This window comes from Rhineura floridana, chromosome 1 (assembly GCF_030035675.1).
Source record: "Rhineura floridana isolate rRhiFlo1 chromosome 1, rRhiFlo1.hap2, whole genome shotgun sequence".
In the NCBI taxonomy this organism is placed as follows: domain Eukaryota; kingdom Metazoa; phylum Chordata; class Lepidosauria; order Squamata; family Rhineuridae; genus Rhineura; species Rhineura floridana.
Window position 1 is genome coordinate 313,051,108 of NC_084480.1, and position 71,537 is coordinate 313,122,644.

Genomic DNA, 71,537 nt, shown 5'->3' on the forward strand with positions numbered 1-71,537 from the left:
GGTGAGCGCCTTCCCTGCTCAGATGGTGGATGTTCACCCTGTTCTGGATGGGGTTACATTCCCCCCGAAAGAACAGGTACGTAGTTTGGGGGTTCTTTTCGACTCTTCCTTGTCTCCCGAGGCCCAAGTGGCCTCGGTGGCACGGAATGCATTTTACCATCTTCGTCTGGTAGCGCAACTACGCCCCTATCTGGACAGGGATGACCTCGCCTCCGTTGTTCATGCTCTGGTAACTTCAAGATTAGATTACTGTAATGTGCTCTACGTAGGGCTGCCCTTGAAGACAGTTCGGAGGCTTCAGCTGGTGCAGAACGCAGCTGCCAGACTATTGACGATCTTCGCATATAACACCTATTCTGGCGCGTCTGCACTGGCTTCCTATTTGCTTCCGGGTGAGATTCAAGGTGCTGGTTTTGACCTATAAAGCCTTACACGGTGTGGGACCTCAATACCTTGTGGAACGCCTCTCTCGCTACGAACCTACCCGTTCACTTCGTTCAGAATCTAAGGCCCTCCTCCAGGTACCAACCCATCGGGAAGCCCGGAGGGTGGTCACCAGATCTAGGGGCTTTTCTGTGGTGGCCCCTGAGTTGTGGAACAGCCTCCCCGCAGAGGTACGCCTGGCGCCTACACTTTTATCTTTTCGGCGCCAGGTAAAGACCTTTTTATGCTCCCAGGCATTTTAATCTTTTAATCTTCTTAACCTTTCTAATCTTTTAATCTGTATTTTATTTAATTTGTGCTGTATTTCATTTTTGTCGTTTTTGTTGTTGTTTGTTTGTATATGTTTTTGTGGTCTTTTATTATGATATATTGTATTTTACCTTGTTTGTTCACCGCCCTGAGAGCTATTTTTGCTAAGGGCGGTATATAAATCAAAATAATAAATAATAAATAAATAAATTAGGAAAGGTATTGAAAATAAAACAGCCGATATCATAATGCCGTTGTATAAATCTATGGTGTGGCCGCATTTGGAATACTGTGTACAGTTCTGGTCACCTCATCTCAAAAAGAATATTATAGAGTTGGAAAAGGTTCAGAAGAGGGCAACCAGAATGATCAAGGGGATGGAGCGACTCCCTCATGAGGAAAGGTTGCAGCATTTGGGGCTTTTTAGTTTAGAGAAAAGGCAGGTCAGAGGAGACATGATAGAAGTGTATAAAATTATGCATGGCATTGAGAAAGTGGATAGAGAAAAGTTTTTCTCCCTCTCATAATACTAGAACTCGTGGACATTCAAAGAAGCTGAATGTTGGAAGATTCAGGACAGACAAAAGGAAGTACTTCTTTCCTCAGCACATAGTTAAACTATGGAATTTGCTCCCACAAGATGCAGTAATGGCCACCAGCTTGGATGGCTTTAAAAGAAGATTAGACAAATTCATGGAAGACAGAGCTATCAATGGCTACTAGCCATGATGGCTGTGCTGCCACCCAAGTCAGAGGCAGCATGCTTCTGAAAACCAGTTGCCGGAAGCCTCAGGAGGGGAGAGTGTTCTTGCACTCAGGTCCTGCTTGCGGGCTTCCCCCAGGCACCTGGTTGGCCACTGTGAGAACAAGATGCTGGACTAGATGGGTCACTGGCCTGATCCAACAGGCTCTTCTTATGTTCTTATGAGCTCTCACATGTTTGTGAGCCCTGATCCTGACATGCAGTATTGATAGGGTTGCCATATTGCCCGGTTAGCCGGGTTTTACCTGGATTCTTTCTGTGCCACCCAGCGCCCGGTTAGCCCCTTAGGTGGCCTGGATTCTCAGCTTTAATTTTAAAAACAATTAAGTTTCTAGGTGGTCCGGTTCTCGAGATATACATAAAAAAAGTCAGCCACCCCCGACTGTTAAATCTTTTTTAAAAAACAAATCTAGCACTTCGTAGCTTTAATCTCGCCCATTCAGGATTGCAACCAATCAGTGTGAAGCCAGTTTGGTTGACCTGAGGCAGTGTCATTGCAATGCCAGAAAATGGTGGTCCCCCCCCCTTTATTTGAAAATCTCATAAACTGAGATTTCCCAATACTTGCTTTTGTGGGGGTAAAAGCATACTAATCCCATATGCCCAGAGTAAATCCCACTGAATTCAATACGACTTACTTTTGAGTAGACATGGTTATGAATGTGCTGTAAATTAATGGGAGATTTGAGTGAATGTAAAAAAGAATTGTGTTTGTGTTCTAACCTTTTCTGGCCCTATCCAGTCCTATTTTCAAGCAAGTAGGCAGGTATTACAGTTTTTATTCTGTAGGAAACTAATACTGATCTTTTTAAAACTAATACTGATTTTTCTGCAATGACCAACTGATTTAACAGTTGTATTTATACATCTGCAGTGTGTGTGTGTGTGTGTGTGTGTGTGTGTGTGTGTGTGTGTGTGTGTGTGTGTGTGTGTGTGTGTGTGTGTGTGTGTGTGTGTGTGTGTGTGGAGTCTTTCCAACAACCCTGTGAGGTAGGGTTGGGAAACCAAGGCAACTCACAATAAGAAATAAATCCCTTTAAAATCCAATAACCACAAAGCAAGAATAAACAGTTGGAAAACAGCCTAAAGAGGCATGATTCTGAATTTTGGGTTGGGTGAATGAAGTTTATTTATTTATTATTTGATTTATATCCCGCCCTTCCTCCGCCCAGGGCGGCAAACAAAAGCACTAAAAGCACTTTAAAACATCATAAGGACAGACTTTAAAATATATTAAAACATCTTTGACAATATTTTTAAAAAGCTTTAAAAAAACATCTTTTTTTAAAAAAAGAAAAGGCTTAAAAACATATTAAAAAGCAATTCCAACACAGACTCAGACTAGGATAAGGTCTCAGCTTAAAAGGACAAGTTGAAAGAACAAGTTTCTTATCACTTGAGGCTCTAGTTCTCTGCACACTTCCCAGTTTGAGTAAGCCCCATTGAATACATTGGGACTTGCTTCTGAGTAAACAAACATTGGATTGCACTATAAATATATTTACAGATTCTGTAATTCATAAACATATTTGATAGTCATGTTTATGTAAATATTTCTTCATACTGTGTCCCAATAAGTATTTGATTTCACACTATGGTTGTAGATGATTTTTTCCTCTACATTTTAAGTGTGCCCTTCTTCCTGGGGGTGGTCATGGTTCTCCATTGTTTTCATCCTGAGGGGAGGATAGGCTGAGAGATGGTGAGTAGCACATTTAAGATCTCTTCACCCCCCCTTTTTATTTGTATTTATTTTATATTTCTCCAATATCTTCCCTGGCTGTTTTTATGTATTTTAAATATTTTTAGATTAAATAAATAGGAAATCATAATTGTGAACCTCCCTAAAAGCAATTTACCTATCCTTATGTTTTGGCAAAGTGATGGTGTGAGGGCATGCTGGTAGAACAAGAGACCATGTTTGAAGCATGTTATAAGGTGTTTGACTACTTTGTCACACAATACTTTTTGAGACCTGTAGATTCATGTTGGAAAGAACATGTGCACGTATTGAACAGTGGCTTGGGTGCTGTTTTTTCAGTCTACGCTGCATGCGTAGGGAAGGTGATATATCATCTGGCAGCTAGCTTCATAACATGAGAATGAAAAACATTTGGATCACCATTCACTTGTTTACTTTTCTCACTATTGACACCACTTCATATATTACTTTTTCATACACAGAAATTTAATCTTTGTATAGGAAAAAGTATTTTCTATATAGGAAAAAGTATTTTGTAAAATATGAAGGACAGTGGCTGCCCAGTCAGTATAACCACTGTACAAGATCTACTCAGCCACTGTAATTACATTTTTGTTTTGAGTGCCCTGTTGTCTGGGTCTTGGTTCAGGTGTGTATCCAACTTTGATGTGCTTATGGAAGGGGTGTGCAAGTAGTGCCCCCCCAAGTGTGGAGGCTTGGACAAACATTGTGTTATGGAAAACCAAAGTCTGTGTGAAAGTACATATTTGGGAATGCTGTCAGTGTGATCCTAAGCACAATTAATAAATAATTTCATGTCGAACTTGCACGTCACAAAATATTTTACTGCCATGTCCATAAGCACCAGGAGTGTAGTCGCCCAGGGGTCTTAGTCCCTCTGCTTTTTTGGGAGCAGGGTCCCTATGTCTCCAAGCATCCTACAATCAGCATGAAAAGGGAGTGTGTTGGTCACTGAGAAGAGTCTTCTAATATGCTTCCTTGCCTTTCCTGCTGATTGGAGCCAATCAGAGTGAAAGTTGGTGAGTCAGCCACTGAGAAGACTCTTCTCAGTTGCTAACGCTCTCCACTTACATGCTGATTGGCTCCTACAGATGTTCGTTGTTGTGAGAGAATGCATTAACAAAGATCTCATTCTTAATCCAGGAGCCAAAAATGGTGTATGTGGCGGCAACTATCATGAAGGGACTCTGCACTTCTGAATTTTCTGCTAAACAACTGATAAATACCTATGTAATTTTGTGTCTGGAGGCTTATTATTAAGAATCACTTTCCATAATTGTAAGGAGGTATGTCCACACACATGCATCCCAGGCACCTAAATGAGGGGTGAGAGCAGCATAGGGACATAAGCTGATGTCTTATACCAGGGGTTCCCAAACTTTTCTTCAACATAGACCACTTGAAAATTGCTGAGGGTCTGAAAGTATCTGAAAATTTACTATGGGGATATGCAAGATAATTAACTCCCATTAGTGATAAGAGCAAGAATTTATAATTATTATTTTAATTAAAACAAGAGGCTTATCAGTACTTTGAAGAGATTGTTGTTGTTATGTGCCTCAAGTCGACTATGACTTATGGCGACCCTATGAATCAACGACCTCCAAGAGCATCTGTCATGTACCACCCTGTTCAGTTCTTGTAAGTTCAGGTCTGTGGCTTCCTTTATGGAATAAATCAATCTCTTCTTTGGTCTTCCTCTTTTTCTACTCTCTTCTGTTTTTCCCAGCATTATTGTCTTTTCTAGTGAATCCTGTCTTCTCATGATGTGTCCAAAGTATGATAACCTCAGTTTCATCATTTTAGCTTCTAGTGATAGTTCTGGTTTAATTTGTTCTAACACCCAATTATTTGTCTTTTTTGCAGTCCATGGTATGCGCAAAGCTCTCCTCCAGCACCACATTTCAAATGAGTTGATTTTTCTCTTATTCACCTTTTTCACTGTCCGACTTTCATATCCAGGACTGGGTCTTTCATGATGGCTGGTGGGGGGGGGAGCAGGAGAGTAGTCAATAAGATAGATATGCTGGCATTGGTAATCTAATTAGCAAGATATGTGTGGGGTTGTTGCACACTTTCAGGCCCAGTTTTATTTTGAGTAGGGAGATGGAACCTGTGTAGATGTGGTTGAGAAATTTTAAGTTAAGCAAAGCTCTGCTTTTATAAAACCTCAGAAACATACAGATACTTTGAATGTCTGAGTGCCTGCACCAGTGGAATACTGGAGGAAGTTGTAAAACTTGCTGCTACAGTATTTAGAACTGAGCATGTGGTGTGAAAGACTCCTTTTTCTAACATTTTGGCTTCTTGTTTTTCTCCACCCACCACATCTCTGAAATATATCGTATATGTAATGGTTAACCGTACTGCTGCCCTGACTTACTTTATGTTTGTTGCTATTTTGTTTTTATCGTGTTTTTATATTGATTGTGTATTTGTATTGTTTTTATTATATTTGTAAGCTGTGCTGAGCTCTGCTTTCAACAACAGAAGGGCAGGATATAAATCCTCTTAATCAATCAATAAATATTCCATAGTGTTGGAAACTAGAGTCTAGGCATTTAGGGCTGAAAATGTAATTTAAAAAAAAAAGATTTCTCACATCTTTCCCCAGTTTTTGGTGGTAATTTCTAGGCACAAAAACAAAACAACTGGACAATCCAAATATTAATATGCAAATATTTGCATAATATGTAAATAATATGCAAATATTTACATAATATGTAAATATTTGCATAATATGTAAATAATATGCAAATATTTGCATAATATGTAAATAATATGTAAATATTTGCATAATATGTAAATAATATGCAAATATTTGCATAATATGCAAATTAGCCTGCCCGGATTTGTGGAAATGGAATATGGCAACCCTAAGTATTTAGCCCTTCCGTACTAGGCCCCACAAAAGGCCAAGCACAGTAGCAACTTAGGCCTTCCTTCAGAACTCCCCAATGAGAAGCACATGCTTGGGCCCACACACAGCCTGAACTCAGGCCGCCCTTTCCCTAAAGCACCCCACAGATGAAAAACTATGTGATGGGGCCCGCTTACAGGCCTGACTGAGGCTGCTGTGGCCTCCTCACAAACACATGCATGTGGGGGGCATAAGTGACCAGGATCTGCTTACAGGCCCAGGACCCCAAAGCCCCACTGCTGTCTGCACACACCCCGCCACTGGCCCCCACAATCCTCCTGCCCCAATATCCTCCCAGACTTACTGAAATGTGGGAGTGCAAGGGGGTGCTTTTTAGCCTTGGACGGGGGAGCGGTGTTCTGCTGAATGCCTTCTTCACCATCTCCTATGTGTTTCATTCAGAACCCCACTATCACCTACACAATGGTTATTTAGGTACCTGTCTGAACAGCAGTGCTAATCCTTTGGTCTACTTCCTGCCTGGGAGACCAAAGAGAGGCAGACCCACAAAGAACACCATTTGGGTTGGTCTTTCACAGTCCAATCCACTTCCTGTGTAGCTTGGAAGAATTTGGTAACGTGCCTCTGAGCATATGGTGAGTGGTGGCAGCACCTGCAATCAGCCCAAGTAATAGAAAGAAGACATGTGCTGTGCTGATCTTGTTTTAGCAGGGAGGAAGCAACATTAAGACAGTTGATATAGTTCAGATGGTCACTTTGAATATGTCTAATTTACTTTGCAATTTTAGTGAAGTTTCCTATAGGAAACCATTTCCTTTTGTTTCTATTTCTGTGAATATGTGAAGTATAGCAACACTTTGCAAAATTTACACTAAAAAAACTCCAAATATAATTGTGGAATAATGGCACTGACTTCTGCAGAATTATACAGCCACAAGAGTGGCTGTACATTATAGTCAGCGTGGATTTTTCACATTCCGCAATGTTAAATTGAAAATACCCCCATGCCATTCTGATGCTTCCCATAAGCTCATTTCAAAATAAAACCTTACCAAACTTACAGTCCTGAACTCAGAAAAGCTTGCTTAACAACCCTGTCAATTTTCATGGCAATACACAAAAACAGTCAGAGAGAATAGAGTTCAAAGTCTAAAAAGAGAGAGAGAGAAACTAAGCTGTTTTGGACTTTTTTCTCTGAGAGTTCTCATAATCTGTTGAAATTCATTAAAAATCAGCCATGTTCACAGAGTACCTGTAATCCTAATACTGACCTTGCCCCATACTCTGAACTTCATCTTCTGTACTTTAAAAGTTAAAAAAAAAAATGCCTGACTGATTTTTAATTTAAGATATTTTGGCTTGAAGCCAATGATAACGCAGAGCATGCTCAGTAAGAACCAACTGTCAGTGTTGTAAAGGCCTCACAGCTGCTGGGCTTGGCTAATCAGTGGGCTTGATTTCGTGTGAGACAGTCATGGCTTCCCTCCAAGAATCCTGAGAAGTGTAGTTTGTGAAGGGTGCTGAGAGGAGACTGCTATTCCGCTGACAGAGTGGTTTAACAGTCAGCCACTCTGATTGAAGGTCTGTGAGAGGAACAAGGCATCTCCTAGCAACTCTCAGGACCCTTCACTAACTACACTTCCCAAGATTCTTTGAGAGAAGCCATGATTGGCTTTGAGCTATGGCTTTGAGAGAACCTATGATAAATTGTTTTAAATTGTGTTGTAAATTGTTTTTAAAAGATGTCTTTTTAAATTTGTATATTTGTTTTTAATGTTTTTAGTTATTGTAAACAGCCCAGAGAGCTTTGGCTATGGGGCGGTATATAAATACAATAAATAATCATTGTCCAAAGTGTAATAGAGGCCTGGTGTAGATGTGGCCAGGGACAGCTTTGTTTTAAATTTGGGTGGAAGGTAGGGTTGCCAGGTTCAGTGCCTGAGACTGATCCTGTATCTTTATGAGAAGAGAAAGTCAGCCAAGTGCAGGTGTTCTTGCAACATTGTAATGGGAAAAACCACAAGGTGGAATTCTCTCTTCCCCCTGCAGAAAAGATACAGAAGACCTCTTGGTTGCCAAGCCCAGTCTCATAGATTAGTAGAGTTGGAAGGGGCCTATAAGGTCATGAAGTCCAACCCCCTGGTCAAGAGGTATTCTGTATCTTTAAAAGTTGTGCAGGGGGAAGGGAGAATTCCACCTTGTGGTTTTTCCCATTACGGTGGCAACCCTAGTGGGAGGCTATATGTGCCTTCTGTAGAATAAAAAGGTGGGGGAAATGCTGAAAAGCAATGATACTGTTCACAATGTTTTCCTTTTGGAAAGGAAAGGGGCTTCCCTTCTGCCCAGTGCCCACCCACCCAATCTCCTTCTCTCCCTCCTCCCTCCTCCCTCCCTGCCCCTCCCCCAAGTCAGTGTTGGACTACGACTTGGAAGACCAGGGTTCAAATCTCCACACAGCCATGAAGCTCACTGGGTGACCTTGGGCCAGTCACTGCCTCTCAGTTTCAGAGGAAGGTAATGGCAAAACCACATCTGAATACCATTTACCATGAAAACTATATTCAAAGACTCGTCATAAGTCCGGTCGACTTGAAGGCAGTCCATTTCCATTTTCAAACATGATTGCACAGAAATAAATCCCACTGAACTCAAAAAGTATTCAAATGACCAAACCCACCCTCCCTTCTCTTCCCTCCTATCCCCTCCCCCTTGCCCCTTCCCTCCCCCCTTGCCCCTTCCCTCCCCCTTCCTTTGCCCCTACCTCCCTTCCCCTCCAGTCCCTTTCCCATCCCCTTCTTCCCCTTCCCCTTGTCCCCCTCCCCTTCCTCCTCCCCATGGTCAGTTTTACCTATCTTAAGCATGATTACACAGAGGTTTATGCCATTGAACTCTATAAGCATGCAAATGATCAAACCTGCTCTCGCCTCCCCCTTCCTTTGCCCCCCTCCAATATGATCCTTCCCCTACCCCTACCCCTACCCCATGGTCAGTTTTACCTATCCTAATCATGATTGCATAGGAGTATATCTGATTGAACTAAAAAATCATGCAAATGATCAAACTTGCCTCTCCCCTCCTTTCCCTTTCCTCTCCCTTCCTCCCCCCTCCCCTCTTCCCTCTTCCTTCTTCCTCCTCCCCTGCCCACTTCAGCCTTTCCCCCCAGTCAGTTTTACCTATCCTAAGCATGATTGCATGAGAGTATATCTCACTGAACTCAATAAACATGCAAATGATCACATCTGTCCTTCTCCCCTCTCCCTCCTCCCTGCTCCCATCCCAGTCCTCCCCTCTGCCTTTCCAACCCCCTCCTCCTCCCTTCCCCATCCCCTGTGGTCAGTTTCACCTATCCTAAGCATGATTGCCGTGTGTGTGTGTGTGTGTGTGTGTGTGTGTGTGTGTGTGAATCCCACTGAACTCAATAAGCATGCAAATGATCAATCCATTCTCAGCAAACTTGCACAGGATCCCATTTCTTACCTCCCGGATTAAAAAGCAGGGAAATTCACTAATAGGCAAAAAACCTTGTGGTATAAGAATGTACCTATAGCCAACATATATTTCTATCAAACTGTAAAAAGCAGGGAAATTGGGCAGCTATAGTGAATGCACCAGGGGAGCAGGAGACCTGAACTTCTCTCTGAGATATTGGACTGCCCTACAAAGTTGTCAAAATGCAAACCCACAAAAGGCAGACCCACAAAGAACACCATTTGGGTTGGTCTTTCACAGTCCAATCCACTTGCTGTGTAGCTTGGAAGAATTTGGTAACATGTGCCTCTGAGCATATGGTGAGTGGTGGCAACACCTGCAATCAGCCCAAATAATAGAAAGAAGACATGTGCTGATCTTGTTTTAGCAGGGAGGAAGCAACATTAAGACAGTTGATATTGTTCAGATGGTTACTTTAAATATGTCTGATTTACTTTGCAATTTTAGTGAAGTTTCCTATAGGAAATCATTTTCTTTTGCTTTTATTTCTGTGAATATGTGAAGTACAGCAACACTTTGCAAAATTTACACTAAAAAAACTCCAAACATAATTGTGGGATAATGGCACTGACTTCTGCAGAATAGTCTCCAGTGGACCTCAGAAGTGTCTCAATTTGCACAAGATAAAACAGTGGGAGGTGAAATATATTCTAGCAAAATTCTAGGTGTGTTCTATGTTTTTAATTGACTGTGCCCACCTTGCCTTAAATCAAGTGGTTTAAACATAGCAGGCTGAAAACATGCATCCTCTTTTTTCCAACAGCTAGAGTCATTGCTGAAGTAGCAACATATTGTAATCAGTCTGATTTTACATCAAACTGCAGTTTCAGATTCAACTGTTAATGCACCAAAAATAGAAATAGAACATAACCTCCAATTTGAAACACAAAAGGCTGTCTTCACCATCATATGACATTGACCAATAAAAAATACTTTGAAATTAATAAAAATAAATTTGACACAGATTTCTAGGATGAATAATGAGGGAAATAAAATTTTCTAATTTAGATTCTCTGTAGAAACATGAGTAACAAAGGAAAGAAGCAAAGTAAGAAGAACAGCAAGAAACATACAAAAGTATAATTCTCCATCTTTGGAGATGGCAGGTATTGCCACCACTCACAATATGCTCAGAGGCACATGTTACCAAATTCTTCCACCGCAAGGTTTTTTGCCTATTAGTAAAGCAACCATAAGGTAGGTTGTAAGCGGCAATGAGGGAATTAGAATAAAGTGGGAGAGGAGAGGGAAATGACGCTGCCTAAGTAACTGAAGATTAATGCTATAAGTAACTAAGACACAGACAAGAGACAATAATGTTCCCGCTTTAAAGTGGGGACAGCTTTTCCCTCATCTTTTCCTTTGGCTCAGGAGTCACACCTAGTAGCAGCGTACATGCCTAGGAGGCTGGAGGGAGGTTTCCCAACCAGAATTAGTTGATTTCCTCCCCTGCCCATATTTTATAATTTGGTTAATTGGACATGATGTCTTTCAGATTTGGAATGTATTATATTTGAATAAATATAGCATCCAGACCAGCTGTTATGTCTCCTGGGTCTTCTTTGCATGTGTGGGGGCAAATACACACACACACACACACAGGAAGGGATTGGGACTGATATATAATGAAGAAGGGTTTGGCATCCCACTTCCCCTCAGTATTCGGATGAAGTGGTTGCACAGCCCTACTATGTATGATTACACAAATCCTTCTCTGATATTGATTTTATTATCAAGGTATCATATTATCTCTTTGTGTGTGTGTGTATGGGTGTGTGTTTGTGAAAATCCTTTCCTTCTTTCTAAGATTGGGTAGCCAAAATTATTACTATTATTATTTATTGCATTTGTATACCACCCCCCGAAGCTCTCTGAGTGGTTTACAACAATAAGAAACATTAAAAACAGATATACAAATTTTAAAAACACATTTTAAAAAGCAATTTAAAAACACATGCTAAAATGCCTGGGAGAAGAGGAAAGTCTTGACCTGGCGCCAAAAAGATAACAATGTTGGCGCCAGGCACACTTCTTCAGGGAGATCATTCCATAACTTGGGGGCCACCACTGAGAAGGTCCTTCTTGCCATCCTACGAGCTTCCCTAGGAGTAGGCACCCTTTGATGTTGAGCGTAGCGTACAGGTGGGTTCGTGTCGGGAGAGGCGTTCCAGCAGGTATTGTGGTCCCAAGTGGTGTAAGGCTTAATAGGTTAAAACCAGCACCTTGAATTGAGCTCGGAAACATACAGGCAGCCAATTTAAGCAGGCCAGAATCGGTTTTAGTTCTGCAAAAAATCTAATTTTTTTACATAGTTTACATAGTTTAATCATTTGTTACAAAGTCTAATAATTTTCCCCACCCACTTCACAGCCTGTTAAAGTAGCATTATGTTTTATATCAGTTTTTAAAACATTTATTTATTTATTTCATTTGTATACTGAGCCATAGCCGAAGCTCTCTGATTTACAACAATTAAATATACAAATTAAATATACAAATTAAAAAACACATTTTTAAAAAAAAGGAATTTAAAAACATTGTTTATTCTTTCAACCAAGGTGGCCTATCATGATACCACTGAAATAACCAAAACCAAAAATAACCATAGTAAAAGCATTTGAAATGACCACATAGGAAGAATATATTGGATCAATCACCAAGAACTAAAAGCAGCTCTCAAAGGCAGTTAAAAAAAGAAAGTGAGGTTCCATCTCTGTACCTCCCTAAGCTTATAGAATCTATAGTACGCCTCTTCTTAGCATAAAGAGCCAAAAGGAAAATAAGGTTTCTGAGTTTTTGTTTTTTTGAAGGCATCATATCTGGGTTCCAGCCTGGAGTTCCAGCTCCTCTCAGCAATCTTTCTCCTCCTTGAAAAGTCTCTGCAGGATGACCTTCATGCTCTCCCTAGATCGAGTATTCTTCTTTCTCCCAACCAGGAAATTAATTAGCTGGTTGACACTGCTGTTTAAACAGCTGCATACGAAACCAACATTAAGAAAAAATGAATCTCTGCCGAATAAATACATGAAATTGAATGGGAGAGCGAAGAAGAGGAGTGCAAGCAGAATGGCTCTTAAAACCTTTCCCTGCCTTCTCTGTTGTGATCTAAAGCAAACTTTGATGAACAGGACTAGAGTGGAGATAGTCATGAGGGGGAAGCAAACCCCGCCAGTAATCAGAAACTGAAACACTACAATATCTGCAATGCGCATAATTTCAAGAGTGAAATAAATTAGACAGAGCAGGAAACAAAAGATCCATATTATGGCACACACAACGGTGGACAAACCTGATGGGCGGTGGCATTGATGCCAAATTGGGAAGAGGACAGAAACACACCTGTCAATGCTGATGGCTGTCAACAGATATTGACCAGTGAAGTACATGAAGAAAAAAACATGGAGACAGAACAGCCCTAACCAATAAACAGAATGAGAAAAATGCACAGATTCACATATTATTATTCTCAAAAGAATTGTAAATATGAGGACCCCAAGGTCAGAGACAGCCAAATTCAGGATGAAGGTGAAAGGATTCCTTTTCATGCGAAATCCAAGAAACCAGATGACAGTTCCATTCCCCATAAGTCCAAAAAGGCTAATAACTGAAATAAAGGCAGTGAAAATAACTCCTATATCATTTAAATAAAAACAAAAATAGATTGTATTTGGGAAGCCAGTTTCATTGTGTGTTTCATAGTCTTCCCCTGCAGCATCCAAAGAAAACAGCAATTCCAGGGTAGAATTGCTCATCACGGTCCGTCTCTGCATTTCAGCTACTTCTGATTGGATCCTCCTCCTAAGAGATATGAGGGAAAGGTAGAGTCACTTCCCGCTGTAAAGCTCAACTGTATTACAATGATGCTAAAGGAAATTCTAAACGCACAATTACAAACGATTCCAAGAAGGAGAAAAGGGGGGAAACAGCAGAAGAAGCCAATGTGGCTGCACAAAAAGCTTAGAGATGACCTGAAAACAAAAATGACACATACAGGAAGTGGAAGGAAGGCCAGGCCACAAAGGAAGAGTACAGACAGGTAGCATGGAATTGCAGGGATGGCGTCAGGAAGGATAAAGCTGAGAATGAGCAGACGTTACCAAGGGATGCTAAAAAAAAAAAAAAACTATCTTTCTTCAGGTACATCCATAGTAAAAGGCAGAGAAAAGATAAGGTGGTACAGCTACTCAATGGGGATGCAAAATGCTAACAGATGTCAAAGAAAAGGCAGAAGTGCTCAATTCCTTCCTTGGCTTTGTTTTTCCCAAAATAGTGCCTATGATCCTTCTGGCAAATGTGAAGTTGAGGGGGCAGGACTGCTGCTGAAGGTTGATAGACAAATAGTCAAGGAATATCTAATTACTTTGAATGAGTTCAAATCTCCAGGATCCAATGAACTGCATCCTAGAAGGAACTGGCTGAAGAACTCTTGGCACCACTGTCTATTATATTTGTGAAATCATGGAGGATGGCTGACGTGCCGGATGAGTGGAGGAGGGCTAATGTTCTTATCTTCAAAAAGGGGGGAAATGAGGAACCTGGGACCTACTGACCAGTGAGCCTGACATTAATCCTTGGGAAAATTCTGGAGCAGATTATAAAGGGGTCAATTTGTAAACACCTTGAAAACAATGCAGTGATTACTAGGAGCCAACATGGATATATCAAGAACAAATCCTGCCAGTTGAATCTGATCTCATTTTTGGATTGGGTCACCTCCCTGGTAGACTGTGGGAATCCTGTGGACATCATATATTTTGACATCAGCAAAGCTTTTGACAAAGCGCCCCATGATATTCTGATTAGCAAGCTAGCTAACTGTGGGCTGGATGGAACAACTATCTGGCGGATCCACCGTTGACTACAGAATCGTACTCAAAGACTGCTTATCAATGATTCCTTCTCAGACTGGAGAGATGTAACAAGTAGGGTACCATAGGGGTCGGTCCTGGGCCCAATGCTCTTCAACATTTCTATTAATAACTTGGATGAGGAGGTGCAGGGAATGCTTATCAAATTTGCAGATGATACAAAATTGGGAAGGATAGCTAATACCATGGAGGACAGAAACAAAATTCAAATGATCTTGATAGGCTGGGCTGAAAACAACATGATCAATTTTAACATGGATAACTGCAAAGTGCTACACCTAGGAAAAAGAATCCAAATGCACACATGAGGGATACATTGCTCAGCAATACTGCATGCGAGAAGGATCTTGGAATTTTTGTTGATCACAAGCTGAATACAAGCTATGTGTACTGCAATACAATGTGGCTGCAGAAAAGGCAATCACTATTTTAGGCAGCATTAACAGAAGTATAGTTTCCAAATTGGGTGAACTATTGATTTCCCTCTATTTGGCACTGGTCAGGCCTCATCTTGAGTACTGTGTCCAGTTCTGTTCCCCACACTTTAAGAAGGATGCAGACAAATTGGAATGGGTTCAGAGGAGGGCAAAGAGGATGATCAGGGGACTGGAAACAAAGTCCTATGAGGAGAGACGAAAAGGACTGGGCATATTTAGCACTGAGAAGAGAAAACTAAGGGGAGATATGATAGCACTCTTCAAGTACTTGAAAGGCTGCCAGACAGAGGAGGACTGGGATCTCTCTTAAATCATCCCAGGTGCAGGATATGAAATAATGGGCTCAAGTTACAGGAAGCCAGAGTTTAACTGGAACCAATTACCTCGGCAGGTGGTGGGCTCTCCAACATGAAGATAAGAGGCCGATGGATAACCACCTGTTGAGTTTGCTTTATGTTGGATTCCTGCATTGAGCATGGGGTTCAGCTTGATGGCCTTTGAGGTCTTACAGTTGCCCAAAAGTACTAGCAAATGTGTTGTCAAAGCCTTGGGAAATCCAGAAGAGTTGTTAAGTACATTTTCTAGTGCTGAGAAGGTTGATCTACCAAGCCCTATAGAAATCTCTTCCTTCTCAGATGAAGCTCATCAACCGGCTAAAAGGGGGGAATTAACACAAGTTATACACCACTTGATTGTAAAAAAACTCCAAGCGGCTTACAAAAGACATTAAAATTAATGATAAAACAGTGAAAACAGTTTTTAAAAGTAATTAAAATGTTTTAAAAACAATTACATGGGTAACAGACTAAAAGATTAAAACATTTTAGAGTGCTTATTATTACGCTGGTGTTTCCTGGAAAGACAAAAGAACAGTGAAGTCATTCATCAGGTTTTCTAGTACTTGGACAAGAAGTAGCTCTCAACATTTGCCGGAAGGTTTCATGTTACAATCTCTGGATCCATATTGATAGGATCGCTGTATGGTCACGTGTGGATATAATGAGGTTTGAACTGGCAGTGGCTGGCTAGGAACAAGACCTTGGAGATACAGTGGATAGCTTGATGAAGAGGTCAACTTACCATGCAAAAGGAGAATCCTATCTTAGGGATCATTGGGAAAGAGACTGCAAACTAAAATGTCCATATCATGCCGTTAGCAAATCTATGTGTATCTAAGGTGAGACCACCATATGCAATACTGTATGTAATTCTAAAAAAGGACACTATAGAGAGTTATGGGGTTCAGAAAAGGCCAACTAACCTGGTTGATGGGTTGGAGAAAATCCCTTATGAGGAAAGGTTACAACATTCGGGGGTTTTTGTGTTCCAGTAGTGAGTTCTGGCAACTTAAGGTGACTTTATGTATATCAGTGAAATAGCTGCACACACTCCTGCCACAATCCAAACTATTTCTGAAACTTAGTGTACTTTCAAAGCACCTTGTGTTGCATCATTCTGGTTAGGGCTGCATAACTCCACCAGCAGCAGCAGCACTTTCACCTGACCTTTGAAGAGAAACCAAGGCTGCAATCCTATAAAACCTACTTGAGGGTAAGTCCCATTGAACTCTGCAGGGCTGTATAGGATTGCACTGCAAGCTGGAAGAAAATATGCAAGGACATTCAGCAGAAGAGGCAGAAGTTCTCTGAGAGCTGGGTGTTGTTATTGCATTATTTAGTATCGCTTTTATGAAGTGGCCTGATGGCAGACAATCTTTTCTTTTTTAAAAAAATGAACCCTCGGAACAGCTAAAGGTTTGGGAACATAGCTGTGTGATGACTTAGCCTTTTTACCAGCTTAGCATGACAGAAAGATGGTTTCCACGTGGGAAGTAATTCAATAACCAATTTGCAATCATGTATGGATATATTCACTAATAGGCAAAAAACCTTGCAGTTTAAGAGCATACCTATAGCCAACAGATATTTCTATCAAACTTTAAAAAGCAGGAAAATTGGGCAGCTATAGTGAATGCACCAGGGGAGCAGGAGACCTGAACTCCTCTGAGATATTGTACAAATTTGTCAAAATGAAAACACAATTTGGGTTGTTCTTTCACAGTCCAATCCACTTCATGTGTAGCTTGCAAGAAATTGGGAACACGTGCTTCTGAGCATTTGGTGAGTGCTGGCAACACCTGCCATCTCCAACGATGGAGAATTACATTTTTGTATGTTTGTTAGTGTTCTTCTTACTTTGCTTCTTTCCTGTGTTAGGACTGTTTCCACAGAGAATCAAACCTAGAAAATTTCTCATTATTCATTCTAGAAAATTTATCATTATTCATCCTAGAAATCTGTGTCAAATTTATTTTTTGTAATTTCAAAGCCTTTTTATTAGTCAGTGTCATATGTTATAGCCTTTTGTGTTTCAAATTGGAGGTTATGTTCTATTTCTATTTTGGGTGGATTAATAGTTGAATCTGAAACTGCGGTTTGATGTAAAATCAGAGTGATTATAATATGCTGCTACTTAGCCAATGACTTGCTGTTGGAAAAAACAAACTTGGCCTGCCTAAGATGCATGTGAGGAGATTCAGTGGGTGGGCACTGGGCAGAAGGGAAGCCCCTTTTATTTTCAAAATGAAAGTATTGTGAATATCATTGTTTTTCAGTGTTTCCCCCAGCTTTTTATTCTACAGCAGTCACATATAGTCTCCCACCCAAATTTAAACCAAAGCTGTCCCTGGCCACATCCACACCAGACCTTTATTTCATTTTAGACAGTCATGGCTTCCCCAAAGTATCCTGGGAAGTATAGTTAGTGAAGGGTGCTACAAGTTGCTAGGATATGCCCTGTTCCTCTCACAGAGCTTCAGTCAGAGTGCTTGACTGTTAAACCATCCTGTCCACTGGAGCTTTGTCAGGGGAATAGGAGTCTCCTAACTACTCTCAATACTCTTCACAAACTACACTTCCCAGTATTCTTTGGGGAAAGCCATGACTGTCTCAAATGGAATAAAGGTCTGGTGTGGTCGTGGCCCCCTGATTAGGCAAGCCAAGCAGCTGTGCATCTGGCTTTTAGAACACTGAGAGTTGGTTCTTACTGAGCATGCCTGGTCTTATCATTGAGTTCAATGCTAAATTTCTTAAATTAATTAAAAATCAGCCAGGCATTTTTTAAACCTTTTACACTGCAGAAGACAAAGTATTGGAGAGCATACATTATTCCAGGAGTACAATATTCAAGGAGAGATGCTGCAGTAATGGGGGTGAATTGCAATAAGGGACTCCTATCTGAAGGTGGCAGCAAAGAGGCTGAAGCAACAACTGGGGTGCCTTGCAATAAGGATCTCCAACAAGCAGAGGGCAGCAGAAACGCTCCTGTGGCTCTGCAGCTCCAAACCAATAGGAACGGCTAAGCTAGGTCTGAGGTACTAGGGTAACTCTAAGTTTTCCCCCTCAGATGTGATTTCAGGCAGTCGTGATTCAGCATACAACATGTATAGGAAAATCTAGCTATTCCGTATCTCAAGCATTCTGCAGGGAAATAATTCAGCTCTGCGATCTTCATTTCCCCTCACAAAGGGAAAAGTAGGTCCCTCCCTCTTCCTGACCAGATCTGTCACTTGTGAGAGATTATGTTTTGCTCAGGGGTCAGAACACACCTCTCTGGTTAATCAGTTTGCCAACATCATGTGGCAGGAAGGGGATGTTTTCCATTGGTTATCAAGATAGCCCATGACAAATGAAGGAGGAGATTGTTGCCTTCTAAGCCTTGATGTCCTAGAAAGATATTCTTGATAAAAGTAAGTTTGCAAACATTACGGAAGGAGGAACCAGGCCAAATGCTCTGTGCTGCCTGGACTCAGTGGACTATATGAGGGCCAATAAACTGAATATGAATCCTAGCAAGATGGAGATGCTATGGGTTGGTGGTTCCTGAGTTCAGATAATTGATCAGTTGCCTGTTTCAGATGGGGCCGTACTCCCTCTGAAAAGCAGGTCTGTAGTCTAGGGGTGCTCCTGGATTCATCTTTGTTGCTAGAGGCCCAGGTGACCTCAGTGGCTATGAGTGCCTTGTACCAGCTTCACCTGATAAAACAGCTGCAGCTATTTCTGGACTGGGATAACCTGACCACTGTTGTCCATGCACTGGTAACCTCCAGGCTGGATTACTGTAATGAGCCCTATGTGGGGCTGCCCTTGAGGTTGGTCTGGAGCAGAGCTTGGAAAAGTTACTTTTTTGAACTACAACTCCCATCAGCCCAATCCAGTGGCCATGCTGGCTGGGGCTGATGGGAGTTGTAGTTCAAAAAAGTAACTTTTCTAAGCTCTGGGGAGGCTGCAGCTGGCACAAAATGAGGTGGCAAGACTGCTCATAGGGGCAGGATATTGTCAGCATGTCACCCAGCTGCTGAAATAACTGCACTTGCTATCTATTAGCTACCGGGGTAATATAAAGATTCTGGTTTTGGAGTACAAAGCCCTTTACAGCTTGGGACCAGGATAGCTAAAAAAAAGTCTTACCAACTTTTAAAGATACAGAAGACCTCTTGGTTGCCAACCCCAGCCTTCCGGAGGTCTTCTGTATCTTTAAAAGTTGAGAGGGGGAAGGGAGAATTCTACCTTGTGGTTATTCCCACTACAGAGTTGCAAGAACACCTGCACTTGGCTGACTTTCTCTTCTCCTGAAGATACAGGATCAGTCTCAGGCCCTGAGCCTGGCAACCCTAGTTCTCTAGCTGCTTGCAAACTGACACCCACAAAGTGTGTTTGCTTGATGTTGGGAGAAAACAAGATTTTATTTAAAGAGGGGAAAATCAGGAGCACAATCCAGCCCTCAAACTACGCACCTTCAAAGCTGCAGTCCCTCACACATTTGTCTGGGAATAAGCCACTTTGAGCACAGAGGGATTTTTCTTGGAGTAAACATGCTGTATTGTTACAGCTGCAATCCTAAGTGCATTTACAACAGAGTAAGGTTCATTACATTCAGACTTACTTCTGAGTAAACACATGCAGGCATGCTTATGCTGCAGATAGTGCAACCCTTTACACACCTACTCAGAAGCAAGGAAGGCCCATTGACTTGCATGGGGCATACTCCCAGATTAAGTGTGCCTCTATAGGATTACAGCAGACCCTGGACTGTCTTACCTGACCTAAGTATGTGGGAGGCAATGGTGTGATGGGGAGGAGTGTGTGTGTGAAGAAATCCCAGGCACAGATGGAGACCCAGGACTCAACGGGGGGAGGACTGAGAAGAAACCCTCTCAGCCCTGGACTGTCCTCTCCCTTAGCGCAAGGCAGACAACTCACACATACAGAGACAATCTGCCATTTCTCCTCCTGTTTCTCTCTCCCATTCACAAAAAGAAATGCACATAAAATAAAATAAAATATCTTTGTTAAAGAAAGACTCAGCCGGATAGATGGAGGCAATAGACTTACTTGTTGGAATTGCTTTTTAATATGTTCTTAAACCTTCTTTTAAAAAAAAAAGTTTTTAATCTTAGATGATATTTTGAAAGCTTTCTTAAGAAACGTTTTCAAAGTTGTTTTGTTTTAATGTGTTTTAAAGTTTGTTTTTCTGTTGGTTTAAAGTTATTGATGCTTTTGTTTACCACCCTGGGCTCCTGCCGGGAGGAAGGGCAGGATATAAAGCAAATAATAAATAAATAAAATAAAATAAAATTACCTGCTGCATTTACGTTTGAATACAAAAACAAACAGACCAACTTCCTTGAAAAAATGTTAACAATAATGTTATTTTTCAGGGGAGGGGCGAAATCCAAACTGTAAAAACAGAAGATAACAGATTATGAATGTACACAAACTGTCACCATTTGTCACTTTGAAATGAGATCTGAACCAGCACCAACAACTGAATCCCATCTCTGATTCCAGGTCACACGAACGTTGATGTATGTCAGATCATCTGCTGAGTTCAGCACCCATTCTGTTGTGGTTGTTCATTGGCAGAGCAATCCTATATTGAGGAAGGCAGCAGAACTAAAGCTGGCATGAATTAAACTGGTTTAAAGTATCGCACATCCTAACTCCATTCAGGAACACTTGGGAGAGGAGAACACTGGCTGAGCCCCCAGAGCTTAACTTACACCTGGACTAGAGGTGACATGACTGAGCTGAATGAATGTAGGAGACAACATAAGTCCCCCTCCCCTCGGTCACTCCCCTGCCACACTCTTTTGGGAATATAATGCCATCTTAATTTACGCCAGTTTTGGCTGAGCCAGGCTGAGCTGTGTGAGATTGGGTTGAGCCAGCTGTACTGCAGCTGAGCTGGGATGAAGTATTTACACCAGCATTGCCCAGCTGAGCCAGGACCAAGCTGGCTCAGCTAGAGATCTGCCATATCCTAACTCTCCTCAGCCCATGCTATAGGATTGTGCCCTTTGTTTCTTTTTTTTATTTTAAAAAAACCCTTGGGCATATGCCGCATAACAACAGCAGCAGCAGCGACAAATCATAGAATCATAATCATATATCGTATACAAACAAAATGACTGGTTGCAGGCATGTTGCCAGTATACATTTCCATGGGACAATTCATGGGAGTATATTTTTTATGGGAACATCAAACTTTGGTCCTCTCCCACCGTCTGCAAAACACTTCCCCTCCTGCATTTGCAACAGAACAACATCAGCTTGAAACATTCACATACCTGTGAGAAACTATGGATCAGCAGTCTTTAGATACAGTAAGAGCTAGGCAGCAAGAAGTCCTTGAATATGCGCAAATCCCCCTCGGCTGTATTTCATCAGTTTTTTAACATCATGTGGCAAGAAGAAAGTTTTTCATTGGTTATCAAGATAGCCAGTAACAAAGTTAGGAAGAGATTCTTGTCTTCTAAGGCTCAAGAAAGGCTTTGCAAATGGCAGGGAAGGAGGAGGTTACTCTGTGACTATATCAGGAGAAATATTTTTATTGATTAGAATCATTCCTTGCCTTTATCTTTTCATGCTTAAGCTGTCTATCAGAGTCCTGAATGCACAAGAAACCCACAGATATACACACAAGACTGTAGAATTGAAAGAAGAATAATAAGAAAAATGATTCTTTAAGGCTTCTAGATGGCTGGATAGAGGTCCTTCCCTCTACTGTTGGTGATATCCTGGAGAAGCATCATAAGTGGGAACTAGAGGAAAGGGTGGGCATTATCTTTATTTGCTCCCGATATTTAGCCAGTCATTTTGCTTTTCCATGCACAGTAAGGGAAAAATTGTTCCATTCCTCTTGACCTTCTCAGGTACAACTCAGTTCATGTTTCTCTCTGGTTTTATGCTACACGATCTAGCTTGACCTTCCCCTCTAAACTGGTGCTCTAAACTGTCACAAAGTCTGCTGCCAGCACCATTCACTTCTCCCATTCCTCACACATTTGGATGCCCCTCCCCAATTGTATTCACTGGATTGCTATGGACATAGGAAAAGAAATATGTATCTGGGATAGGGATGGGTGAGAAATTTGATTCAATTTGTATTTGAAGCTGAATCTATCAAATATGCACTTTTCAAAACAATATGGGTACCAAAATACAGCCATACTTCAAAATTCACACTTATTCAAATTTTTGTGATGCAGTTCAACAACCAAACAATATGTACAGAAATTCATATATTATGGGAAAGTATTCATAAAAATGAATACGAGTGAAAATAACATGCAAAAAGGCATTATATTATGAACTGGCTTGCAAAAATGTGTACATTAGTCAAAACTGCCTACAAAGATTTTAGGATAAATTCACATTGAAGCGAGGAATTTTTTTTTACGTAATAGGAAATTGTTGCAGAAATGAAGAGAACCTTAGTTAAGACTGGAAAATGAGAAACTGAGAGAAGCAAAACAGACAGATCTTTTCACCTCTAATCTAATGTGTCCTATGCCCACTCCCTCCCCCCCCTCAAAATGAGAGAAAAGTCAAAAATGGGGAAAAAATTCCAACTAGCCAAATGGGTACTGATTTTGTTCAATAGTATGCTTTTTGAGGGGGGAGGGGCAGAGAAAAACCAGGAGAATCGTGGGCTTTAATTGCCCGGCCCCACTTGTGATACTTGTCTGGTGCCACTGGGCGAGACTTTCATTTATGCCCTTTCTGTGTGCACAAGGGAGTGAATGGAAGAGTGTTTGAGCTGCTCTGCCTTTAACATAAGGAGAGTCCTGCTGGATCAGACCGAAGGTTCATCGAGTTCAGAATTCTGTTCTCACAGTGGCCAAGCAGAGACCCCTATGGGAAACCTGCAAACAGGACCTGAACTCAGCAGCCCTCTCCCCTCCTGCAATTTCCAACAGCTGGTACTCTAAGGCATACTGCCACCATCAGTGGAGGTAGAACATAGCCATCTTCACTTTTCGCCGTTGATCGCCTTGTCCTCCATGAATGTGACTAATCCTCATTTAAGCCATCTAAGTTAGGAGTCCTCACTCCCTCATTTGGGAGCAAATTCCATAGTTAACTATACTCTGTGGGAAGTACTTTCTTGCTTCCAATTAGTCATGTTTCCACGTATTGTGCCTAATGAAAAGGAAGGTGTTTATCCATCACCTTTTCTGAGCACTGGACATTGACGCTTGAGTAAATATTGCATCCTTGGAACTCAGAGGGCAGAAAATATTCTAAAAGGATCAGCGTGGGTGGAACTCTAAACAGAAGCAAGCCACATTGCTTCAGGGCCCAGTTTGTGTCTATGTATTGGTACGTATTTCAGAGTGCAGATATCTCTGGTTGTGTCTTCTCTGCTTTAACACGGGCATCCTTTCTACTGGACTAACCCAGTAGATTTTTCTAATCAAGTTTTCCAAAGATCTCCATCATTCTCATTTTGATCCAATGATTCAGTTATCACATCAGGTGATTGACAAGTTGTCCCATGGAGGATTGGGGGAGGATAAGGATCTGACCTGCCAGCTGGATCTAGTACCTCACCCCTGTCCTAGATCCTTACCCAGGAAGGCCAAAAGCAAGCTCATTGCTAAGACATTAAATACTCTTTCCATTAATGGGCCAGGTGACATACTATGGACTTTGTTTTGCTCAATAATTGCACACTATCTAGAATCATACAGTGATAAGGAATGTGAAAGTCATCTAGTCCAACTCCATGCTCAAGGATGAAATTCTATGCCCACCCTGAAATAAACAATCCACACTGAACACAGGTCAACAAGGCTACATGCAGTGCAAGTCAAAGTTACATGTTTCCTAAGTAGGAACTAGCATATCTTATCAGAAATAGAATGATGAAGCTAGATGTTATCATTTTTGGAACCATCACCACAGAGTTTCAACAGAGGCCTCTGTTTATTTTTAAAAATGGATAGTGGTGGTGAAGAATGGAGTGGAGGGGGAAAGGATCTGGAGGTCAAGAACATGGGTAAAGGAGAAGGAGGCAGCAGCAGAATGGAGATAAAGAACTGTGGAGGTGAAAGATGACAACGTGTGTGTGTGTGTGTGTGTGTGTGAGAGAGAGAGAGAGAGAGAGAGAGAGAGAGAGAGAGAGAGAGAATACTGTGTTTGCACTTGGCACACAAAGTGACCTCCACCACCCTTTCTGGCTACTGTGCTGCATTTGCAGTATTTTAACTCTTTTGCATCTCAGGGGGAAATGGTTGCTTGAGTGAGTGCCCCTTAGTTGGTGGCAGGGCAGAGTCTGGGAGGTGGTTAAGTGAGAGAGATTGTGCTTGCTGGCTGAGGGGGGGGGGTTGCACTTGGTTTGACATGCAAACATCTGAGTAGTGGCCTCAGCCTCCCTCCCCACCACCCTTACCAGCGGAGAGACCACCATTGCTATCTTATGGATAAAAAGAATGATTCTACTACCTCTGTATGTGTGTGTTTATTTTTAATGTTGTTTTAGCCTACTTAGATGTGCAGCAGCCAAGGCCAGCACCTTGTAGGCGTTTTTTTAAGTAACTGGAATGTAATTGTAGTGATTACTTTGGAGGAAAAGTAAAGTAATCAGTTACTTTCAGAGCAAGTGTAATTGTAACGGTAATTACTACTTTTTTGGGCCATGTAACTGTAACTGTAATTTATTACTTTTTAAAAGTAATCTTCCCCATCTGAGCAGGACATCACCAACACGTTACCCCACTGCTGGAAGAATTGCACTGGCTGTACATTAGCTATTGGGCTAAGTTCAAGGTGCTGGTTTTGGTGTATAAAGCCGTATACAGGATACAGGATACATGAATCTTACCCCTTATATACCCATCTCATCAGGAGATCCATTCCACACAACACAGGAAGTGGACCTTTTGTGTTGTGGCACCTGCATTTCCCTTGAATTCACTCCTACTTAAAAGTCTGGTTGAAAGAGGAAGGTCTTCAGTAGGTGTCAAAACTCCACAGAGACGGGCCTTTTACGTAGAGATCTTATCCCAGTCTGCGTCTGTGTTGGAACTGTTTTTAAGATTATTTTAAAGATCTTTTTAAGATGTTTTAAAAATGTGTTATCACTTCCTTGCCATTTTGGGCTCCTTCTGGGAAGAAAGGTGGGATATACATTTAACAAATAAATAAATAATGAAAACAATTCAGAAGTATGTGGTTGATGTATGTATTTTTTTAAAAAAGATTAAACCATAATTTGTTCAAGATAATTTGTTCAAGAGACCCAGTGCCTGCAGGAGAAAGGGGACCACCACTGTCCAGGGAGGGAGAGCCGTTGCTGCCTGCCTGTCTGCCTGCTTGCTTCCTGCTGCTGCTGCTGCTCGGCTACCACTACTACCACCCTCTCCCTGTTGGACTCCTGTGCTGCAGGTTGCCACGCCTTGCAGGACCAGGCCCCAGGTACTCAGCCATCTGCGGCTGATTCCTTCCACCTGTCCCTTCTTTGGAGGGGATACATAAGCCGGCTCCTGCTTTGTCTGCCTTTTTCTGGGTCTTCAGTTTTGTGTCTGGGAGAGAGGACTCGGAGCCAAGTGGGGAGATTTGAGGGGGGCCCAATTAGCATAGTGATGGGTAGAGGGAGATATGGCTTTGTGAGGAGGACTTGCCAGGTAAAGGAAACGCAGCCCAGGCAGTTAATGACTGTGCCTTGTTCCAGTCCTCCCCACACCCACAGGTTTGTTGGTTGCCCTATCAGCCAGCTCTCAGGCCTCCGGATGCTGCTCCTAAACGCCAGATCGGTGCATAATTAGATCTCCCTCATTCACGATTTAATTGTGGATGAGGCAGCCGATCTGGTATGTATAACCGAGACCGAGACACACAGCTGTTAGCCAATGATGTATACAAGAGCCAGCAGAAAAATTGATCATAAAAAGATTTGCAATAAATAAATATATAAAATCTGCAAAATAGAAATGTCTGCAATGACCACTTGAAAGCAAAAAAGTTCCTGCCAAAAGAAAACAAGTCTGTCAGGGAAAAGGGATTCTTGGTGTTGCTTTTCCCTTATGGGGTTGACCTCTATCTGCAAGGAGTTTTTTTTATTATTTTAGAATGAAAAATAAATGATACGAGCATGGTGCCATCAGTGTCAAGGGCTACAGAGATTGGATCAGACTTGGTCCTTAACTTAGCAAGGATCTAGCAAGAGGAGAGAAACCCACAGACTTATAGTGCAATGAATTATGTCCTCAGGAACATCCCTTTATTTTTCACTGTATCTAGGAATGGCTGCCATCCATTCCTATGTGAAAAAGTACGTAAACTGCTGCACTGGGTTTAACTCGAGAGAGAATAAATAGCAAGTGGGAACTGATGTGGGGAAGAACAACAAAGAGAACCAGGGTAATATTTTCAGGAAGTAGGGCTAGGGGTAGTGAAAAAAGGAGTTGGATGCAGGTATGGAGAGGATGGTAGTAGTGTAGTGGCAAATTCAAAAGTGCCTGGTCTCTTCATGATAGTCATAGCCACACCCTTCCCTCCTTCTTTTGCTGCTGGGTTGAGAATGAGATCCTCTCCCCCAATAACATACATCCCTAGGAGGCAATCAGCATGAAAGGGGAGTGTGTTAGCTACTGAGAAGAATCTTCTCAGTAGCTGACTCACCCCCTTTCGGCTGGTTGGCTGCAATCAGCAGGAAAGGAGAAGGAAGCAAGTGAGAAGACTCTTCTCAGTGGCTAGCACACTCCCCTTTCATGCTGATTGGCTGATAGGATGCTGGAGAGATAGGGACCCTGCTACCAAAAGGCTCATGTTCTCTGTTAGAAGTGAATGTAATGCAATACATGTAGGTAAGCAATATGCAACTTATATCATTGTTGTCATCCAGAGATATACAGTTTAAATACACCTCTTCAAGATTCTCTGAAATCTTCCAGGTTAAGTAAACCCACAAGGTGGTTGTGGTGAAAAACTTGCTAACTCCATACCCCCACAAGTTGGAGGGCAAAGGCCTGAAGTGGGAAGCCTCCTCCACTCGTGGCAAAAATGGATGTGCTACAAGTACATAAGAGTGTCAATATGTGAAATGTCAAAGGCTATCAAGGGGAGGGTGATTTAGTGACACGGTTATAAATCAGTCTCTGCTCTCTTTCATAGTTTCATGATGCTTCACAAATAGAATGCAAATACAAATATGCAATCTCATCGGTGGTGGAACCAGGCTGGGATGGAGATGCGCCATGTAATACAGGAGATTGTGCCACAGGAGTAGAAGGCTCAGCAGCAGAGCAAGCCTCACTCTGGGTGCAAGAGGCTTCATACGCCGGTGTGATAACTTTACACTTTCACCCCTTGGATGTGCAAAGTTTCCAAAGTGATGGAATTACCAAGCATTTTGTTCATTTGTTTGCTGAAACAGGATCTGGAAAAAAGTCTACTTTGAAGAAGAGATATTATTATTATTGTTGTTGTTGTTGGTGTTATTACTATTGCTATTATTACTACTGCTGCTGCTGCTGTTGCTGCTGCTGCTGCTACAAAATGGGTACACTGCTTATTGCCCAAATAGGCTTCTATGCAGCTTAGAAGTCTAAAAACTCATGACACAAATATTAACTTCATAATTAAAATACAAAAAATCCCAATTCCATTAAAACATTAAAATATAAAAAAACTTAATTAAAATATGCAATAAAATATGTAGAAAATCTGTGGCAGTTTTTCCAGAGGAGAACATTCTTGCTCACCTCTACTTCCATCGGCACAGCTCAGCTTTGAAGGAGAAATTTAAGTAGTCATCATCATTGCATTTGTAATGGCCAAGGGCTCCATTCTTCTCTGAAATCAACTTAGTCACTAAAACTCTTCCAAGCACCACCTTCAAGGATCCCTGGATTGGCGCTTCTCTTTCCTTCCAGTTAAGTAAATCAGTAGATTAACACTGCTGCTGCACACAGTATACCAACTATTCTCATGTCAATGAGATGCTCAGGAATAAAATAAGAATATTCAAGGGTTAACATGACACTTAATGGAATATTGAAAACAAAGAAGAAAAGGAGTGCAGGCAAATGGGCTGTGTAGAATTCTCCTTGTCAGCACCAATGTACACTAGAGCAGACCTTCGTGAAAAGAACCACAGGGCAGATGAGTACAACAAATGGACTGCCTTCAAGTCGATTCCAATTTATGGTGACCCTATAAATAGGGTTTTTGTCATAAGCAGTATTCAGAGGGGGTTTACCATTACCTTCCTCTGAGGCTGAGAGGCAGTGATTGGCCCAAGGTCACCCAGTGAACATCATGGCTGTGTGGGGATTTGAACCATGGTCTCCCAGGTCATAGTCCAACACCTTAACCACTATACAGAGTTGATCATGCTAATGCGGTGAAAAATAACGTAAGATTCTGTCGGAAGGCAGAGCTGGGGTCCCAATCCCGGGGAGCTGGATCCCAGAGAGTTGGGAGAAGAGTATTCAGATGGATGGCAGAGGGAAGGGGGAGGAACTTCCCCCCTTTGAAGCGAAGACGAAACAGAGGAACTGCCAGTGATAAGGTCGCTTAGCAACGGGGAGCCTGAGCCCTCCCTGGACATTCTCACGCCTCCCCCTCTTTCAGGCTCAGAGCAAGAGGGGGAAGAGGGAGGGCTGCTCACAGCCGAAAAGCGGGGAGGCAGTTTACCATCAGCCCCTCCCCTATCCCCCATCCTGGAATCGGAAACTTCAGAAGAGGAGGGGGTGATGCTTCCCCCATCACCGCTCACACGCAGACAGCTGAAAAGACAGGAGAGAAGGGGGGGAAGGCGGGCAGTACCTGAGGGGCAGTTAAGGAGGAGCAAAAGATTGCGCGCCCGTTTGGCCCCTTCTTAAAGAACAGGCGGGAAGAAGTCCCTTGCTCTGTCAACTTTCTCCCAGTGCCGCAGGACCTGTATCCCTGTATTGATTCATGAGAAAACGCAGTCTTTGTTTGGACATTACCCTAATAAAACACGAATTAACTACAATCGTTGGTCTGGTTCCTGAGTCACATCCTGGGCCTGACAGCTTGACAGAGCCACCTAAATCACCCTCAACGCTCTCTTCACTTGACTGGGACAAGATGTCAAAGGGAGCAGCGGGGGGGACAAACCCCACTTCTGAGACGGAAGAAGTGGAACTCCTGAGGACTAAGGTAGCTGATTTGCAGACGGATGTTCAAGCCCTGCTAGCAGCAGTCAAGGCGCTGAAGACGGATAATCAAACCTTGAAGGCCACGATAGACCAGATGCGAACAGCCCCTCCAGCTGCCGTAGTAAAGGTTCCCATTGGATTGCCCCCAAAATACGCGGGACAAAGTGATCAGTTGGCAACCTTCGTGGCTCAATGTGAGTTATATCTGGATGTCAGGCACACGGAATTTCCAGATGATGGGGCTAAAGTAGCTTTCGTGATTAGCCTCCTGGAGGGAGAAGCTGCAAAATGGGTGACTCCGTATCTCGTGAGAAAGGATACTGTCTTAGGAAGGTACAGAGGATTTATACAGGAGATGACCGAGATGTTTCAAGACCCGCAAAGGGCTGAAACAGTAGCGCGGCAACTAGGCGCTCTGAAGCAAGCTAAAGGGACTGTTTCCGAGTACACTAACGCTTTTAAAATTCTGTCCCAGGAAACTGGTTACAATGACGCCGCCCTGATGTTTATGTACCGGAGTGGGTTAAATGCTGAAATCCTGGATGAGTTGGCCAGGACCTCCCCCCCCGCTGACCTACCAGGGCTCATCCGGCTATGCCTACAGATAGATCACCGGATGGAAGGAAGGCATCTGGAAAGGAAGCAGGAGGTACCGAGATACTCAGCCTCGGCATCCCACAACAAGACCCTTCCCACTACAGGGATGGCAGGTAATGCAACTGAGGGACAGGGAGGGGCTAGGCCAAGACTGTCGGAAGAAGAAAAGGAAAGACGACGCCGGGAACGTTTATGCTTTTATTGTTCAAAGCCGGGCCATGTGGCCAGAGACTGTGGACTGAAAGGGGGGAAAGCCAAGCCGTCGGGAAACTAGAACACCCAGTCCACGTGCAGGCCGGTGGACTGGGGGCAGCGTTGTATAAAGGCCCCCCAACGATCCAACCTCCCTCAAAGGGGGTGTTGGTCTTGCCTATTCGGATTACAACTTCCAGAGGAGTGGTGTTTAATTCCACTGCCTTAATTGACAGTGGAGCCTCCACAAATTTTATTGATGCAAAGTTAGTCAAGCGTCATGGAATTTCCCAGTGGAAACTGGACGCTCCCCTAGCTGTGGAGACTATCGATGGGAGACCCCTGAAATCAGGAGGGGTGACACAAGCCACGGAGGAAGTGAAACTTCAAATCCCTGGGCACGAAGAGTTCATTTCGCTATACGTGTCAGATCTCTCGAACTTTGAGGTGATTCTGGGAATGCCCTGGCTAGCAAAGCATGAACCCAAAATAAGTTGGAAGGAGGCGGTGGTGTGGTTCACCTCACAGTATTGCCAGGAGAACTGTCAACCTGAAGGAATCAAGAACACCTTAGCGGGGGCAGTGCAAGAGATCAAGCAAGTGACCCTGCCGCCAAAGTATGAAGAATTCAAAGATGTGTTTGATGAAAAAGAGGCAGAGACTTTACCCCCCCACCGCCCTTACGACTGTGCGATTGACCTAGTGCCAGGAGCCAGCATCCCATCAGGGAGAATCTACTCTCTCACAGAGAATGAGAGGGAGGCCCTGAAGGAATTCCTGGATAAAAACCTGAGGCGAGGATTCATACGCCCCTCACAATCCCCTGCTGGAGCGCCACTATTGTTTGTGAAAAAGAAGGGGGGGGAACTCAGACCCTGTAACGACTATCGCTCATTGAACCAGATCACCATCCCCAACAGCTACCCGCTGCCCCTGATCTCAGAGTTGCTGGACCGACTGCGCTCTGCAAAAATCTTCACGAAGTTGGATTTGAGAGGGGCGTACAATCTGATCAGAATGAAGGAGGGAGATGAATGGAAAACAGGATTCTTGACCGCTTACGGACAGTATGAATACCTGGTCATGCCGTTCGGGCTTTGTGGAAGGCCAGGAATTTTTCAAAAATTCATGAACGACGTGTTTAGAGACTTGTTGGACACGTATGTAATCTGTTACTTAGATGATATCCTGGTGTTCTCAAAGAACCAGGAAGACCACGACCAGCATGTGAAGACGGTGTTGAAGAGACTGAGAGAAAATCACCTGTATGCTAAATTAGAGAAATGTGGATTTGACCTCAAGTCTCTAGACTTCCTTGGATATCGAATCTCAACGGAAGGCATGGAGATGGACCCAGGGAAAGTAAGCTGCATATTGGACTGGGGCCAACCTGTCACCAAAAAGGATGTACAACGGTTTTTGGGGTTTGCCAATTATTACAGAAAGTTCATTCCAGGGTTTTCCAAATTAACAGCTCCTCTGACTGACTGTTTAAGGGGGAAGAAGAAGTTTCAATGGACAGAGAACACCACCAAGGCCTTTGAGGAGCTGAAGAGAAGGTTTGCTACTGAGCCCATTCTGCGCTTTGCTGATCCGAACCACCCTTTCGTAGTGGAAGCAGATGCTTCAGATTTTGCCATCGGGGGGGGGGTCCTGCTACAATTAGACCAAGAAGGGAAGGAGCTGCACCCCTGTGCGTACTTCTCTCGGAAGTTAAAGCCTGCAGAGAAGAACTACACAGTTTGGGAGAAGGAGCTGCTGGCCATCAAGGACTCTTTTGAAAACTGGAGACAATACCTAGAGGGGACCTCTCATCGAATTGAAGTGCGCTCCGACCACAAGAATCTTGAAAGCCTCCAAACAGCCAGAAAGCTGAACCAGAGACAGATAAGATGGTCCCAGTTCTTCACTAGGTTTAACTTCCAGATTACTTACCATGCCCAAGCCAAAAACCAGAGAGCGGATGCCTTATCCAGACAGCCACAATACAAAGAAAGTGAATCCGAGGACCAGCGTCAGTACGTAATCCCGCCAGAGAAATTAACGTTGGGAGTATGCCAGCCTTCATGGGAAGAGGAACTCAAAAAGGCACAACAAGAAGATGCAGACACGCTAAAATATCAGCAGGAGACGGGACAAGGTCAAGACTCAGAAGTAACCTTTCACTGGAGAAATGGACTGTTATGGTTCAAAACCGCCAGATATGTGCCAGAAGGGGAATTAAGGCTCAGAATCCTACGCCAGTGTCATGATTCCATCACAGCGGGACACTTTGGGATTTACAAGACCATTCAGAACGTGGCCAAGGACTTCTGGTGGCCTAAAATGCGTCGGGATATTGAGAGTTATGTAAAGTCCTGCTCTGTCTGTCTGCGGACAAAAACACAAACAGGGACACCAGCATGACTGTTACAACCGTTGCCTGTCCCACACGAACCCTGGAAGGACCTCTCCATGGATTTTATAACTGATCTACCCAAGTCCCAAGGAATGACAGTCATCTTAGTAGTGGTGGATCTACTTACCAAAATGGCACACTTTCTTCCTTGTGCAGGGGCCTTAGAGGCTAAAGAAATGGCCAAGTTATTCATAAAAGAAGTCTACCGGCTGCATGGATTGCCAAACAGCGTAGTCTCAGACCGAGGAACTCAGTTCACAGCCAAATTTTGGAGAGCAATGTGGAAACAGTTGCAGTCGGAATTAAAACTCTCCTCCGCCCATCACCCCCAGACAGATGGGCAGACGGAACGCTTGAACGCCGTTTTGGAAAGATATTTACGAAGTTATGTGTCCTATCAACAGACTGACTGGGTATCATATTTGCATTTTGCAGAGTTCGCCTACAACAATTCTCTGCACTCCAGCACTCAACAAACCCCGTTCTTCGCTAATTATGGATTCCATCCTAAAGTCTTTCCAAGCAGCTCAGAAGGAATGCTGGTACCGGCAGCTGAGAACTTCCTTAAGGAATTGCAAGCGGCGCAACAGACACTGAAACAGCAGTTAAATGAAGCCAAAACGGAGTACAAGCGAGTTGCTGACCTGCACAGGAAGGAGGGCCCCCCCCTTCAACCGGGAGACCAGGTATGGCTATCCACCCGCTTCCTCCAGATGCCGGGCAAATGTAGAAAATTACAAGACAAGAGGGTGGGTCCTTTCAACATAGAAACTCAAATCAATCCCGTGGCGTACCGACTGACACGTTTAAAATACATCCTGTGTTCCATCGATCCCTCTTAACGAAAGCCGCCCCTCCCAGTGAGTTACGGCCGGAGGAACCTCCCGGAGCTCCACTCCTGGTAAATGAGCAGCTTGAGTTTGAAGTTGAGGAGATCTTAGATTCCAGGATCAGACGCCACAAGCTGCAGTACTTGATTCACTGGAAAGGCTATGGGGTGGCTGACAGATTATGGGAAGATGCAGCTGATGTGCATGCTCCAGAATTGGTAAAACTTTTCCATCAATGTTTTCCCCACCGTCCCAAGCCAGACAAGGGGAGGGGGGCACAGCCTGGGAGGGGGGATGGTGTCGGAAGGCAGAGCTGGGGTCCCAATCCCGGGAAGCTGGATCCCAGAGAGTTGGGAGAAGAGTATTCGGATGGATGGCAGAGGGAAGGGGGAGGAACTTCCCCCCTTTGGAGCGAAGACGAAACAGAGGAACTGCCAGTGATAAGGTCGCTTAGCAACGGGGAGCCTGAGCCCTCCCTGGACATTCTCACGCCTCCCCCTCTTTCAGGCTCACAGCAAGAGGGGAAAGAGGGAGGGCTGCTCACAGCCAAAAAGCGGGGAGGCAGTTTACCATCAGCCCCTCCCCTATCCCCCATCCTGGAATCGGAAACTTCAGAAGAGGAGGGGGTGATGCTTCCCCCCTCACCGCGCACACGCAGACAGCTGAAAAGACAGGAGAGAAGGGGGGGAAGGCGGGCAGTACCTGAGGGGCAGTTAAGGAGGAGCGAAAGATTGCGCGCCCGTTTGGCCCCTTCTTAAAGAACAGGCGGGAAGAAGTCCCTTGCTCTGTCAACTTTCTCCCAATGCTGCAGGACCTGTATCCCTGTATTGATTCATGAGAAAACGCAGTCTTTGTTTGGACATTACCCTAATAAAACACGAATTAACTGCAATCGTTGGTCTGGTTCCTGAGTCACATCCTGGGCCTGACAGAGTCTATAGATTCAATTGAAAAGACCAAAAAATGGATTCCAAAGGGGAGAATGATTATTGTCCATATTAATGCACAAACAATTGCAGACAGGTGTTCTTGCTGGTGGCCAGATGACCAAGAGACACCTCTCAGCACTGATATGTCAGAGGGCTTCAAAGGTTGTGTGATTTAGTGAACATTGTAAATCAGTCTCTGCCCTCTTTCACAGTTTTGAAGCTATGAACTAGAGATGCTTCACAAACAGAAGCAGAATGTAAATACAAACATGCAATCCCATATTTGGTGGAACTAGGCTAGGATGGGTATATACTATGTAATACAGAAAGCTCTGCCACAGGATTAAAAAGCTTCAGCAAGCAAGCAAGCCTTACCTTGTGTGCAAGAGGCTTCATGCCTTGGTGTCATAACTTTACACTTCCACACCACTGTGGTGCAGAGCTTCCAGTGTGATGGAATTGCCATGCATTTTGTCTATTTGTTTGCTGAATCAGGTATTTGGGGGGAAATAAACTTTGAAGAAGGTGGTGGTAGTTTTATTATTATTATTATTATTATTATTATCATTATCATTATCATTATCATTATTATTATACATTTATATACTCCTTAATACCAAAATAAGCTTCTAAGCAGTTTACAAGTCTAAAAGCTAATAACACAAACATCAACATATTAACATCCATAATTAAAATACACAAGAAATTATCTCATTGAAATATAAACATCTATAAAATATGCAATAAAATTCTTCAGAAAATCTAGGCCTGTGTAACCTTTTGCCAAAGCTGAACTGTGCTGTTGTTCATCTCCATTCCCACAATGTAGCTTGGAGAGATTTAAGAAGTCATCATCATTGAACTGGTGATGGCTGGAAGACTCTGATCTTCTCTGCAATCAACTTTGTCACTAAAGACTCTTTCAAGCAGCATCTTCAAGGCTTCTCTGCACTGATGTGTGTTTTTCCTCCCGGTTAGGAAATAAATGAATGGATTAACACTGCTGTTCATAAGAGCACATATTATACAAATTGTCACTTCATTGTCATCAAAAGGAATAAAATTAAAATAGTGAAGGGTTATCGTGGCACTGAGCGGTACACCGAAAATGAGGAAGGAAAGAAGCGTAAGCAGGAGGGCGGTGAAGAACTTTCCTTGTTGATGTCGATGTAAGCTACAGCAGACCTTGATGAACAGGATCACAGTACAGATTAGTACAACAGGCAGACAAATTAGGAGGTTGATAATACTAATGACTTGAGAAATTTTGTCAGAGTATTCAGTTGAAAAGAGAAAAACCTGGATTCCAATGAGCAGGCTGGACACTGTCCATATTAATGCACAAACAATTGGAGAAATGTGTTCCAGACGGTGGCATCGGTACCAGATTGGGAAGACAACAGAGAGACACCGCTCAGAGCTGATGGCTGTCAGTAGATATAGGCTAGTGACGTGTGTGGAATAAAACACCACAACACTCAAATGGGCGCCAAAAGAAGGGTGATCATCTTCTCCATGAAAAAAGCAATTTTATTTATTTTATTTTTTATTTATTTTATTTCATTTTTAAACCGCCCATAGCGAATAGCTCTCTGGGCGGTGTACAAAAGATTAAAAATACAGAAATACAAAATATCACAATAAATAAACTGAAACAAAGAGATTTAAAATTCTAACATGAAACACATTAAAATGCCTGGGAGCATAGCCAGGTCTTAACCTGGCGCCGAAAAGATAGAAGCGTCGGCGCCAGGCGTACTTCTTCGGGGAGGCTGTTCCACAATTCGGGGGCCACTACAGAAAAGGCCCTAGATCGAGTAACTGTCCTCCGGGCTTCCCGATGGGTTGGTACCCAGAGGAGGGCCTTAGACGCTGAGCGAAGTGACCGGGTCGGTTCATAGCGGGAGAGGCGTTCCACAAGATACTGCGGTCCCACGCTGTGTAAGGCTTTATAGGTCAAAACCAGCACCTTGAATCTGGCTCGGAAGCAAATAGGTAGCCAGTGCAAACGGGCCAGAACAGGTGTTATATGCGCTGACCGGCTGGTCCTCGTCAGCAGTCTGGCTGCTGCGTTTTGCACTAGCTGAAGCTTCCGAACTGCCTTCAAGGGCAGCCCTACGTAGAGCGCATTACAGTAGTCCAACCTAGAAGTTACCAGAGCATGAACAACTGAGGCGAGGTCATCCCTGTCCAGATAGGGGCGTAGCTGGGCTACCAACCGAAGGTGGTAGAATGCATTCCTTGCCACCGTGGCCACTTGCGCCTCCAGAGACAAGGAAGGATCGAAAAGAACCCCAAGACTACGAACCTGTTCCTTCAAGGGGAGTGTAACCCCATCTAGAACAGGGTAAGCATCCACCATCTGGGCAGGGAAGGCATTCACCAACAGTGTCTCAGTCTTGTCTGTTACAGAAACTGTTACAGAAACAAGGACACATGAATCGGCTACGGCCAGGTTCAAGATGTAGGTGGTGATGGGATTCTTCTTAAGGATGAAGCTGAGAAACCAGATGACAATTCCATTCCCCACCAGACCAAGTATGACTGCTATAAGGAAAAACAGAGCACCAAACAACACCAGATAGATTGTGAGAGAAGCATTCTCAGATTCAGCATCAGCCTTTGGGAATGCTGACGGGCTGTATTGTCCAGGGATCCCATCCATGGTGTGTGTTACAGCAAGTGATGCCGTGCTCACCTCAGTCATGACGAAATATCTTCCTTTGGATTCTTCCTCTGTTCTTCTCCTGCAAGCATCAAGGAGGAACATTAGGAGATCACCATCACTAAGGGCCAGGCTAGATATGTTTTGAATTATACAGCCACGAGAGTATACTATAGCCAGCATGGATTTTTCACATTCCGCAAAGTTAAATTGAAAATACCCCCATGCATTCTGATGCTTCCGATAAGCTCATTTCAAAAGAAAACCTTACAAAACTTATTGTCCTGAACTCAGAAAAGCTTGCTTAACAACCTTCTTAGTTTTTATGGCAATACAAAAAACAGTCAGAGAGAATTGAGAGTTCAAAGTCTAAAAAGAGAGAGAAAAAACCCAGAGCCCTTTTGGACTTTTTTCTGTCAGAGTTCTCATAATCTGAGGGCAACAAGGATGATCAGGGGACTGGAAACAAAGCCCCATGAGGAGATACTGAAAGAACTGGGCATGTTTAGCCTGGAGAAGAGAAGACTGAGGGGAGATATGATAGCACTCTTCAAGTACTTGAAAGGTTGCCAGACAGAGGAGGACTGGGATCTCTCCTGAATCATCCCAGAGTGCAGGACATGAAATAATGGGCTCAAGTTACAGGAAGCCAGAGTTTATATGGAACAATTACCTCGGCAGGTGGTGGGCTCTCCAACACTGAAGATACTCAAGAGGCTGATGGATAACCACCTGTTGAGTTTGCTTTAAGTCGGATTCCTGCATTGAGCATGGCCTTTCCTAATTATCGCTAGCATGGAATTTGCCTTTTTTACAGCTGCCGCACACTGGGTCGACATTTTCATCGTGCTGTCCACTGCAACCCCAAGGTCTCTCTCCTGGTCAGTCACCGCCAGTTCAGTCCCCATGAGCGTATATGTGAAATTCAGATTTTTTGCTCCAATATGCATAATTTTACACTTGTTTATATTGAATTGCATTTGCCATTTTTCCGCCCATTCACTCAGTTTGGAGAGATCTTTTTGGAGCTCTTCACAATCCCTTTTTGTTTTAACAACCCTGAACAATTTAGTGTCGTCAGCAAACTTGGCCACTTCACTGCTCACTCCTAATTCTAGGTCATTAATGAACAAGTTGAAAAGTACAGGTCCCAATACCGATCCTTGAGGGACTCCACTTTCTACAGCCATCCATTGGGAGAACTGTCCATTTATTCCTACTCTCTGCTTTCTGCTTCTTAACCAATTCCTTATCCACAAGAGGACCTCTCCTCTTATTCCATGACTGCTAAGCTTCCTCAGAACTCTTTGGTGAGGTACCTTGTCAAACGCTATTTGAAAGTCTAAGTATACTATGTCCACTGGATCACCTCTATCTATATGCTTGTTGACACTCTCAAAGAATTCTAATACTGAGACAGGACTTTCCCTTGCAGAAGCCATGGCAGAAGCCATGCTGGCTCTGCTTCAGCAAGGCTTGTTCTTCTATGTGCTTAGTTAATCTAGCTTTAATAATACTTTCTACCAATTTTCCAGGGACAGAAGTTAAGCTAACTGGCCTGTAATTTCCGGGATCCCCTCTGGATCCCTTTTTGAAGATTGGTGTTACATTTGCCACTTTCCAGTCCTCAGGCACGGAGGAGGACCCGAGGGACAAGTTACATATTTTAGTTAGCAGATCAGCAATTTCACATTTGAGTTCTTTGAGAACTCTCGGGTGGATGCCATCCGGGCCTGGTGATTTGTCAGTTTTTATATTGTCCATTAAGCTTAGAACTTCCTCTCTCGTTACCACTATTTGTCTCAGTTCCTCAGAATCCCTTCCTGCAAATGTTAGTTCAGGGATCTGCCCTATGTCTTCCACTGTGAAGACAGATGCAAAGAATTCATTTAGCTTCTCTGCAATCTCCTGATCGTTCTTTAGTACACCTTTGACTCCCTTATCATCCAAGGGTCCAATCGCCTCCCTAGATGGTCTCCTGCTTTCAATGTATTTATAGAATTTTTTGTTGTTGGTTTTTATGTTCTTAGCAATGTGCTCCTCAAATTCTTTTTTAGCATCCCTTATTGTCTTCTTGCATTTCTTTTGCCAGAGTTTGTGTTCTTTTTTATTTTCTTCATTCGGACAAGACTTCCATTTTCTGAAGGAAGACTTTTTGCCTCTAAGAGCTTCCTTGACTTTGCTCGTTAACCATGCTGGCATCTTCTTGGCCCTGGCGGTACCTTTTCTGATCTGCGGTATGCACTCCAGTTGAGCTTCTAATAGAGTGTTTTTAAACAACTTCCAAGCATTTTTGAGTGATGTGACCCTCTGGACTTTGTTTTTCAGCTTTCTTTTTACCAATCCCCTCATTTTTGTGAAGTTTCCTCTTTTGAAGTCAAATGTGACCGTGTTGGATTTTCTTGGCAATTGGCCGGTTACATGTATGTTTAATTTAATAGCACTGTGGTCACTGCTCCCAATCGGTTCAACAACACTTACATCTCGCACCAGGTCCCGGTCCCCACTGAGGATTAAGTCCAGGGTTGCCGTCCCTCTGGTCGGTTCCATGACCAACTGGTCTAGGGAATAGTCATTTAAAATATCTAGAAACTTTGCTTCTTTGTCATGACTGGAACACATATGCGGCCAGTCTATGTCCGGGTAGTTGAAGTCACCCATTACTACCACATTTCCTAGTTTGGATGCTTCCTCAATTTCATATCTCATCTCAAGGTCTCCCTGAGCATTTTGATCAGGGGGACGATAGATTGTTCCCAGTATTAAGTCCCTCCTGGGGCACGGTATCACCACCCACAACGATTCTGTGGAGGAGTCTGCCTCTTTTGGGGTTTCGAGCTTGCTGGATTCAATGCCTTCTTTCACGTATAGAGCGACTCCGCCACCAATACGTCCTTTCCTGTCCTTCCGATATAGTTTATATCCAGGGATAACCGTATCCCACTGGTTTTCTCCATTCCACCAGGTCTCGGTTATGCTCACTATATCAATGCTCTTCTCTAAGACCAAGCACTCCAGTTCTCCCATCTTGGTTCGGAGGCTCCTAGCATTAGCGTACAGGCACTTGTAAGCAGTGTCTCTCTTCAAGTGTCTTTGGCACTTGTGGTTAGGCTTGTGGTAATTTTGCTCTTCTGAATTTATATCCTGTGCCCCTGCTCTCACAATGCCTACTTCTAGGCCTACCCCTTTTAAAATTTCATCATTTCTTTGGTTTTTATCCCAGGGGGGAGGTTTATTCCGAACCAGACCTTCCTCAGCTCCTGTCGGGTTTCCCCCCTCAGTCAGTTTAAAAGCTGCTCTGCTACCTTTTTAATTTTAAGTGCCAGCAGTCTGGTTCTATTCTGGTTCAAGTGGAGCCCGTCCCTTTTGTACAGGCCCAGCTTGTCCCAAAATGTTCCCCAGTGCCTAACAAATCTAAACCCTTCCACCCGACACCATCGTCTCATTCACGCATTGAGACTGCAAAGCTGGGCCTGTCTGGCTGGTCCTGCATGTGGAACTGGTAGCATTTCAGAGAAAGCCACCTTGGAGGTCCTGGCTTTCAGCATCCTACCTAGCAACCTAAATTTTGCTTCCAGGACCTCACGGCTGCATTTCCATTGTTTCCATTTCCATTGCAAGGCCATTGTTGTCATTGCTTTATACTGTTACAAACACTATAAATGCAAACACACCATACATTTAAAGCACATTATTTTCCCCAAAAAATCCTGGGAACTGTAGGTTATCACTCACACAGCTACAATTCCCAGGATCCTTAGCAAACTACAGTTCCCAGGACACTTTGGGGAAAATAATGTGCTTTGAATGTACCTAGATCTTTGATGCTTAAGTGTTTAAACATGGGAAGCAGATGTAACTGTTTAAGGACCACAACATCCTCTGCAATATTTTTCCAGATTAAGTAGAAAGCTTGATTGTTGTTATATGCCTTCAAGTTGATTACAACTTACGGAGACCCTATGAAAGTTTTTTGGGTATATTCATAGGACTTTCATGGTAAGAGGTATTCAGAGGTAGTTTACCATTGCCTTCCTCTAAGCCTACGGCACCCGGTATTCCCAGGCAGTCTCCCATCTGAATACTAACCAGGCCTGACCCTGCTTAGCTTCCGAGATCAGACCAGATCTGGGCGTGTTCAGGGTAGTATGGCCATAGGCAGAAAGCATAATTAGGTTTAAGTAAAGTTACTTCTCTTCTCCTGTGGGAAGTGGACGTTTTGGAAAATTATCTCTGAGTGCCCCCCACCCCTGGTTGAAAAGGAGAGACTATGTCGCAAGGAAAGAAGAATCTGGAGGAAGGCAGCAAACTTAGTGTGAATTCTCAAGAACCTACTCTGGAAGCTCATCGAATCCAATTTGTCTCTGCAAAGGGACAGTGATTTCACTTGCTTAGCAATTAGAACTCCTGTTTCTCCTTCTCTTTCTGGCTGAACAAGAAGGCTATGATGACATCAGAATATGACACAAAACCACAGAGCAGAGGGAAGGGCGCAGAGCTTGATGAAATAATCTGGATTTTTTGTTAATGTTGATAGTTCATATCAGCCCTCCCCCCCCCCCAAAAAAAATAGATAACGTGCAGTGGGAGTAAGACAATGTTTTTCCTTTCACTGCAGATTCCCAAAAGAACAGTGAAAGGTTGGTATTTATTCATGGTTGTTCTTTACAATTGTTTGTGAGGATGTGCTAAAGGACTGTGAGCAAAACTTTCAGAGGTTGGGAAAGACCAGGGAAGACCCTACCGTTAGGCACAATGAGGCAGCTGCCTCAGGCAACAGTAAATTAGCTTGCTGCTAGGGATGGAAAAAGCTGTCAATTTCTGCAGAAATCTTCATGAAAATTCATCAGCATTTTAGTGTGAATTCCTTCCAATAAACACATTTATGCAATTAATTTTCCCTAACATAAAGCAATGTTGTAATGTATTTTCACTAATATATTCATTTTTATGAAGACTTTCCCCTAATATATACATTTCTGTAAATACTGTTTGGTTGGAGATGTGCACCACAAAATTCAGATAAGTGCAAATATGAAAGGCTGGCTGTGTTTCATTTCGGATATTGTGTCAGGTGCAGTGAAGAACACGTCCTGTCAACCACCACTCTGGTGGAAGTGTGCCATCTTATATCCTTTGCCTCCAGCAGCAAAATATCTTGGGCCAGCCCTGGAAAAGGCTTGATCTCTTTTTCTTGACAATCCTTGCATCTGGGGTTACCAGCAGACTTACAGAAAAGCAACCACTTGTGCAGTTGTGTCTGTGAAAGATGCATGACGTGCATACGTCAGCTTGTGAAAATTGTCCTAACATGATAATGGCTAATAGTCAACCTCAGGCCAGTGGATGCAATGGAACGTCCCCTCCTTCTTCTCCCTCAGCAGCCTCCCATTCCTCAAAGCTTGAATGGCCTGCTGAAAATGTTGGGAATAGGGATAGGGAAATGTTGGTTTCCCTCAGTTTCTCATTTTTGTGGAAAAAAATAGCCCTCGTGAAAATTCATCAGCATTTTAGTGCACATTTTTGTATGCAAGTTTGGTTAATATATACAGTTTTGCAAAGCAGTTCCCCCTAATATAATGCATGTTGCATGTTATTTTCACCAATAAATGTGTTGTTATGCATACTTTAACCTACTATTTTCATTTTTTAAATATATATATATATTGATTTGGGGCAAGTAAGCAACTTAGGCCCATGTATCAATCAGCATTACCCATCATTGTTTCATTTTCCCACTTTCATAAGATCCAAAGGGCATTGCACCAACATCTTAACAAGCCCATCAGGTAGGATAGACAGAGTCTGACTATCTTTGTAAGAACATAAGAAGAGCCTGCTGGATCAGGCCAGTGGCCCATCTAGTCCAGCATCCTGTTCTCACAGTGGCCAACCAGAAGCTCGCAAGCAGAACCTGAGTGCACGAACACTCTCCCTTCCAGTGGTTTCCTGCAACTGGTATTCAGAAGCATACTGCCTCTGACTGTGGAGGCAGAGCATAGCCATCATGGCTAATTGCCATTTATTCTGTGTCAGTTCTGCAAGAGTTCAATCATAAGTCTGTTCTGTCTTGTCTTCTGCCCTGTTTTCTGTGGATTTTAAAACAAAAGAAATCTCATTTAAGTTGTATGCACTTTTATATTTCCCTAAAATACACATTGTGTATACGTTACCCGCCTAAAATGTGCGTTACTGTATGTGTTCATACGCCTTTCCTCTAAAATATGGATTTTGCATACATTTCCCCCAGAAAATATACTTTTTGTATGTGCACTTCTGAACCAAAACGCTATTGAAAAATTCAGGGGAGAAATGCACAATTTCACTCCTCTGCATTTTGTCTCACCACTTTGCTGGGATAAGGAGCACAAAGCTAATTGGCATCTATGCTATGGGGATGACGATCACATGGCCATAATGATCAATCATTATCTGATGCCTTAGCCGTTAGCTGTAAAAGTGTGATTAATTTATCTTATTTATGCGACAGCTCAGTCTGATAGTTCAGATCTTGCTCTTTACCCCTGTAGTAAAAAAAGCCCCAAAACCTAGATATGTACATTTCAGTTGCTTAAGAAATAAGCGCCCATTCTCCTTGCAACAGGGAATTCACTGGGGAAACTGGTGGTCAAGAAGATCCAGGTAGTGCTTATTTTCTGAAATGATCTCAGACTTCCTTGGTAGCCATAGCCCATATTCCTTGTTGTTGAAGTTTTAGGTCTAATCCTTCACATGCTGGGAATGGTTGGAGGTGCTCATTATTTTATTCCAGATGATGCAGGCCTTCACTTTTGTAGGATTCCTGAAAAGATCCAATCAAGAGCATAGTAAATAAATTCTCAGAGAAGCCTAGCAACTTTGTTTCAAAAAGGTTCAAATTTTTCAATAGTTACATCCTAGAAGGAGAACTGTATCAAAATGGCAGTCTAATGGTATCAGACTCCATGGAGAAACAAAATGATAAGGAAATGAGGAGATGGAAACTGTTGGATATGTCAAAAGCAAAAAGGTGACTTCTATCATATATGGTGGGGGTGCAACAAAAAAGCACAATTATTTTGGCAAATGTTGGTAGGAATGCTCGGGAAATGTTTCAGATATGGGTAGCTATGGAACCATTATTGGGTCAATTATTAAATAACACACAAGGGCAGAAGAACTTAAGGAATTACCGTATGCAGATTTTGTATATAGTGACCACTGTGAGGACACGACATGCAAAAACATGGAATCACAGTAGACCTCCCAAAAAAACCTTGAAGTAAATAGGAAAATCTGGGAACAACTAGAAAATATAAAATTAACTGCGATGCTGAACCAGTATAAAATTATTGCAGAGGACTGGATTGGAAAGGGACAAATGGATGCCAATTGTTATATACATTTAAAAGAACTTGGCATCATGGACATCAGAACATAGGAAGCTGCCTTATACCGAGTCAGATAACTGGTCCATCTAGCTCAGTATTGTCTACACTGATGGGCAGCAGCTCTCCAGAGTTTCAGGGAGGAGTCTCTCCCAGCTGTATCTGGATACACCAGGAATGGAATTTGGGACCTTCAACATGCAAGGCAGATGCTCTGCTCCTGAGCTGTGGCTCTTTTCCTAAAGGCCATAGCTAGGCTGCTGCCATCAATGGCTTCTGTTTAGTAAGGAAGAGAAAATTAGTTTTATATTTTTATATGAGCATTTATACATGTATAGGTATTCACAGTTTATAATTGTGGGTGTTTATAGATGTGTACATGTATGTGTGTAAATATGTTTGTGTATATGTGTATATATTTGTGTACCGATGTGAATTTGGACACAACTGTCTAGTATCCTTTTAGGTTATTTTTGCATGTTGTTTCTTATGTTTTGTATGCACAGCTTTGATCTTATTTTCGTATCAATAAAATTAAACAAGCTAAGGAAAGTGATTGTTATAAAGTATAGATAAATATGGTATTATAATTATACTATAATGTTTGAGGGCTATTTGAACTATAATGAACTATTATTAATAAAATTGTTTAAAATAAAAAAGAGCATGATAAAGACAGGCTGAATACTGCTCTTAAAAGGTATGAAGGTACTGGAAAATGTCAGAAGGTGTCAGGAACATCTCTCCTCTCTGTATATGTTCAGAGACATCTGCATTTTCTTCTCCAGGCTGAAAACTTGATGGTTTTTCACTAACATGGCAGGCAATCTGTCTTAAGCAAGCTGGACAAAGTTATACACATGAGCGCTGGGGGCACGGAACAGACTACTCTAAGGGCAGAGCTTGGAAAAGTTACTTTTTTAAAACTACAGCTCCCATCAGCCCCAGCTAGCATGGTCGCTGGATTGGGCTGATGGGAGTGGTAGTTCAAAAAAGTAACTTTTCCAAGCTCTGCCTATGGGTACATCTGGTATGTAACATAAGAACTTAAGAGGAGCCTGATGGATCACACCAATGGTGCATCTAGTTCAGCATCCTGTTCTTATAGTGGCCAACCAGATGCCTATGGGAAGCCCACAAGCAGGACCTGAGCACAAAAGCATTCTCCCCTCCTGCACTTTCCAGGAACTGGTATTCAGAGGCATATTGCCTCTGACAGTGGAGGCACAGCATAGCCATCGTGGCTAGTAGCCATTGATAGCCTTCTCCTCCAGGAAATTGTCTAATCCTCTTTCAAAGCCATCCAAGTTGGTGGCCATCACTGCCTCCTGTGGGAGCAAATTCCATAGTTCAGCTATGAGCTATGTGAAGAAGTACTTGCTTTTGCCGGTTCTGAATCTTCCAACATTCAGCTTCTTTGGATGTTCATGACTTCTAGTGTTATGAGAGAGGGAGAAAAAGTAGCTCCAGCTGAACACTAGGTTCTTCACCAACCAGATTTCCTGCAGCTGCCAAGAGGTTGCTCAAAATCAACTGAGACACATTTTCACCACCTATCTCCAGATGAGCATCTGCCATTTGTACTACTAGGCCATTCTTCCCAATCTGGTGTCCTTCAAATCTTTGGACTACAACTCCCATCAGCCCCAGTCAGCATGGTGAATGGCCAGGAATGATGGAAGTTGTAGTACAAAACACTTGAAGGGCACCAGATCAGAGAAGGCCATCATAAGACAACTCAGTTTAAAGGCAAAGCCAAATAAGGTTGTTTGTTTATTTTAAAATGTCCTGTCCTGTCTAAGGAAGCTTCCTATCCACGGAAACTCAGTACATGGTCTGAAGTTCTTCTGACACAGCCACCCATATTGTTCATCACCTTTTCCTACTATGGTGTGTGTAATACCAGCTGACAACTGATGAAGCCTTCTCCCTGTTCATTGTTGGGTCTGTGTTGTTTTACTTAAGATTACTGGGCTTCCGATTACAAACAAAACATTTAATTATTTGTTATAAATGTAGAATACTGCTAAGCGTGAGACTTCCAACTAAGGCCTTGCTTCCTTTAGCTCAGTCACACCCTGATCTGCTGACTGGTTTCAGCCAATCCTGACTAGCAACATTTATTCTACAGTTCTTAAAGAGACAACTAACTCTTCCCACGTCTCCCTTTTAAAAAACAAAACAAAAATATAGTAATGTTACATTGAAGCATAAACACTAGCATTTCTCAATAAGTCTTTCAGGCGATCAGATTAATCTGCTTGATCTGCGTGGTGCTACTCCAGTTTCCTCTGTCGCCATCTCAGGATCTAGTTTCTCTGGTTCCTGATTCTTTTCCAGTGTACCACTGTTTGTAGGCAGCTTGTTCACGTCTTGTTGCTGATTACTGATCCTGTCTTCTGGCCCTGGAACAAGCTGCAGACATCTGTTACGGCGATAAGAATGTCCATCACAGAGCTTGGAAAAGTTACTTTTTTAAACTACAGCTCCCATCAGCCCCAGTCAGCATGGCACTGGAGTGGGCTGATGGGAGTTGTAGTCCAAAAAAGTAACTTTTCCAAGCTCTGCATATGATAGTGGAGCTACCTGCCACAAATCACATGCCTTCTGACTCCACAAGTCACCACTATGTATACAAACTATGTCACTGGGTTTTAGTGGTTGCAAGGCCCTAGACCCCTCATCATAGTACATTTTCTGTTTCAGTTTACTCATGCTTCGATATTTGCAGAGATCAGTAACACCCTTATGACTATCCCCCACCAAGCCAGGCAGTCTAGTTCTCAACTTTCTGCAAATAAAATCTCAGCAGGTGATAGGCCATGTAACAAAGGTGCCAATTGATAGTTCAAAAGAGCCAAATGTGGGTCTCCACCAGAAGCAGTGTCTTTCTTCAATAACCTTTTTATGATCTTCACCCCATTTTCCACCAGTCCATTAGACTGAGGATATCCTGGGCTTGATGTGACATGACTAAAACCATAGTCCTTTGCAAATTTCTTGAACTCATACCCTGAAAACTGAGGGCCATTATCTGACATGACCAGATGTGGAATGTCTTGAAAAAAAATCAGTTTAATGTGTTGTATAACCTGTGGTGCTATAATACCTTCTAATAAAGCCACCTCTGGGTAATGTGAAAAGAAATCTACAACTAACAAATACTCTCTACTTGCCATGGTAAACAAATCAATTCCCACCTTATACCATGCATTCTGTATGCCATCCTCCATCCACATAGGCTCTTTTTATTCTTGGGCTGATACATTTGACATATATTATGTTTGTGGGCTACATTTTCTATATCCAGATTCATAAGGGGCCAATATAATATCTCTGTAGCCCTCCCCTTGCATTTTTCAATGCCCAGATGACCCTCATGGATTATCTCAAGCATGTCCACTTTTACACTCTTGGGGACTACAATCTTTTCACCCTTGACCAAAACGCCATCTATCACTGAGAGTTCCTCAACAAATTGAAAATATGAGCCAGGGATGCGATGACCAGGCCATCCATAGGTGACAGCATTTATTACCTGCTGCAATATCTCATCCTGTGCAGTGGCTAGTGCAATTTTCCCCCACATTTCATCTGAGACTGGGAAATACTTCCTTATCTCATGGACATGCACAACATCTGTTTCCAGTTCAGCAGCAGCAGCAGTGTAATCACCTGCCCCGGACAACGTGTTCGCAGTCACCAGATCCTTACACGGTTTGAATTCTAATCCCAAATCATATAATTGTAGCTGGAAAAAAAGTCTCTGAAGTCTCCTAGGTATATCAGCAAGTCCCTTCCTAGCAATAGTGACCAGAGGTTTGTGGTCTGTGTCTGCTACCACTGACCTCCTGTAATTAAAAACTTGGAACTTTTTGCATCCATGCACTAGGGCCAGAGGTTGGAAAAGTTACTTTTTTGAACTACAACCCCCATCAGCCCCAGCCAGCATGGCCACTGGATTGGGCTGATGGGAGTTGTAGTTCAAAAATGTAACTTTTCCAAGCTCTGACTAGGGCCAATGCTTCTTTCTCTATTTGTACATATAACATTTCTGTTTTTGTGAGAGCCTTAGATGCATATGCTACTGGCCTCCAATGATCACCATATTTTTGCAAGAGAGTGGCTCCAATGTCCTTTTTAGAAGCATCAGTGGACAATTTTGTCTCCCCTAAAACACCTTAGGACAGGAGCAGTTTCAATTAGTTTCTTCAGCTTTGCAAAGGCTGTGTCCATATTTGCATCCCATGTCCACTGGGTATTCTTTTTTATGAGTGCTCTAAAACTACTGGTATGCTCTGTCAGGTTTCCAATGTACTTCCTACATGAGTTACCTTCCCTAGAAACCTTTGAACCGCTTCCTTATCATGTGGGGACAGTATGTTGGAGATCACCCTAATTCTGTTTTGGTCACTTTGTACACCATTTCCAAATGTCGTTTAACACTGATCTGATCACTGCTCCCTTTAATGGAACTAGGGCCCACTCCATCTTTAAAAGCAAGCACTCATAATCTTCTCCAGCTTTAATGTTAATTATAGGGCTTTATCACAGAGCTAGCGCAAGGGCAGAGCTCACGGAAAACAGGGCATATCCAGGGTATGAATATGAAAACTTCCATGTATGTAATAAGCAAAAAACATACTCCCAGACCCAGGAATCCTTGGTAGCTGATTATGCAAGGATTCTAGCTTAGCTTGAATGGATGAGTGGATGACAAAGCACCATTACAAAGCACACCAGTCTGTGTCTGTGTTGGAATTGCTTTTTAATGTTTTTAAAGCTTTTTTAATAAATATGTTTTTAAAAATTTTTAAAAGATCTTTTTAAAGATGTTTTGTTTTTAAGGATGTTTTGTTGTAATATATTTTAAAGTCTGTTTTTATGATATTCTAGAGCATTTTTAGTGCTTTTGTTTGCTGCCCTGGGCTCCTACTGGGAGGAAGGGTGGGATATAGATCTAATAAACAAACAAATAAATATTATGAACCAGCACATATATAACCACACCCACACTGCTGCAGTTAATTGGCTACTCAAATCCAAGAAGTCAACTACTTTGAATTAGTGCTTCAATCCTTTGCCAATGCCCCAAAAGGAGTGCAGGCATGGAAAGGGGAAGTCAGGCTGATTTCAATCTGGGCAATTTAATAGATGCCTCTACTTCCAGGATGCAACCACTTCTTCCTGTATTACATCCATTGCAATCTCCTAGATGTCTTCTATAGCATTGTTCACGATTCTTTTATTTACATGGGGCACAATCTTTAATATCATTTGTCTTGTGAACTTCCTGGTGTTCGCTCCCTTTATGGTTGCCTCCACATTGACCCTGCTCATCAAGATCTGTTGTGGCTCACAGAGACATCAGCCAGCAAGAGTGTACACAGTTATCTTGATTACTCTCGTCTTCTTCATTACATGTGTCATTCCACTTAATATTTCATATTTCATTTACTACATCAGCCCCCATGACATTGATCCTGCTTTATTACTTTGTCTCCTTTTAGCCTTGTTCAACATCAGTATTAATCCAATAATGTATTACTTAGTTGGGAGAGAGAGGAAACAGCAGCCTTTGAAAGTTGTGCTTGCAAGGGTTTTCAATGATGATGCAGGTTATAGAGACGGGAACGAGGTGGATGAAGAAGGTGGTGAAGCCCTGTCAGGTACAGTTACAAATTCTCCCAATGACTGATTGGGGAGGGGGCAGTGGAGGGTAGCAGAAAAGGATTAGACAATGATCAGTGATGTTTGAGAGCTCTGCCCATTTGTGGCAGGCATGTGATAAACTAATCAGCGGATACATGTGTGGCTAGTCTATTGATTCAAGATAATTTCAAACTGTAAAAATGTCTATCGTTTTGCAGTACCTTTGCTGTATAACTCTCTCTCTCATAACAGTTGATGACAAAGACTTGAAATGGGTTATTTTTCCTGTTTCGATTCAATTTATTTAATATTTAAATATTTATACACCACACTTTTGTTAAAAAAAAAGTCAGAATACACCATACAGAAATTCAGAACTTGGAAAAGTTACTTGTTTGAACTACAACTCCCATCAGCCTCAGTAACTTTTCCAAGCTCTGCAAACATTGATGAAATTGGCATATTCTGGGCACTTATTGTGACTTGAACTTTAATATTCTAAATGTATGGCTTTCCTGCAACAAACAGATGAAAACAGCAATAGTCATTAATTACTCACATGAGCTGACTCCCCAAGTTAAAAGAACAAAGCTCTTTGTTGGACTTGTAACAATACTATGAACTAGAACTTGCAGTGTTAAGCATACTCTCTAGGAAGTCTCACTGAACTCAGTGACACTTATTTCTGAGGAAACACAAGTGGGACGGCATTGCATGAGAGAATGTTGTCTAAATGTTTAGCTGGGTTGAAAAGGCCAATGACCTGATTCATCAGGATTCTTCTTAAGTTCTTAGGGTTGAAACTGGGAGGAATTAGCTGTTCATCCCATTACTAACTGTGATAGATTTGGCCTGTGAACACACTAGTTGCCACAGCAGGGTTTCCATTAGCCACACCTAAAGGGGGAATGGGTTGACCTGCAGATCAGTTGTGAAACCTCTTTGAAGCTGAATATTTTTTATTTTTTTTAAACACACCCAGGCTGCTCCCACCAGGTTTTACAGTAAAAAGGGGCAGAGTTTGACTAGTGTCATGTGCCCATTTTCAGAAGAGAGAGGTGGAGACACACCGGAACCGACAGAACAGTGAGTGTGTTTCTACCCACAGAGGGCTTCTTAAGCAAACACTTGCAGGAACTCGGTTTGTGCCGCTGCTGCATAGATCTAGGGGTGTCTATTGAATCCACCTAATTGCTCAAAACATTTCCCCCTACATAAAAATAAGTCAGTAAATAATGCAATATTTTAATGTATTAAGTGGAGTAAGTAAGCACTATGCTACGTATCTGTTAACTGCCCTGATCTCTCTGGGATGTAGTGTTGAATAAAATGATTTTGGGGGGGGGGGAATTGTTGGAGGGGTTTTAAAAAGTATCTTGATTTCTTGATAGAATCATGGGACTCACCACACATGAAAAAAACAAACCTCATTCATCAGCATTATAGTGGGACTGTCTCCTAAACATGCAGTTTTGACTAACATACACATTTTTGCAAGCAGATTTCTCTGATATAATGCAATTTGTATGTTATTTTCACTGCTGTGTGCATTTTAATGCAAACCTCCCCCTAATATATCCATTTTAGTACACATAGGTCAGTTGGAGAACTGCATCACTAAATTTGGAGAAGGGCAACATTCGAAGGATCAGTGTGCTTCAGTTCATGAATTGGCTTGGAAAGTGTCAAGTATGGAGTTTCTCATTAAAATGTAAGCAAAACTGAATTTATGTCTCATCATCCCCAACCTCAAAGTATATTACATGATACTGCTCAACACAGGAGGGATGGGCTATTGAGAGCAGAGCTTTCAGCCCTCCACAGTTTATTGCCATGTGCTCTGAATGCCTGAACAGAGCAAAAGAGAAGACCAGTAAGAGTGGACACAGCTTGTCTGCCAGCCTCAAACTCCCTCTGCAAAGGTCAGCTGCAGGGGCAACTGATGCACCACAGAGTGCCCTTTCAGCTCATGCAGTATGACAGTGGGGTCCAACATGTTCACCCCTCCTCAAGGCCGGATTTATGTACAGGCTAAATAAGCTACAGCATTGGGCCTCACATTACGAGGGGCCTTGCGTTAGAAAGAAAGAAAGTTTACAACATCACCATTTTGAAACCATAAACATCATACAAAATGAAGATAATTTTTGGTAGGTATTGTTTAATTGTGATATGTGTTTGACAAACTCCTAAACAGCCCCCCCTTCCCCACGGATCTGATTCATTGCTGCAGAAACAACACTGGCGTTCATTTTCTTCTTGGAAAATTAGAGCTGACAGCTTCTGTGGCGAAGGCTTTTGGACGTTTAAAGTCCTATATCTATGTTGATGAGCAGCACATTGAGGATGCTGTAGGCTGGCTGAGACAACACCAACTTCCCAGTGGCTGCTTTGAAAATGTGGGAAGGGTCTTCAACAATGCCGTGAAGGGTGGCGTGGATGATGGTATTTCACTGACAGCTTACATTGCTGCCTCATTGCTGGAGCTCCACCTGCAGAAGAATGGTACAATGGTAGATGATGCTTTGCTTTGCCTGAAGAAGAACTTAAGTTCTGTGCACGATGCCTATCCTAAGGCCTTGTTGGCTTACGTCTTCACAATGGCTGGGGATAGAGAGACACGACAAAGCCTCCTGAAAGACTTAGATGAGCAGGCCGACAAAACAGAAGGAACTGTATCCTTGTCAGATATGGAGACCACAGCCTACTTTTTGTTGGCTGTCCTTTCGACACCAGAGGTGTCCACAGATGACATCAACTATGCATCTAAGATTGTGCCTACTCTCACCAAGCTACAGAACCCTTATGGGGGCTTTACATCTACACAGAACACAGTGCTTGCTCTGCAGGCTTTGTCCGCATATGCAGCCTTGACCTATCGTGAGACAGAAGATGTAAAAGTGCTGGTAAAATCCAGTGAGGGCTTCCAACTTGACTTCCATGTGGACAAGAAGAACCGGCTGGTGCTGCAACAAGCCTCTCTCCCAGAGGTTCCTGGTCAATACAGTGTGGAGGTGTCGGGGAATGGCTGCGTCTACATGCAGACTATTCTTCGATATCATGAAGCACCTCCACAGTCTGAAGCTTTTGCTTTGAGCGTAGAGACATCACCAAAGGAATGCAACCAGGCTTCCAAAGAACATTTTGATATCCTCCTCCAAGTAAGCTACACAGGGACATGAAATACAACCAACATGGTCTTGATAGAGGTGAATATGCTGTCTGGATATATTCCTGTGAAGAAGTCTGTGAAGAAGCTGCTACAGAAGCCCCTAGTTAAAAAGGTGGAATTTGAGCCTGACAAGATCAGCATCTACCTAGATCAGCTGGATAAAAATGTTCAAAGCTTTAGTTTGTCTGTGGACCAGGAAACAGAAGTGGTGGATCTAAAGCCAGCAACAGTAAAAGTCTATGATTATTACCATCCAGAAGACAAAGCGGATGCTGAATATGACGCTCCCTGCAGCACAGTTCCTCCTAGGAGCAATGGAATGTCAACAAGTCTTATTGCTCCCAGAGGGACTTGCTGTCTGTGCATCATCAAACTATGAGTAACTGGCCCAAGGCAGGAAGTGAGCAAAAACAATGAGGCATTTTAAGGTACAAAATGTGAAGAGCACAACTGCTGGTGTTCCAGGGGACCAGCCATGCTGGGAACAAGACTTTCTTTTTGAGATCAGCCGCCTGGACTTGGGCTTGATTGTGGAAGTCTGGAACAAAGGGCTGATCTGGGACACCATGGTTGGGATGGCGTGGACTGAGCTGAAGGCCATCAGGCAGTCAGATGAGGAAAGCCCTGGGGTGTGGGCTACACTGGAAGCAGAGGTCTTGATGAAGGGCCATGAGGTCTGTGGCACCAAAAACACAACACCTCATAAGATTTTGTTAGATACAAGATTTGAGTTATCTTTTGGTGAGTGTAACCAGCCAGTTGCAGCACCCCCGAATCCTCTGTGAAGTTCAAAGACTCATTTTTTCTTTGTTCTCCAATGCTGGTGGCCCTGATGCTGTATGGGTCCATTTTTAGTAGTGGTTTCCTCTCAATAGTTAATTCCAATTAAAACAGGCTTAAGATATTGTATACGTGCTTTTATTGTAATATTCATGTGAATTTTTAGATATACTTTATAATTGTTATATTCTTTGTTTTGTATATGATTCACTTTGGTTTCATGTTATGTATATTGTTTAGAGATGTATTGCTCAATTATGTTACTTAAAATGTAGATTGTTTTTCTTATTATTAGCAATAATATTGAATGTAAAACTTATATTGATTTTTGTTGAAATGTAAACCACTTTGAGATTTTTTGAAATATAAAGTGGTATACAAGTTAAATAAATAAATAAATAAATAAAGAATGTGCACACATATAACTTGCATTTTAATACCTATATAACACGACTATCAAATTCCGTTTAATTGTACAGCCCGTATTTTGCATTTAAAAGTTTTACTATTTGTTGAAGAAGGAAGGGCCTCACTCATGTTATAACTTAGGGCCACAACAAGCTTAAATCCAGCCCTGCTCCTCCTTCAGGCTGTGTGGGAAGAAAGGAGAGGAAGAAGAGGCAGCAGCATGACTTGGATTTGCAGAGACTCATGCAAACCACTCTAAACCTTGGTTTTGCATTATGTGTGAACGCTCCCATTTTGATCCCTGTTGGCCACTAGAAAAAGCAGCATTTTACAATCCTTATGGTCAGCTCTATGTCAGAGCCTTGGCAACCAGATGACAAAACATCCTCCTGGCAGCTCTTAGGATCTCCAACTTGTACTTAAATGGGGTGGAAGCATTTCTTTCCGTCCTGAAAAGCCAGGATTTCCCCCTGACGTCAAGATCCTACCAACTAGCCCAGTAGAAGTGAGAGACTAATCCATGATCACCCGCTTTCCTCACTCCTCCTCCTCCTCTCTTCCACACACAAACATGAGATTCTTCTGCCGGCTGAAAGAAGCAGGCATTTCCCCTTTTCTTTGGGTCTGCTTGGCGCCGGAGACGCAACGAGTGCAATAACCTGCAAAGCACAAGTTTCCCGTGGCTGCGGGACCTTCCTGCGCGTAAGGTGAGCGAAACATCCAAACAGAAAGGTCGCCGGGTTGCTGCTTTAAGGCTCTCCTAGCCAATCGGCGCGACAGAAGGGTTCCCTGGCCAATCGGCGCGACAGAAAGCCAGCTTCTTCTGTGCACAGTCGGGAAGAGGCTGCGTGCCTTGGAAAGAAGAATCAATAACGCCGCGGTTTGGGTCCAGAGCCGGCTCGTCGTGAGCCTTGCGCGCATCTGGCCTTCTGCACGCGCTCTCGGATCAGCACCGAGGCAGAGTTGCCAGCTCGTGCCCTCTCGCCTCTGACAGCGGCAGGCCTGCCTTGACTCAGCCCCCCCCCCCGCGCCCCCGCGAAGCTCTGGCGAACGTGGGAGATTTCCTGAGTAACATCGGGCGATTTCCAGGAATCGGAGAAGGGCGGATCTTGCCAAAAGAGCAGGGAAGGAGCTGTCTGCGAGAACCCCCGCCCTTCCCGAAGGTGGAAGGGTGGGTGGAATGCAAGCGAGAAGGCGATTTCTTGCAGGGACGAACCCCGGCAAAGGAGGGAGGGAGGCCTCGCAGCCGCCGGTGCATAGAAAGCTTTCATCGGGAGGGAAAGGATCACAAGCCAGGCCCCCAGAGATAGATGTAAGTTTTGCTTTTCCTTCTTAAAACGAATAAATAAGCACGTTGTTTGCCCTGTGCTCCTTGCCCCCTCACTCTGTTCTCCTTCCCTTAAAAGGGGGTGTGTGCTTTAAAGGCTCCAGGTTACAGTGGGGATCTGTGATGCCCTTGGGGCCGGGCCCCTCTGATGCCCCTGGTGATGCGGCCTCCAGTTTCTAAGGGCTTATCCAAACGGAGCGGGATAATCGGTTTGTTATCTGATAGTCCTCACTTTGCCTTTTAGTAGTTCGCTCTTTCCCAATTAAAAAAAACGCTTTTTTGCATCCTCACATGCAGCGGTAAGACCTCTACATTCTTTTCGCTTTTTCTAAGCTCCGCCTCTAAAACCTCCCCCTATCAACCAATTGGTCAGCAAAAAAAATGCTATGCTCCTCTCCCCCTTTGCAAGGAAGCACAATATGGCTGTAAAGGAGTTCTCGCCTTGGAAGGAAAGGCTGCTGGTCGTTTCACTTCTGCCTTGTTTGCATTTGCAATATTATGCTTAAATGAATGTATGCTTTTCTGCCTTATTGAGATACACAAGCTGGCAATTGCACTTATTTCTCCAGAAAAGCAAGAAACTGTCACCCCCCCTCCTTCTCCCTTTCCTTCCCACAGAGAATGAAATTGACAAAGTTTTCCAGAGCAGGCTTGAAACAGATCAGCAAATCTTTTCTTGTTTGTATTTGCCATATTACACTTAAACCAATGTATGCTTTTCTGATTTGAAGCAAAAACCCCAGCAAGTAGAATGAAATTGACAAAGCTTTGGGAGGCAGGCTGAAACTGACCCCCCCCTTTCTTGCCTGCTGTGCATTGCAGATCTCACCCAGAGTGCCGCCCAGTTTGCAGGCTGGCAAAAAATAAAATGCATCCGCACAGTAGTTGCAGACACACACCCTAACACCCCACCATTGCGATGATTGGTTCAATTTTCCCGGGCTTATTCTCGCGCATGCGCAAAAGTGCAGATACGTGATTGGCTGGAATGAGGAGAAGGGGCAAAGGGAAACCCCAAGAACCGCCCATCAGCTGTAAAGTCCGCAGTATTGCATGCTAACTCCTGAAGGCACAGCGGATGATTCCCGACTTTAAACAGCAAATTGCATTTTTGCCGGTATTGCAAGGAGTGGATTTAACCCACAAAAATGCGTAACAGTGCAAGACGTCATTTGGACGACCGAAAAATAATGAACACACATAGCGGGCGTGTCACACATTTTACAGTCGTCTGGATGAGCCCTAAGTCTCGCCTTCCCCAGGCACTCTGAAGGGTAACCCAGATTTAGTTGGGTGCCAGGTCACTCCAGCTTGATCCCAAGTGGCCCTTTGGTGAACCCAGCATCATGCAGCGGGAAGGATCCTCAAAGGGCATCTAGTCCAACCCTCTGCTGAGGCTGAAATTTGTTGGCAAGAACTATTTATTATTTATTATTATTAACTGCTTATGTACATATAGTACCTGCTTATGTACATATATTACCAATATGAGTAATATTGGTTTGAAATCCAGTCTTTGTTTAAATATTAATATGTATTTATTTAACTGATGCCTTCCAGAGTTTCTGCCCTCACAAGGCATTTTACAACAAAACACAAATAACTATATAATGATTAAATAACATTTAAACATTAAAATGACATTTAAAAGACATGAGCAGCTAAAAAAAGTGTGCAGCTTGATTGAACCAACTCGCAGCCTAACCTACCCTACAGAGCTGTTGGAAAGACTCCACACACACACACTGGAGATATAAAAATAATACACACCATATAATTGTTTATTGTCAAAACCACCTGGTCATTGCAGATCTTTTTTTTTTAAAACCAGTATTAGCTTCCTGCCAAATAACAACAGTGACACTAAATAACCTTGCCTAATTGCCATAAAAATAGTATTAGGTGGGGGTGGGAGACAAGGATTAACATCACAATCCTGTGCTATGTCTACTCAAAGGTCCCACTGATTTACAGTACAACCCTAACTATGTCTGCTCAAAAGTAATTCAGTGGAGTTTACTTCTAAATTTGTGGGATTAGGATTGCAGCCTTACCCCTAGAAAAGTGAGTGTAGGATTAAAGCCCAGTGTTGGGAAGGTTTTTAAAACAGGCTGTGAATTAGACAAATGAATTGCCCTGCAACATCCCAGGAAAATTTAAACTTGTGTGATTCCTTATATTTAGAAAACTATTAGCACATTGTCACAGCTTCACAAACTGCATATACACTTTTTATTTCTGTTCAAAAATAATTTGATAGGTATAATGTATAATATGCTCTTTTTTGCAAATAATTACTGCATGTACACTTTTATTATCATCATCACTGAAATTGTTTACTGTGCATGCCTACCAAAATCCTGCTATGCTGTGTGTGCTTCTTTGATCTTCTGGACCTTGTGCTGGATGTGCACAGAGAGACAAAAACAGGCAGGCAGGCATACTGCTGCTGAAAGTTATAAGATTGCTGAAGACACGTGATGTGCATATGCATACCATTAACCAATATACGGAAACAAGCAGGGAAAGGCAGCTCTTTTCAGCACTTGCAAGGGTTTCTAGATATTGCTTGGTGTTCAACAAATCCTTTGTCAATCACAGCTCAGACTTCATTTATTAACTAAAAATCTGAAAGGGCAGGGATTGGAGCAGCCGGCTAGCTCGTTTCACAGAAATTGGGAAGGGGCTCACATTTTGGTCTATAACTTTTTTTCCAGAGCACTTAGAAACTTACTTAAAAAAAAGAGAGAGAGCAAAGAGCTTGTTGGTGGCCCTGCCCCGATGGGCTATTGCCTGCTTTTCTGATCTCCAACTGTGCATCTACACCACATAGGAAGGGCAGCCCAGATAATTACTGGCTGTACCTCTCAGCTGAAGGGAACATGGTCGTTGTATCTGCCTTTGGGCCCACTGTTGCTTCTTCTAAATGCCAGGTCAGTTAATATAATAAAATCTCACTCATAATAATAATAATAAAAATAATAAAAATTTATTTTTGAGTAGCCTATCTGGCCGAATTAACGGCCACTCAGCCATGACTTGATAGTGGATGAGGCAGTCAGCCCAGTATGCGTAGCTCAGACCTGAGTGGAGTTGGTCCACATTCATACCATACATTTAAACCACGTTTATTCCACTTTAAACAGTCGTGGCTTTCCCCAAAGGATCCTGGGAAGTGTAGTTTGTGAAAAGTGCTGAGAATTGTTAGGACAGCCTTTCCCAACCAGCGTGCCTCCAGATGTTGTTGGACCACAACTCCCATCAGCCTCAGCCAGCATTGCCAAGGCTGATGGGAGCTGTGGTCCAACAACATCTGGAGGCACACTGGTTGGGAAAGGCTGTGTTAGGAGATGCCCTATTCCCTTCACAGATCTATGATTACCGGAGTTCTCTGAGAAGAGGGGCTGAAACCATTCTGGCAATAAATGCCTAGGCCCAATTTAGGGTGCTGAGTTTAAGCTGTAGAGCTTTACATGGCTTGGGACTGCTGTACCTGAAGAAACACCTCTTCATGTACGAGCCTACCCAGGCCTTGAGATCATCTGTTGAGGCCCTCCTCGGAGTTCCCCGGTCCTGCTGAAATTCAGAGGGTGGCAACAAAAAAGAGGGTCTTCCTAGCAGCCCCCATCCCAATCTCTGGAATGCTCTACTCAGAAGAGGTTGCCTGATGCCCACTTTGCAATCTTGGGGTGGCAGTGAAGGCTTTTCTTTCTCTTCCCCCCCCCCCAGCTTTTTAAAGCTGTATTCGCAGTTTTAACAATTTTTAGTAATTTATAGTTAGCAGCCAGTAGCTAGACATTGTTTAATGAGGTCCAAATATACGTGCTCAGAGATTTGTAGGGAGTTTGTGATGTTTGATGTATGCCTTTTAAACAATTATATTGTAACATTGTAAGTTTTGTTTTTATCTGTAAGTCGCCTGGAAACATAACAACAATAGTAGTTGTAGTAATATTAGTGATAGTGATGCAGAACTGTATATCTCTACTACATAGTTGGAAAGTTATTTGTTTGCTGTGCATTTGGATACCTCTTAAGATATCATAACCAAATATTGCATGATGGTTCCTGAGATTAAGGAGCAGGTCTTTGTCTAAGTGTGGACGTCATTTTGAATCAAGATGGCAGGTAATCTTTCAAAACTGCACTGATTTCAACCACTGATTCCAAAACTGCACTGGGTTAGGGCACAAGGCTGCAGGTGTAATAAGGAATGCTTGGTAGAGTGCAGTTGTCTCACGTTATAAAACAGAAGTGTAAGGATGAAAGGTTCATCCACATCCAGAGTGCAGCTCAGCCAGAGTGACTAATTTCCCCCTGTGCCCTCTCTCCAACAGACCAGAAAACGGTGTGCAGACACGTGAGTGAAACAGCAGCATCATGGCCAGCAACAACACATATTCGGAGTGTGGAGAGGAGTATTATGGATTAGATGAACTGATCATTCGCAGTGTTGCCATCCTCATCTGCATGTTTGGGCTGGTGGGGAATGGCTATGTTTTCTGGCTGCTTGGCTTCACCATTAAGAGAAATCCTTTCACCACCTATATCCTGAACTTGGCTGCAGCTGACTTCAGCGTGGCCATGTTTTTGTCCTTGCGCCTTATCCTTGTACTTGCTGATTCTTTCGGTGGATTATCATACCAGGCTCATATTTTACAAATACAACTGAAATACTTCTGTCGGTTTTCATATACTGCCAGCCTGTGTTTCCGTACGATCATCAGCATGGAGAGGTGTCTGTCTGCCTTCTTTCCAAGCTGGCACCAACTCCGCCGGCCGAAATGTCTTTCATCTCGGTTAGCCTTCCTGGTCTGGACCCTGTCTGCTATGTTCTATGGAATGTTGATTTCATTTCACCTGCATTATAATATGACACTTTTCCCAGTTTCCAGGATCCTGTTCATTGTGAACATCTGGGGTTTGCCACCAATTTTGGCTCTCTTCACTTTGGTCCTGCTTGCCAAAATCTGTTGGAACTCTCGGCAACGACGACCACCAGGAAGATTGACTTCCGCCATTGTTCTCTTTCTCCTTTTTTTCCTCGTCTGCCGTGGCCCATGGATTATTGCATTCTCATATTGCATATGCTCTGATCAGTTTTTTTACACATTTCTTGCCATTTCTCATCTCCTTCACTCTGTTGATAGCAGCATCAAGCCAATGTTCTATTACTTGGTAGGGAAACAGGACCAGTGTTCCTCCACAGAGCCCCTGAAGGCAATTCTCTGGAGGGTTTTCCAGGATGAAGACTATTCTACACAAGAGGATGAGCTGATGGGTGCAGCACACTTGATGACGTAGCCTGATGAATCCATGCCATAAACAGTTCAAGCAAACATTGTCCTCGAATGGAAATGTCTTGATAACTGAATGTTGAAGAAAATATGTCCTAAGTAGACTCTACTATGTAGCCCAAACAACTACTTTTGGCTCCCTACCTGGGAGTAAAAATACAAGACATAATCAATAGGTTTAACAAAGAGTCACAACTTTATTAACTCACATGAATTATCTCTTATGCCCATAACTATTTAACTACCACTTCCCTCCTAGTGTGGATATAGTTTCTGCAAGGGTGGCCCAGCCCCAGCCCCTTGCAGCAAAATATAACTGGTCTTTGCTGTTCACCGGGTCACGTATTAAAGTATCCTGAAGAGGCCCTGGTAGCATCCCCTACTTAGTGATCCTGGGGGTTAACGAGGCTGTGAGGGACCTCGGGGTACCTCCCTCTGTCTAGGCCTCTTATGCTGGCATGCCACAAGATTTTGGTTTGGGTCAGCTTCCACTTCATGACTTAGGATGCCCACCTCTTCCTCTCTGTTCCAGCCAACTAGCACTGTAGCCATCTTTGTGACCTATTTAACTGGTATTTATGTTGAAGCCATCGGACAACCTAGACCCAACATGTAGAGTATACTTTCACAGCAACTTTACTTGGACCAAAAAGAAACAAACCCTCACTTGGCCGGTTCCAATTACCAGAGTAGGCCCCTTTCAGTTATCAGCTAATCCTGCACTGCCAAATTTTACAGGTGCAACTGCTTCAAACTGGGCTGAGGAGAGATGCAGCTGCCATTTGTAGCCGTAACTGCACCAGCCCTTCATTGGCCAAACTGCCTGAGTCCTGCACAAGACCTAGTTTGGTTTGGTTTGGTTTTGGGTTTTTTGTGGCCTGGACCAGAAGACAGGGTTAGCTAGCCTGTGGTCCTCCAGATATTATTGGGCTGTGACTCCCATCAGCCACGCCCAACATGGAAAATGGTCAGGGATGATGGGAGTTGTAGTCCAACAACATCTTCAGGTCACAGGCTGGAGGCAAAACTATACCCCTCTCCCCCCCACCCCAAAAGAGGTAATATATTTTGACTGGCGGTGGTGATTCAGTACTATTTTATCCTGAAATTATTAGCCACCAATTTGAGGGGGGGGGATCAGAAATCCTTTCATCAATCTATTTCCAGCATTTCAACATTTTAATCCTATGCCCACAAACTGATATGAAAAAGCTATATTTTAATGAAAGTGAGGGTCACATAATTCTTCCTTCAGAGACCATCCGCAATGGCTTAGTATTCGCAAGGGAAATCCCAGGCTTTGTGAAATTGGTTCATTATGTGTTTCTTAATTGCATCACGCAAGATACATGATTACTCCTGCAATAATGCTCACTTGCATGTTATTACAGAATTCTGAACTGTAGTCCTGCCTTGCTGCATGTCCTCTGGCATGTGCCAGCATTGCATGCAGATGCTGAAAAAGCATCAGGAGGCTTCTTTATGTCCACAAGCTTCTAAATATCCTATTATAATTATAATTATATCCTACCAAGTATAGGCACCGTTTATCCAGAGCCAAGCCTTGTTGATTTTAAACACAGAGATTTCAGCATGAGTTTAACTCAGTTCAACCAATGAAGCATGCTTAAACGTTAGGATTTAAAAGCATATCACTGTAAAGACTCCTATAAGCTTGGCTAGTTCATGCTCTGTGTCATCATAACTACCAAATACACTTGCTGTTTCTTGCTTTCGTGTAATAAAAGCGAGTGTGGTCAAATTTTATGGCAAGCATGCTGCAAAAGGTAAAGGTGTCCCTGCACTTATAGTGCGAGTCGTTTCCGACTCTTAGGGTGACGTCTTGCGACGTTTACTAGGCAGACCGTATATATGGGGTGGGATTGCCAGTTCCTTCCCCAGCCTTTCTTTACCCCCCAGCGTATGCCCAAAGTGTGAGATAGATCCATTCAGGAGCATGGACTAGATATGAGCCAATAAAGGGAAGTTCAGTCCAAACAGTATACAGAGCCGCTACTACTGGATGTTTTTTCTGTCCATGTAAAGGATGTCCACACTCTACCTAAAGGAACAGGTTCATCGTTCGGGGGATCCTTCTGGATCTTTTCTGTCACTGGAAGTGCAAGTGGCCTCCATGGCACAGAGTGCCATTGACCATCTTTGGTTGGTGGCTCAGCTATGCCCCTATCTACATAACCTTGCTTCAGTTTTCTATTTTCTGCTAACTTTGCAGGTGCCTTGCTTGGTGCAGCTTGTTATAGATGGGGCAGTCTTTAAAGATGGTTTGGAAGCTGCAGCTGGGGCAAAATTCAGCAGCCGGATTACTAACTGGGGCCAGATGGTCCAAATATATTTCATCATTTGTGGTCCACCTGCACTGGCTTCTGATTATTATTATTATTATTATTATCCTGCCATTCCTGTAGGAGTCCAAGTACTTGAAAGGTTGTCACACAGAGGAGGGCCAGGATCTCGATCATCCCAGAGTGCAGTACATGGAATAATGGGCTCAAGTTACAGGAAACCAGAACAGGAAACGGCTGAACATCAGGAAAACCTTCCTGTTAGAGCAGTACGACAATGGAACCAATTACCTAGGGAGGTGGTGGAGGTATTCAAGAGGCACCTGGGCAGCCATCTGTGGGGTATTCCTTAAACTCGGATTCCTGCATTGAGTAGGGGGTTGGACTCGATGGCCTTATAGGCCCCTCCCAACTCTACTATTCCATGATTCTCCATGATTCTACCGAAGTGGAAAGCAGGTGGCAGAGCTGTCAAGAGGAGGCAGAAGGAGGGCAGACCAGACTGTGTGCCATAGATAGACGCACAGATCCTTCTGTTCCTGTCCAAGCAGGCCAAAAGCCATGAGCGCCTTTGCCATTGATTCACTTATTATAACATAGGAATGTAGGAAGCTGCCTTATTCTGAGTCAGACCATCACCCCGTCTATCTCAGTATTGTCTACACTGACCGGCAGTGGCTGTCCAAGGTTTTAGGTGTCAATGCTCACAGCCCTACCCTGAAGATGCTGGGGATTGAACCTGGGACCTTCTGCATACAAAACAGATGCTCCACCAAGAGCTGCGGCGCTTCCAACTTTAAAGCGCTATTTCTTTGGTGTAAATGGGACATTGCATTTATGATTCTGAAGCTGCATCATTTTATTCATTGTTAGCAGCTTTTAAGCTTTTTGAGAATGTTGATGAATATACATTGAAGATGAAAACAAGTAAATATTAATTGTTTTCTCTGCTTCTTTTTCTCTAGAAATGTGCCATCTCACCAAATGTGTAGAAAAGAGTGTGATTTAGCTGCCACGTAAAGTGTCTGCAACTTTGGCATTGCAATTTCAAAATGGGTATCTGTGATAGTCTTTGTAGCAACAACAAGAAATTCTGTGGCACATTAAAGGCAGACACTTTCGGTGTGACATCAGCTTTCACAGGTAGAACCCACTCAGATACTGCAGGCATTGAAAGCCTATGCAAGAGTAGGTGGGAGACTAATTAGGACATTAACTTTTAACTGTTTCTTTTTTTTTTTCAATTAATTTTTATTCAATTTTTCAAAATCAAGACAATACAAAAAGAAAAACACAAATTAAAACTAATACAATAAAAAGAAAAAAAAGAAAAACTATTGACTTCCGATTTGTCGTAGTTCAGCTATAGGTCTATAATATATAACAAACCTGTCTCTTGATAAATTATAAAATCACCTTCCTCCAGCAGTTATCTTAGTTGGTATCAAATCTCATTAACATCATATCATTTTATTCTTCTACAAAAAGTCAAAGAGAAGTTTCCAATCCTTGAGATATATGTCCATCAATTTTTTTCTAGATAAACATGTCAATTAATCCAACTCTTCAAGTCTATTAAATCCAGTAATTTCAAATCGCTCTTCTTCCTTTATCTGTGTTGATTCCATCTTCCATCTTTACGCACCCAATAATCTTGTTGTCATAGTCATATATTAAGAGTCTAATAGGGATTTCCTTCATCACAGATATTTTCTTGCCATCATTTCCGAACGTATCACTGAAGTATTGTTGCAGAACCGCATCTCTGTTCCTCTTTTTTACAGAATGCACTAGCACATCTCTTGAAGGGTTTTTCATTGTCACAAAACAGGAATTAATTCTGTAAACTTTCTCCATTTCAAGTTCCATCAAATCCTTCCAGTCCATGAATTTTTTTGAACCGATGATATCTTTATCTCCAATCTCTTCACCAATTCCTTCAGGGACAGCGCTGAATTCCAAACAGTAACATTTGTCTCCAGGATCCATCACAGCCAGGAAATCCAAATCTTTTTCCAAGACCATATTTAATCCAATCTCCAGGGCTTGAACCTTCCCTTTAATTTTTCTTTCATCCTTTTTTAATTTTCCAAATTTATCTTTGTTCTCCTTTCTCATAGAATCCTGAATTTCTTTCAGCTCCTGTCTCATTTCGCCAAATCCACTTATCACTTGTCTGTTATCTCTGAGTTCTTGTTTTGTTAGCTTGATCTCATTCATTATTTTCTGAAACATATCTAAAGAGAAAGTCCCTTCTTGTACATCCATGATCTCAACCACCTTCTTGATTGTCATTCTTAAAACCAAAAAAAACACAATCCCTTCAATTTCCAATGTCCCAAGCAAAGAACAGTTTATTTCTTTATCCAGTTACAAAGGAGTTAATCTTTCAAGCCAGCTGACGTCACCCTCTAGACAAGACGAACTGCCTTATCTCTTGTATGTCCAAAAGTGCCAAAACAACTTTAATTCACAGCATCCAAATAATTAGTAGCAGGAAGAATGAGCAGATTCGTCAAAAAAAAAAAAAAGTAAACCGGAAAAAATAGTCCCAGACATATATTACTCAAAAGTCTTATAAATAAATAAAAAAAAAATTCTCTTTAAATTAGAAACCCCTCAGCCGTTTGTAATCTTTATAATGCTGAATTCCATGCCAGCTTTTTGCAATAAAAATAAAGATAAACTATTTCTATTTTCTTCCCCTTAGCTCCGTGAATAAAAGAGAAAGCTATGACTCACCCAGGATTTCTTAATTGCTGGTTCTTTGACAAATCTCTTTAGCTGTATTGATAACAAAATAATGAGAAAAGACAGGAGAATGCTTGCCTGTTAATCCGTTTTTCTTTGAAGAAAAAAAAAGGCTCACTTAATCAGTTGAGCTGGTTGGAAATCCTAGCTCCGTCTGAGCTGCTGGAAGACCTTCTTTCACAGAATTCCAGCCTCCAACAAACACAACAAAGCTCTGTGGAAAATCTCTATGTTTCTTCCTTATCCGGAAGAAATTTTCCCCAGTCAAAAAGCCCTTCTGACTGGTTTTTAAACTGAAAAAGTTTCCACCAAGACGGGAGCCCGTCCCAGAGGCAGCACAGGCGGAGAGATTCCTCCTGGGAAGTCCCAACTTTTAACTGTTTCATGGTACCTGTTTATTGTAAATATCTTGCTAATAACAACAATAAAGAAAAAAATAGGAGAGGGGCAAACCAGCACCAAATGTGGTAGTCTTTAAGGTGACACAGAGCTCCTTGTTCATAACAGTGCAGGTGGTTGACAGATTGAGAGCAGTGATGGGTATATTATGGTGGCAGAATTCATTATTTGTTCATGCAGTTACAAATCCGACATTGTAAACTCAGAAAAAAATTATCTGGTATTTCAGGTTTTTTTTTAATTATCTCCTAATTTTTCTGCGTGTGCATCACTGAACTGTAACCTGAGGAAATGGTGTTGTTTTCCAACCCTGTGCATCATTACAGCATATGTCACAATGTGTTATTCCCTAATTGTCTGGTTGCATGTGTACCTTAATATCCCATGCAAGTAAAGTAATGCTCAAGATTCTACAACAAAAGCTCTTACCATATATGGAGGGAGAAATGCCAGACGTCCAAGCTGGATTTAGAAAGGGAAGAGGCACCAGAGATCATATCGCAAACATACGTTGGATATGGAATGGAGCAAGGAATTTCAGAAGAAAATCACCCTGTGCTTTATGGATTACAGTACAGCCTTTGACTGTGTAGATCATGAAAAACTATGGAATGCTTTAAAAGAAATGGGGGTGCCACAGCATCTGATTGTCCTGATGCTCAACCTATACTCTGGACAAGAGGCTACTATAAAGACTGAATATGGAGAAACCGATTGGTTCCCCATCGGAAAGGGTGTGTGAGACAGGGGTGTATTTTATCACCCTATTTGTTTAATCTGTACACAGAATATATCATACGGAAAGCAGGATTGGACCAAGATGAAGGTGGTGTGAAAATTGGAGGGAGAAACATCAATAATTTAAGATATGCAGATGATACCATACTCTTAGCAGAAACCAGTAATGATTTGAAACGAATGCTGATGAAAGTTAAAGAGGAAAGCACAAAAGCAGGACTACAGCTGAACGTCAAAAAGACTAAAGTAAAGAAGATTTATGTAACTTTAAAGTTGATAATGAGGACATTGAATTTGTCAAGGATTATCAGTACCTCGGCACAGTCATTAACCAAAATGGAGACAATAGTCAAGAAATCAGAAGAAGGCTAGGACTGGGGAGGGCAGCTGTGAGAGAACCAGAAAAGGTCCTCAAATGCAAAGATGTATCACTGAACACCAAAGTCAGGATCATTGAGACCATGGTATTCCTGATCTCTATGTATGGATGTGAAAGTTGGACAGTGAAAAAGGCGGATAAGAGAAAAATCAACTCATTCGAAATGTGGTGCTGGAGGAGAGCTTTGCGCATACCATGAACTGCGAAAAAGACAAATAATTGGGTGTTAGAACAAATTAAGCCAGAACTGTCACTAGAAGCTAAAATGATGAAACTGAGGTTATCATACTTTGGACACATCATGAGAATACATGATTCACTAGAAAAGACAATAATGCTGGGAAAAACAGAAGGGAGTAGAAAAAGAGGAAGGCCAAACAAGAGATGGATTGATTCCATAAAGGAAGCCACAGACCTGAACTTACCAGATCTGAACAGGGTGGTTCATGACAGATGCTGTTGGAGGTCAGTGATTCATAGGGTCGCCATAAGTCATAATCGACTTGAAGGCACATAACAACAACAACAACAATGTGTACCTTGTTTGTTATAATCATAACTTCACATGTCATGATGTATCCCTCCCTAATTGGCTATTTTCATGTTATATTGTTTATTATAAATATGGAACCACTTCAAGCAGAGACGTTGGCTGTGGAGTAAACATGATGCCTCTTCATAGCAGGAGGATGCATGTTATGAAGTGTGCAGTTTGCATGCAAGCCTGCAGTTCTCACATGCAAACCTGATACCCCTTTGGAGATGTTTGGACACCAAGCCTTGGTATCTCTCCAGAATTTGGGACCCAATGGCTGATACAGAGATAAATCAAAAGTCAAATTTATTGTATAAAAAAGAGTATTAGCTTACTTCCTTAAAATGTTGAACAGAATCAATAAAAGAGTTTAAACAGAAATTAAAGAGCAGTTATTCTAAAGCATGCCTGAGAACACATTGGAACACGTGGATGCAGTGGATGTGGTGAAAGAGAACGTGAGTTGGCTCAAGGGGGTGATGAAAGTATATTTGCTTTAGGAAGAGAATGGAAGCTTGGGGAGTGATTTGTGAGGCTTTGGGAATGTTTACAGTGAGAATTAGAAGGAAGCACTTGAATAACATTAGGGTATTGCCACAGAATGATCTGAGTGAGTGGTGAGGAAAGGGGAACTTGAGATTTTGGGCTGAAACAGAAAAAGGTGTGGATTACCCGAGACCAGAGGGGTTTGATTTGGTTTAAAAACAGCCACTAGAGAAGGAGTAGCCCTCCCGTGTGGGATGACAGAATGGAGCGTAAAAAGCCAAAAGGAAAGAGATAGAGACCAAGCAATAAGTTGGCTGGGAATGTGAAAGGTAGGGGAAGGGCTCTCCAGGCTAAAACAGAGTTTCCTTCTCAAGTGTAGGCTACCATAAGAAAAACTAGTGTGTGTGTTTTTAGGGGTACTTTGTAACATTCACATTACATGCACAACAATGGCAGAGTGCTGCTGCTTAATCATGGAGATTGTGCAGGTGCAGGAAATACGTATTAACTCATAAACAATCTCAGTTTGAATTACAAGAATATTGACGTTCATTGGATCGAAGCCAAGGCCTGTTACTCATGGAAGAATTACTAACCTACGGGATTTGACTTGCAAACCAGCTAGTTTAGAGTTTTGACAGCATCACTAATTGTTTTATTTATGTATTTTTTAAAAAAAAATTATAGCCTTTCAGGGTGGGGAACAATATATGTTTGTTTAAAAGTAACAATCCATATCAAAAGAAGAGCAGGTTATAAATCACATTACAAGCCATCATAAAACTCCAGATCGATGGCACATTCCAGCTACGTATTAATAACTCCCAAAGGCCCAAACACATATAAATAAAAAGCAAAGTTGAATTCAGACTCGAAATGAATTGGTAGCCCGTGTGATTCTTTAAGTACCTGTGACATACGAGTCACATAGGCTGCTCTGTTGATAAGCAAGTAACTGCATTTTGCACTAGCTTCAGATTCCAACTCTCCAGGTCCTATGGCTGCTATGCAGCAACGGCAAAGCCAGGCATAGCGCATAGACCCTGTGCATTGCAGTGCAGAGTGACTCCGATCAGAAGTTGAATTCTAATCCAGAGTTCCGTCTCGTCTACATGCCTCCTTCCTTCAGAGGCAAAGTAGGTAGTGTCTAGGAAGACTGGGCCATTTCAGTGGCGGTGCCATGATTATGGGAATATCCTCGGCAGGACTGGCTGGCACCAAATAGGCAGTCCAAGTATGCGTAGTGCGTAGTTCCCATGCCATCTGGGAGCTTGGCACACATGACTCCTGTGCAGAAGCATCCGGTGCCCTCTTGAAGCTGGCAGCAGTTGTGAACTGAGCTTTTCCCCTGTGTTTACTTGAGAGAACAGCAGGGACAGCAAAGAAAGCCTGATTCGTCCTTAATTCCCAGTATTCTGTTCCAGCTGGCTCATGAAGGTAGTGGAATTAAAGTGTCCTCTAATCAAGTGAAGTCAGGACCACAGGGGGCTCCCAGTTGGCCTACTGGTTGAGCTATGGGAAAATATTGTCCCAGTAAAAAGCTGAGCCCACTTAAAGCCTCAAGTAGGCTGTCAAAGCCTGTGCTGAAGTTGGCCCTGACCCCTTGGAGGAACTGGCTGTGCTGTCTCACAAGGAACTTGTCTGATTTTGCTGCCGCTGGTTTCTATGAGATGGAGGGGATGAGGAAGTTACTGAGATCTTCTCCTCTGCGCCTGAGGAAGGTGGGATGTCCTCAGGCCAAGAGAACACTGTGGAGCTGCTGAGGTCCCTCTATGTCTTCCCTGTCTTATGTTTTCCTTGAGGCAGAGCAAGGGGATGGTTCAAGGGTCATGACTCCCATCTACACTGGGTGTACTATACAACCTTCGTCTTCTGGAAGGACTTCATCTGCAACCTGACATCAACTGCAGGATCTCTACATTCACAGCCTTCTGCAGTATTCTTGGATATTGTTGGACTACAACTCCCATCATCTCTGACCATTGAGTAAGCTGGCTGGGGCTGGTGGCCAACAACATCTGGGGACCAATGGTTGAAGGGAAGGGGGGAAAGTCTCTCCATCCACTTTCTCCACACCATGCATAAATTTTTAACACCTCCAGCACATTTCCCCCTCCCCATTATTTGCTTCCCCAAAAAAACCTAAAAGCCCCAAATGTTACACCCTTTCTTCATTGGGGTGTTGCTTCAGATCCTTGATCATTTTGATTGCCCTTTCCATGCCTTTTCCAGCTTTCTAATATCTCTTTTGAGGTGTGGCAACCAGAACTAAAAAAATAAGAGTGTGGCCGCACCAGAGATTTTCAGTCTCTTTCCTAATGATCTCTGTCATAGAATTCACTTTTTTCACAGCTTCCACACATCGGGTCACCATATTTATTGAGCTACCTGCTACAGTCCCAAGATTTGTGTCCTAATCAGTTCAGACCCCATTAATTTATATGTGCATCACTTTACACTTGTTTATGTTGAATTGCACTTGCCATTTTACTTAGTTTGGAGACATCCTTTTGGAGCCCCCTGAAGTCCCTTTTTGTTTTCACCACCTTAAAAATGTTGGTCTCATACTTTCCTCTAACTCCAGATCATTTGTGAACATCTATATGGAAAAACGAATGGAAATGAAGTATAAAGTGTGTGTGTGTGGGGGGGACAGAATAAATAAAGCTGGTCTGAAACTGCACTTTTTAAATTACATTTTTATGGTTCCCAGTTACTGACTCAGGGCAGACCCACACAATACATTTAAAGAACATTCAACACATATTTAGTGCAGTTCTTGGGGGGGTTAAATTCAAATTTAGGCTGGCAGATTGCAGATCTTGGGGGGCTTAAATGTTTAAGCTTTTAATTTTTAATCTCTAATTTTTAGGATTTTGATTATGTCTATATGGAATGTACTTGTGTTTGGTTGTAAGTCGCCCAGAGTGGCAGATTAACCTCTGCCAGATGGGCGTCTAACAAATCTCATAAATCAATCAATCAATCAATAAAATATTTAGAGCACA

General features: G+C 42.7%; 4 protein-coding genes and 1 pseudogene across 5 annotated transcripts; 2 read left to right on the forward strand and 3 right to left on the reverse strand.

The window, feature by feature from the left end:
- Positions 1–12,205: 12,205 nt before the first annotated feature.
- On the reverse strand, positions 12,206–21,564 carry LOC133376226 (proto-oncogene Mas-like). Of its 2 annotated transcripts, XM_061607913.1 has the most exons (3): positions 21,483–21,564; positions 15,238–15,400; positions 12,206–13,347 (listed from the first exon to the last, which is right to left on the reverse strand). In XM_061607913.1, exon 3 carries the CDS (start codon positions 13,317–13,319, stop codon positions 12,399–12,401), a length of 921 nt encoding a protein of 306 aa, XP_061463897.1. In that variant the 5' UTR covers positions 13,320–13,347; positions 15,238–15,400; positions 21,483–21,564; the 3' UTR covers positions 12,206–12,398. The 2 variants fall into 2 exon arrangements, with proteins under 2 accessions (XP_061463897.1, XP_061463906.1); XM_061607922.1 differs by lacking the exon at positions 15,238–15,400 and having other exon boundaries at positions 21,483–21,559.
- Positions 21,565–35,110: 13,546 nt separating this feature from the next.
- LOC133377654 (proto-oncogene Mas-like) lies at positions 35,111–44,634 on the reverse strand. The gene is made up of 3 exons (XM_061612094.1): positions 44,577–44,634; positions 36,658–36,817; positions 35,111–35,747 (listed from the first exon to the last, which is right to left on the reverse strand). The coding sequence occupies exons 1-3, from the start codon at positions 44,632–44,634 to the stop codon at positions 35,111–35,113; spliced, it is 855 nt and encodes a 284-aa protein (XP_061468078.1).
- On the reverse strand, positions 40,976–41,095 carry LOC133375746 (5S ribosomal RNA; annotated as a pseudogene).
- Positions 44,635–52,201: 7,567 nt separating the features above from the next.
- Positions 52,202–53,778, forward strand: LOC133376232 (alpha-2-macroglobulin-like protein 1). Its single transcript, XM_061607936.1, has one exon. The coding sequence runs from the start codon at positions 52,465–52,467 to the stop codon at positions 53,134–53,136; it is 672 nt and encodes a 223-aa protein (XP_061463920.1). The 5' UTR covers positions 52,202–52,464; the 3' UTR covers positions 53,137–53,778.
- A 1,240-nt stretch (positions 53,779–55,018) lies between these two features.
- On the forward strand, positions 55,019–61,124 carry LOC133376237 (mas-related G-protein coupled receptor member D-like). Its single transcript, XM_061607951.1, has 2 exons — positions 55,019–55,626; positions 59,979–61,124. The coding sequence occupies exon 2, from the start codon at positions 60,022–60,024 to the stop codon at positions 60,943–60,945; it is 924 nt and encodes a 307-aa protein (XP_061463935.1). The 5' UTR covers positions 55,019–55,626; positions 59,979–60,021; the 3' UTR covers positions 60,946–61,124.
- Positions 61,125–71,537: the final 10,413 nt, after the last annotated feature.

What these genes read in the sequence shown, in the direction of transcription:
- LOC133376226 (XM_061607913.1), bottom strand. Translation starts at nt 13,319, where the DNA reads ATGCAGAGACGGACCGTGATGAGCAATTCTACCCTGGAATTGCTGTTT.
- LOC133377654 (XM_061612094.1), bottom strand. Translation starts at nt 44,634, where the DNA reads ATGTATAAATGCTCATATAAAAATATAAAACTAATTTTCTCTTCCTTA. An exon ending in CTCTTCCTTACTAAACAGAA is followed by an intron (nt 36,818 to 44,576) that starts GCCATTGATGGC and finishes TTTTCCTTATAG; the next exon opens with CAGTCATACTTGGTCTGGTG. An exon ending in ACAGACAAGACTGAGACACT is followed by an intron (nt 35,748 to 36,657) that starts GTTGGTGAATGC and finishes CGCCCATTTGAG; the next exon opens with TGTTGTGGTGTTTTATTCCA.
- LOC133376232 (XM_061607936.1), top strand. Translation starts at nt 52,465, where the DNA reads ATGGTAGATGATGCTTTGCTTTGCCTGAAGAAGAACTTAAGTTCTGTG.
- LOC133376237 (XM_061607951.1), top strand. Translation starts at nt 60,022, where the DNA reads ATGGCCAGCAACAACACATATTCGGAGTGTGGAGAGGAGTATTATGGA.